At 41.6% G+C, this 72089-nt stretch overlaps 4 protein-coding genes across 4 annotated transcripts in view; all 4 read left to right on the plus strand.

Moving 5' to 3' along the window:
- LOC137138280 (mucin-2-like) overlaps nt 1-998 on the plus strand; it is an 8312-nt gene extending 7314 nt beyond the window's left edge. Inside the window, exon 6 of the mRNA XM_067525333.1 lies at nt 1-998. This exon is cut by the window's left edge and continues 1004 nt beyond it. The gene's annotated coding sequence lies outside the window, so the exon portion shown is untranslated.
- A 24817-nt stretch (nt 999-25815) lies between these two features.
- On the plus strand, nt 25816-47070 carry LOC137137136 (mucin-2-like; the record flags this gene model as incomplete). Its single annotated transcript, XM_067523074.1, has 6 exons — nt 25816-26328; nt 26427-27062; nt 27152-28130; nt 28245-29276; nt 29508-30595; nt 45163-47070. Coding segments are annotated over exons 1-6 (6156 nt in total), but the record flags the coding sequence as incomplete, so codon positions are not given.
- A 243-nt stretch (nt 47071-47313) lies between these two features.
- On the plus strand, nt 47314-51317 carry LOC137138281 (salivary glue protein Sgs-3-like; the record flags this gene model as incomplete). The annotated part of the gene is made up of 4 exons (XM_067525335.1): nt 47314-48228; nt 50157-50218; nt 50300-50448; nt 50538-51317. Coding segments are annotated over 4 exons (1212 nt in total), but the record flags the coding sequence as incomplete, so codon positions are not given.
- An 11620-nt stretch (nt 51318-62937) lies between these two features.
- The window catches only part of LOC137137137 (mucin-2-like), a 10159-nt gene continuing 1007 nt past the window's right edge, over nt 62938-72089 (plus strand). The window contains 9 exon segments of the mRNA XM_067523075.1: nt 62938-63053; nt 63119-63302; nt 63397-66056; nt 66059-68804; nt 70783-70844; nt 70930-71078; nt 71170-71390; nt 71923-71984; nt 72066-72089. The exon segment at nt 72066-72089 is cut by the window's right edge and continues 125 nt beyond it. Coding sequence (XP_067379176.1) covers nt 62938-63053; nt 63119-63302; nt 63397-66056; nt 66059-68804; nt 70783-70844; nt 70930-71078; nt 71170-71390; nt 71923-71984; nt 72066-72089 — 6224 coding nt within the window.

Raw genomic sequence — 72089 nt, forward strand, 5'->3', positions numbered from 1 at the left:
CAAATTTTTCAGCTACTTATTCACCTTTTGGAGTTATTGTGTACCTCAAACAAGTTTTTGTGAGAGCATGAGGAACCAATTCCAGTGACACTGCTTTCAACTGAAGAAATAAGCCTCATCAATCCCATAAAACACAAAGCTCGATGGGTGGTGACAACTTCACTCTGACTCACAGACTAAGAGTTTACAGTCAGATCCTGGTGTGGATGAGACATGATAAAGTCAGCCAAATGACGCCTCAAAATGATCAATGTTGTGATTGTTAATACAAATGTCTCATTGTGGAGAACAGAGGGATTATTGTATTTAAGAACATAATAAATATGACAACTTTAATACACATAACTACACTCCCCACTAAAAGTATTGGAACATTTAGGCCAATTGCATTATTTTTGCTGTAGGCTGAAAACATTTGGGTTGGACATCAAAAGATGAAAGTGGGACAAGAGATCAACATTTCGAGATATTTACATATACACAACTTAGAAGATACAATCTACTATGAACAGTAGATTGAGATACCCTCACTCCTGCCCTCTGGAGATTGTTGCTGTCACTAACAGTTGTTTTCCTGGTCTTTCTTTAAAGCTCTAATAATGTTTCTGTTGTCCTACCTGTTAAACATCTTTTGCTTATTACACCAGGGGTTTGTTTCTTCTTCAGCACATTTCAAATGATTGTACTGGCTATGACCAATGTTTGTGCAATGGCTCTGATTGGTTTTTCATCTTCTCTCAGTTTTCAGTAATTGCTTGATTTTCACCAATACAGACAGATCTCTGGTTTTCATGTTGGTTACACCTCTCAGCTATCAATGCAGTCTGAACAGGCAAAACCCAAATCTGAAACTCAGTGTAGACATTTAGTGCTATTTATTATCCTAATAATCAATTTCATAGGACACACCTGGGCAACAGTGTTCTAGTACTTTTGCTCACAGTGGGTTCAAACTAAATATGCTATCTTCTAAGTTGTGTATCAGATCCAGATATAAGTACCTGGAAATAAAAGCTGAAATGTTGATCTCTTGTCTCATATTTATGTTTTGACATCAAACCCAAATGTTTTCAGTCTACAGCAAAAATACTGTTCCAATACTTTTGGAGGGAAGTGAGTGAAGAATATATGTAAATCGGCTGATAGGCTGATAGTGTGCAGATTCAATTCAATTAAATTCAACTTTATTTATATAGCGCCAATTCACAACATAGTCATCTCAGGGCACTTTACAGAATAAAGTCAAGATTATAAAGATGTATAAAGAGAACCCAACAATTCCCCCTGGAGCAAGCCGTAGGCAACAGTGGAGAGGAAAAACTCCCTTTAACGGAAGAAACCTCCAGCAGTACCAGGCTCAGGGTGGACGGCCATCTGCCTCGACCGGTTGGGGTGAGTGGAAAGGGGAGAGAGAAAAGAACAGAGCAACAAAACATCGGGTAGATTGGTAGGACCAGTAGCTGCACGCTGGAAGACACAGCTTCAAAGCCGGGGGACACGTGCAGAAAGGGACAGAGAGAGGGGACAGAGGAGGACAAAGACAACTACAGGAGAGAACACACAGAGTTAATGACATAACACAGAGTTAATGACACGGTCTGACAAAAGTTTGACCTCAAACTTAACCAGAAATCTTGGGATACTCAAAAAAGCCCTGAGTGATCCAGAACAAAAGTGAAATCGTAAAACCACAGATGTTGACAGTCCCTGCAAAAATCAGAATGAAGTATTGGATATGTCTTGAGACAGCTACTATTTTGTAATTTTCAGTGCCAGATGTAAAAAACAACTGAGGTAAGAATTATTTTCCCGTTTTATATTATGTACAGTAGCAAAAAAAGTATGGAAACACCGAGGTAATTTTGTGTTTCAATTATCTTTTGTTGGTTTTTCTGAAATAAATCACAAATCCTACAAAATAATGCAAATCAATACATTTTTAAAGCGTATTTGAGCACAAAAAAATGTCATGAAAATGATGAAAAAACAAAGTTCTAACTGAAATATCTAAATTTTACAAACATGACTAAAAGACCATGGCATAAAAAAGGCATGATGTAGGATTTTTCACATCCTGTAAGGTTCCATTACTAATGAATAAGTGCCTTGAGATTATTTTTGAAATTATTTGGCAGTATTTAAAACAATAAAATTGAAATATATATTAGGGAAATTGACATCCAACAATGAGATCACTGCTTCCTTATTTGACAATCTGACGTATACAAAATTAGATGTCAGCAACTTGATGTTCAAATAAAAAAATCTTGCAGCAAATTACACTATGTATTTTAGTTGCAACTATAATTTCACAGTTGTTTTGTGAACAGACTGCACATGAACGGTCCAATCAGAACATTTATCCCCAAATAACCTGTTTACATCTTTAATGTAACCATATTCAACTCATTTTGATCACTGTACTTGTCCATTGTCACCAAGGCACAACCTGTAAAATGTATATTAAATGATAACTGTGTATGTTACCCAAAAAGTAGTATTTGCTCATCCATAAAGTATTATAGATAATCCAGCTTTCACCTGGTAGCTTCACCTGGACGGCCTTTCTCATTCCAACCATTCAAAGCCAACTGAGAAACCTACCCATAGTTATAACAGTCATAACATAGCAGATTCATTACACATTACTCTGACAGTTACAGTTTTTAAGATATGATGAAAACGTATAGCCCCCTATAATGAACCTTAGTGGTAAAACTGGAACAATGGGTAAAGTGAAAACTGTTCTATTACTATTTTGTTACTATTCTTTTAAATAAAAGTGTTATTATAACTTGTATATTTTCTAGCATCGCATTTCTCCCCTGATTTTAGATATTAAATTCAGGAAAATGGAGTTCAACAACACTTTTCAATCATTTTGAAAAAGGAATTTTATCTTCTTAGATGTGATATTTTTTGATTTTAAATATTTAAATTCATGTTAACTGCTTTGGGCTTCCTGATGTCCAGTCAGGATGCTGCGAATCTGTTGTAAAATTAAGAGCTGTGTTTTTTAGTGTCTGGGTGTTTTACTTATTGTTAAAGAGATCACAAATGATTCACTTAATGAAGGTCAATGAATCACTTGGAGGTTGAGATCATAGTCAACCTGCTATTCCAGAGCTCCCCCAGATATTATCTGAACTCCTGATGATGTAAAACGTCTCTGGGTTATGTTGTCTTGAGGCATTTTTCAGCCATAAGAATAAATATTATTAGATAAATATTTTAAAATAGGGAAGTAAGAGAGAAGTTTAAAAGCATTATTGTATATTTACACTCTAAACTAAACTTGAAAATTGGGTAGGCTGCCCTTTAAAATTAAATGTTCTAGTGAAGGACAGAGGTGGAGACAGATGTGGAGAGGAGAGACAACAAAGGGAAGAAAAATGTGCATAATTGGCTGTGACAAGTTTGCGTGAATACATGAGTCCATCCCACCACTTGGATCATTGATATATATTCTATGATGAGATCTCATGCAAAAAAATGTGTTTTAAGAATGACCCTTTGATAATGTGTGGTTTCAAGTGACTTTTTTCTGTGGTTAAATTAGTCAACTCTAAAAGGGCTGGTTTTGGCAAAGATCTATGAGTTGGGTAACAAGGCCAACTAAGGTGCCACAGAGGAATGTTTTGTTATCCAGTTCACTCGCTTTAAGAAGTCACTGTTATTGATCTTTAATGGACACAATTTTTAATCTATTCATAAAAAAACACACACACCACAGTCGTCCACTGACCAAAGGGTCAGTGGTTCGATCCCCGGTCCCGGCTATATGTTGAAGGACCCCTAACAACCCATTCTCATACCCAGCTGTGCAGTGCCAGTCCACTGTGTGATTTTTGCAGGGTAGAAATTGGGGAGGGTTGCGTCAGGAAGAGCATCCGGTGTAAAAACTGTGCCAAATAAACATGCGGACAATGATCCGCTGTGTCGACCCTGAACTCACGTGATAAGCCGAAAGGACAAATAATAAAATAAAATAAAAAAGTTGCATCTATAAAGAGTGAAAACTTTTTAATCAAAAGAAGAAAAGTAAGCATAGCCTACAGACAACCTAACTCTAAACACCAAGACTAAAACTCTAAAGACACATTGTAACTACCAAAAGAAAAAAAACAAATATTTTTTCAGTTATTAGTTATGTCAGTTATACACTGGCATTAAGTACTGGTATGTTTTGTAAGCATAAAAGCGATCTAAATTGATTTTCTCAAGGGCTGGTCACCATTTTGACTTACTGGTACAGAACTACCAAAAGGTTCCAACAGTAAATGAAGCAAAGAAGAAATAATGAACCAAAAACAAATCAATGATCATTAAGGTGCAACTGCTTCTTTTAAATCAAAAAGTAAATCGCCTTTAGACTTTACAGTGGTGAGACTACATTTTCACTTTGCATAACCCTGATTTGATTGAGAAGACAATGAAAAACCTCGTGTTACATCTCCACAGCTTTAGCCTACACTAGATATCTATCTTAACAGAAGTTGGTGATGCTTCCTTTTGCATTACCGAGAACAACGAGCACTATAAATTCCACTGATGTACTTGTTTGTACGGGCCTTCAGCTGTAGACTGTGGAAAATAAGATGAGAAGCTGAAGAAATGCATGAATCTGCAGAGCACTCAAGAGGATAGGAAGATGATCGTATTGTAGTTCAACACTGTCTTGGGTTAGAGAGAAGTCTTGCACTGCAGTGTGTACAGGCTGTCAGAACACAGGTAAAGTATACTTATGTACGCAAACATTACCATCTTTAGTTTACATGAATATAAAGTGTAATTTTGTTTTACCAAAAATATTTTTGTAAATATTTAGCAATGTGTGTATTTCACAACTCCTTTTGAGAAGGTTTGTTTAATTTGATGCAAAAAAATGCATGTTGATCTGACTGAAAGTCAAAGATGTGACCTTCCTTCCCTACACAGTACATGTATATGTGTATATATATATTATAGTGACCGTTCTATCTGTTCAAGCCTCTGTTTTTCAATTTCATGGCTACTTAGAGTGAATGTAAAACAAGTGGCAAAGTACAATTACCACTGTTAGTTATTTAATGTGCAGTTAATAAATGTACTATATCTATACCCTCCACCACTCTTTCCTCAGCACTTCAGGTCATCACTGTGAAATTACAATAAATAAAACTGCTCTTCTCTGAATTAGAGAATAGGTTAGAAGGGCGAGCCTTGCTCAAATTCTTTTAAAAGCCATTTTGTGTGCGTGGAGTTTACTGTGGTCACCCAACCATTTACATAATTCAGCTACAATGGATACTGCCCTTTCAGCAACCCTGCAAAAATCACATCTGCGCTCATTACTTATTCACACACAAACATATTTGTGACTGCTGTACCAGCCACACCTATAGCTCCAGACACCACAGGTTGGGAACCAGCATTCCACATTTAACAAAGCCTGATCCTGTTGTGAAAAGGGCATCTAGACAAACACACACACATACACTGCGAGACAAAACACACAGAATAGACTAATGTAGCCTTCAGTAAATGTAACAATGTATCTAAAATGGTCACTTGATGAATACTTGATGCATGAGAACTTATGAAGTACAAAGTAATACATTTGACTCAAAGCCTTCCTGGATCACCTGTAACACAATGAAAAGCAGTTCCTTTTACTATAACATTGTCTGGATCTTACTCCACATTTAGCAGCTTAACTGAGAACAGCTTATCTACATGCAAAAACAATACATACACCTTTATCCACAAATACACCTGTTAGTGTAAACACAGAAATCTTACATGCAGCACAACCAGTTCAGCTGAACTTTATGCTCTGTGTCTTTCACTGTTGTCAAAAAGGTCAAAAATACTAACATCCCACACAGTCACAACCTACAATAAACTAAAATGTCAAACTATGCCTCAAGAAAAGCCTGAAGAAATATTTCTTAAGCTGAGGGCATGAGGAGAGAGGCAGGTTTGAGATGAGGCGTGAACTACAGAGCTAAACTTATAGCCAGGACAAAAACAACAATAAAATAAGAACCACAACCAGAAAGGTAAAAAATAAACACCACATCTTTTTGTTTCCTCATGGAATAAAAACTGACTGATGAGAAATTACTTAAAGATGTGTCAATAAGAGTGTTAACCAAGTGATGTCTGTATCAGTAAATCCTTTATTAATCATATAATTATTGTCTGTCTCGTTTATGATGAAACATAATGATTGAAAATAAGTAAAATAAGTTTCCTATTTCAGTTATTTCATATGTCTTCATGTAAAATGTCATGTCTCTTGATGTAACACTGTGTACAAAGTGTGGCTGAACAGAATACAAGTTTTCCGACAAAAATCAGCAAGAACATAGAATTTTTTAAACAATATGTCCCACTTTGCTTGAAAGGCCAAGACAAAATTTAAACGGCATAAAAGATCAGATGTGGAAGTGTGTAATATTAATTTAAGAGGGTGAATGGATGTGAAATGTAATGTATGAATGTTGAAGCAAAAGCCTGTGTAAAAAGCTTTTCTTACCCCTTTCAGTGTAGTAATGTTCTGCTATTCTTAGTTACTCCTCTTTAGGACACCGTATCAAAAAATTCATAAACACGAACCCTTAAACCTATGGAATGCACAGTGTCAATATCTCAATGCCAAAGATCATTAAGAGCATCCTCAATACCTGCCTAAACACACACAGAGCTACATTCTTCATGAGGTTAACTGTGGCAGGTACTTGTGCACTGAAAGCCACAGGGCTGGAGAATAGACAGCATGAAAGGATTAGAAAACTTTTCAGTGAAATAGTGGAACAGTAGATTGTAGTAGGTTGTAACAACGGCCCTGGTGCCCCATACTGCCACAAAACCCCCAAAGAACACCCGGCCCTTTGACTTAGTTGTGTTCCCTATTCTCAGTAAGAAGTCAAAGACATGTTTTAATTTTCATGGACAGGATTTCTAGGCACAGCCGGGGTGGAGGAGAGTATCTGGTGTGGGGACTTCAGAATCACTTCTCTGCTTTTTGCACATGACATGACATGTTCATGCGTCTTATAAGAATATCTCTTGGGCGCCTCCCACTGGAGGTCTTCAAGGCACAACGAGCTAGAAGGAGACACCATGGTTTGTAAACTGATCTTCAATAATAATAATGATAGTAATAATACATTTTATTAATAGGTGCCTTTCAAAACACTCAAGGACACTTTACAAAACAATAATCAAACAAATGAAACATAAGACAATAAGTATCAGCAGAAGCAACACTACCACCAGTATACAATACACATTTCATTTTCACAATCTAAAGGCTCTGAGAATCAATGTCCACCTTGGCAACAACAACACAGCTTTTCTCTGGAAATCTAGTGAAAAGTTATCAACTACACCAACAAACTGATTGTAATCAACAACAATGTTTGGAAAAGGGCCATCCATCTCTTTTCATTTGTACTTGTTTGTTAAATGACAGCGATGATAGATTTGGTCTTAATCTTTTTCCCCAGGTACTTCCATCCTGGATGCCTGAAACAGCACAAAAAAGCAAAATAGTACAGTGTTTAAGTGACCAGAAAATATTCTCAAGACTCACCTGAACTGCACCAATGAGATAAGTTTTAAATTAATGATTTTGAGAAATATGCTAATTTTTGGAAGTAGATGAGAAAATCATTGAGGTAGCTTTTATATGATTTGCAAACCACTGCATTATTTTTTATTTAGTAGCAAAGGTAGTTTGTATCTTCAGTCATGCAGTAAGGTTATTTATGCTTTACGAAAATTCTTTACTGACACAACTAGTGTGCATTTAATCCCTTCCTTACATAGATGACTGACTTTCAGTGAATTCCACACAGTGCAGTGATGCTATGTTTTTGTTTAACTTGTGTTTGTCACTTGACAAATTACAACTTTGAATAAACTTATAAATACAGCAATGTAATGCACCAATGTAGCCTGGCCAACTATGCTTTTGTGTAGTAAAATAAATTAATAAAATATCACAGTAAAGTAATCAATTTGTTTAAAATGTGAGTGCTTGCATTGGTTGTGTTAATGTGGTTGACTGTGTACAAATTCTCTACAGCCAGTATAGGATTGTGTGTATTTATGTTATCTGCTGTGGCTAAAGAAGTGTAAAGCACAGAAAGTCAGATTTCACCTATTTATGGAAAATAACAGAATTTGTACAAACTTGTTACATCAAGAAACACAAGGATAAAGAAAAATATATGATTATGTGCCTCAAAGCTGTGTCTGCATAGGAGCTAATGAGATCCAGTTAGTTCACTTAGGAATGTGGAATCCACAAAAACAGCTGTTGTTTTATCTAGCTTTATCTTTGTATCTTGTCTTGTTCCACAGTGAGGTCAGTTGTGAAGGTGTACTGATTGTTTTCCCTTAGCTAGTAGGGCGTATGTATCCCGATTATGGTAAATGCGGACCCACGTGAGGAAACTGTGAGAGGGAATAACTAAACAAAACTCGTTTATTGGTAAAACATTCAATGATTAACAGAAAGCTCTCCTAACAGGAGGGTACAAGAAAAGGGAAATGGCAGGCAGTGAACGCTGAACAAAGGCTAAACACAAGCTATTAACTCGACTAAAACTAGGGAAACTAACTAACAAGGGAAACACACCAAACCTCAGACCAAAAGAGTCCAAAACACAGGGGTTCAGAGCATTGGCTGGGAGTGAAATGATGGGGATCTGGGGAAGGCTGGACTTAAATATTGAGGGGAACAGGTGCAAACAATGATGAACGTGATAATGAACGGTAAACCTACAGAACAGTAATAGGAATAGGAAGTGGGGAAAAAGGGGCTACAAAATAAAAAGGTCCAAAGGGAGGAAGTGAAACTGGAGTGTCGGATCATTACAGAACCCCCCCCTTCAAGGGCCGGATACCAGACGGCCTTAAAAAGTCAGAAGGCCAAGACTGAGCCGGGTGGGCGGTGGGGGTCCGGAGGAGAATGACGGCAGAGGCCCTCTAGGGGCCGGGCAGGAGGTCTGGCAGGAGGCCGGGCGAGAGGCCGGCGACGGCCGGGCGAGAGGCCGGCGAAGCCATCCCTGACCCAGAGCCAGGGACAGGAGCAGGATCAGAACCGGGTCGGACAGGAACAGAAAGAGAACTTGGCCAGACTTTGGTCGACCCAGAACCAGAAACAGGACCAGAACCAGACTCATAGAGGAGCAGGACCAGAGTCGAGGCGTCGAGCAACTCGGAGGCAGGTGCCGTAGCAGGATCTGAGCCGAGGCCGGGTGGAGTGCTGACTGGCCTGGAGGCAGGTGCCAGAGCAGGACCAGACTCAGGAATTGGGCTAGCAACTGCTGACCCAGAGACAAGAACAGGAACCGGAGCAGGACCTGGACAAATGGCGGCCGACTTCGGCACTGGGACAGGAACAGGAACTGGGCAAGCCAGAGCAGGATGGCCAGAGGATGTGTCCACGGTCCCAGGAGGCTGGACCGAGGTGGCATCGTCGACCCACACCAGAACAGGAGCTGAGGTGGCGGCGTCGACCCGCTTGGTGACAGGAACAGGTACAGGATCAGAAGCAGAAGAGGAAGTGGAAGCGGCGCTGGCCAACTAGAAGACAGCGACTGGATGAGCAGGTGCAAAAACTGGGCGAGCAGGAGCAGCTGCAGGAACTGGGCAAGCAGGAGCAGCTGCAGGAACTGGGCGAGCAGGAGCAGATGGAGGAACTGGGCGAGCAGGAGCAGGTGCAGGAACTGGAGCCAGAGGACCGGCAGCTGACCCCTTCCTCCAAACAGGGACAGGACAAACAGGGACACGTTAGGTGTTGACCGAGCCAGACCGAGCAGGATCAGCATGGTGGGCAACCGGCAGGCTTGGAGACAGGTAGTGCTGTGGCAGACTATCACAATTAGTGATAGTAGGACTAGTGAAAATGGCTGAGAAATAAAATAAAACACGGATGTGAAACATAAACTGAACACACGGGATATAACTAAGGAAACTAGCAATGGAAACACACCAAGTCACACAGAAGTCGGGATTGCTACGATCAGGTGAACCAAGAGTTCAGAGCATTGGCTAGGAGAGAAATGATTAGGATATGGCAGGGAACTGTGGGGAAGGCTGGACTTAAATAGTGAGGGGAACAGGGATAATGAACGGTAAAGCTACAGAACAATACTAGGAATAGGAAGTGGGAGAAAGGGGGCTAAAAAATAAAAGTCCAAAGGGAGGAAGTGAAACGGAAGTGTCAGATCATGACAGTACGACTCTTACTGTAAGTGGTAGAAGAGTATTTTCCTTAATTAGTAAATGTAGCCACGTTTTATATAGTGTAGATTTGTCCATCAACCAAAGGGAATAGATCTAGCTTAGTGTATCTAATGATCAATGCTAACTTAAAACTTAAAAAAAAAACTTAAAACACTGCTGATATGAACTGCATGAAATTTCAGTCAGGTTTCATGGAGAAATAATTACAGGTGCAGGAAACTTAACACAGTAGAATAGTTTGCCGGGTGGTTTTGATAGACGAATGTAAAAAGTGGAGGCATTTCCCAAACAGACTATAGTCTGCAGGTTCAATGTCAAACAACAGTTTGTTGCTTTGTTGTTATGTGGAATGATTCATGTGATTTATGCTATAGGATCAGTTAGTCAAAAATCTGAATAAAGTAGTATTGTTTGGTAATTTCTGAGTAGTATATAAAAATTTAAGTCTAAAATTTTGTTAATTCAGCAGTGATCACAATGTCTGCCAGGGCCAAAAACCTTTAGCTATTGGGCTAAGGCTTGAAACTACGGAGTACTGGGTCAAATAGATATTCACGTGTCTTTGTCCCAGTCTTAATTGAGGAAGCTGCATAATGTGTGTCACATTATGCAGGTTGGTTTAACCTAAATAATTTTCTCATATCTCAACAATGTGGTATGGGTAGGTGTGGTAAAAACTAAGGCTATGAAAATAGTTAACAAACAAAAACAAAAATATGTGTCTAGGTTTGTGGGTGTGAACGCATTTCATCATATGAGAAGGAACTTGGCACATGCATGTTTTAGCCTATTTATGACAAGTCATCATTATCCTTTGCAGTATGTTTTTCAAAACCTTCAAGACAATCAATACCATCCATTTATTTAAACATCAGTTTGCGTACTTCCTGAAGTTAGTTACATGATTCATCATGTGATCATAGTGTATCGTCACAAAGAAGGGAGGCCACAAAAAGTTCTCAAATAATTCAAAATGTTTTAATTGAAAACATAGAGATTTAAACAATGTTTGTGAGCAAGTCAGTGTTGTATGCAGTTTTGAATGGGTAGTGTGAAAGAGTGTGTCTGGATGTAGACAGGACAAAGAGAATTTAACAAGTAGGCCCAGGGGAAGAGCATGAGGAGATCTTTGAGGCCCCCTTTATAGGAATGTCAACCTAATTGACACTGGTGTGCTGGTGTGCTGCATGTCTAAAACTCAGCTCCACCTTCTGAAACAGAGCCAACCACACATGGACAAAGACAAAGCCCAGATTTGGCTGAGGCCATCACACTATTAGTCATTTTCTGTCAGATTTACATTAATTGCAAAAAAGGAACCTGTGGCACAACCTTGGTTTGAAAGACACACCTCATAGACATACCTGTAATAATACACTACTGTTTATGTTAAAGCAATGTCTTGTTTGTTTTTCCAACATTTGCAGCAATATCAAGTGGAGTAAATCACAAGGTTAGTCTCATCACTGCATCCTGCCCTATGAAAAGACAATCTGAGGACTGCAAATTTTATTGTAAAGAATTTCAAGATATTATATTCAAATTTGGAATGCCAACATACATAGTCAAATGCAATTGCATTCCTTTTCAACCAACATATACTTCTCTTTACTTCTGTTTGACATCCAGTGAATCTGTGTAGGAGACAAGTACCCATCTCACTCAAACATATGATCACTGTAATTTTTTATTTAAATTGCAAGATCTGCTCATTCAGCAGTTTCTGAAAGAAAAACAAAAGCTGCCTCTGAACAATGTCCTGAATGATTAGCCATGTTTTTACATTTATGTATTAATATTATCATACATATTTATTCTGTGATCTGACAAATAGTTTGTATAACTGTAGAAAGAAACGTGAAGTGTTCAAGATGACAAAAAATCATATGTATCAATTCCAGTTTAGTTTTACTGCTGAAAGCAGGCTAAAACATAGTGTAACGGCCCAGCAAGTGGGTTAGTGTGTCTTTTGTCGGCCACTCCCAGTGCCAGCATGAACAATGGTGGACTTGGGGCTGAGCCTGGTATGGTGAGTGGGCCGCTACAAAGACCGGCGCATGCTGGACTTCTGCCGGGACAGTTAAAAGACTTTTGTTGTGGGACTGAGTGACTGAGGGTTATGGGGACACTGAACCCTCTTTGGGGGGGGGGCAGTGTAACGGCCCAGCAAGTGGGTTAGTGTGGGGGCTGATGCAATCTGCCCCGAGGGAATTATGGGTAAATGTGTTCTGAATAGTTCTGTGCTTTAATTGCTTAAATGTTAAATGTTGTTAAATGATTACGTTACAGTTAGTGTTATTAGGTGTGTTCACATATTTAGGTTTGTTATGTAAAGTGTATGTGTTAGCCGGCACCGTGAGGGAAGGTGATGGGTGTATGAATGGCCCTCACGGTAATCGGCTACTTTTGTGTGTGTTCAAAATAAAGCTCAGCTATCTCTGTGGTTGGAGGCAGCTGTAAAAAGGCAAGAGCTGTGTTGTGATTGCTTCTGTCAAACAGCTCGAGGCACTTGGGGTTGTGCGGTATATGGGGCGCAAGTGTTCTCCCTTCCGCCTGCCATTTTGAGCTGTTCGTTTGACGTTAGCTTGCTAGCACCCAAGCTAGCCGATTAGGTTAGTTAAGTCAGTTAGGGTTAGCCTTAGCCTTAGCTTTAGCTTCACCGCCTACCACAGTTAGCTCCCATAAACCGTGGGTTGCTACATTGGTTTCAGAAGTGGGATTAATCGTCTAGTAGACCCCATAATGGAGCGAAGCATAGGCGAGTTAGAGCGTGAGAGCAGTGTGCTGCTGGAGCACCTCAAGCTGGGGGCACGGCGAAAGGCTAGCGAGTCACGCCGACCCGACGGCACCAGGGTGGGCCGGTCTACACACTGCAACCCTGACCACGGGAGACACGGACCGTTACCCATAACGCCAGTAAAGCTACCACGCTACAGTGGGCTGACTCCACTGGAACCTTACCTCGCCCAGGTCGAGTTGGCTGCCCTCCATGGGGGATGGAGCGGTGAGGAAACGGCTACTCACCTGGCCCTGGCCATGGAAGGTCCTGCCTTGCAGGTGTTTGCTGACTTACTCCCAGAGGATCGTCGGGAGCGCCAAGCCATCACTGCCGCTCTCCAACGGCGCTTCGGGCAGAGAACCTCCGTCGAGCAGAGCAGAGAGCAGCTAGCTGGCCACTACAGACCTGACGGACAGAGCTTGGGGGCTTTCGCCGCTGATGTACAGCTCTACACCCAACGTGGCTACCCCACCTTTCCGGCTGCAGCCCGAGAGGAACTGAGCCTCCACTCCTTTCTGCGGGGGCTAGCACCAGAGCGGCTTCGCCAACATGTCCACCTGTCCACACCCCGCTCACTGGAAGAGGCCCTGAGAGAAGCCGAGCGTGCAGAGGAGGTGTTGGGGGCTGGTTCAGCACCGGGCCGATCCCCATACTGGCACAGGCCAGTCAGGGCAGCCCGCCGGGATGCCGCCAGGAGGCTGCCGGGGAGTTACTAGAGGGAGAGGTAACCAGCCGGGCCCAGCCAGCTGTCACACGACGACGATGAGGGACGATCGCTGCCACCGCTGTGGGGAGCCAGGGCATTTCGCCAGGGACTGCCTAGCTGCGAGCCCTCGCCCCAGAGCTGAGTCACTGATGTGAAACAGATACGGGATGAGGCAGTGAGGGACCCCTCATCCCGCTTCCAACCACCCCTCCAAATAGACTGCCCCACAGTGGGACGCTGTGGAGGCTGGATCTGCTGGCCCGTTTGGGAGCTTGTGTCGACGTGCCGGGGTCTGCTATCTTTCTGGGAGCTGCACAGCCAGGGCCAGCGCACCCCAGCCGCCTCATCGAGACCATCGCTCTCCAGCCCAGGTTGGGCAGGAGTACCCCAACAGCCACCCCCCCGTGCCTCTGCTCCTCCCTCTGATGAGACTGCTGCCGCTGTTGCGAAGCTAGCGCAGCGGAGCGGTGGACACCTTGACGCAGCGCAGCGGCAGCAGCTGAACAGGCTGCTGCAGGACTTCGGAGACATTTTTGCTGCCAGGGACGAGGACTGCACTAGGACGGGCCTGGTGCAGCACTACATTGACACTGGCGATGCGCCTCCCATTCACTTGCGGCCCCATAGACTGCCGTTGGTGAAACGCCAAGCCGCACAGGAACTGATCGAGAGCATGGTGGCCAATGACATCATCGAGCCCTCGGACAGCCCGTGGGCTGCACCAATGGTCATGGTGTGCCAGCCGCTCGGGGTGAGAAAGACTCTGACCACACCACTCCACCCTCAGAGCGATGGACTAGTGGAGCGGTTTAATCGCACCCTCGCAACTCAGCTTGCCATTTTAACCAGCCGGCATCAGAAGGACTGGGACCAGCACCTACTCCTGGTCCTATGGGCTTACCGGACTACTGTTCAGGAGTCCAGCCAATGTACCCCAGCCACACTGATGTTTGGGAGGGAGCTCCGGACACCAGTGGACTTGGTTTTTGGGCCACCCCCGGAGCCTGAAATTACAGGGGGCCCAGAGTTGGATTAACTCAGGCGGCTCAAGGAGCGCCTTAGTGTGGTCCATCAGCTACCTCGGGAATCCCAAGGGGATGCTGGGGCCCGACAAAAGCGGGCATATGACGGACGGTGCCATGGACACCCTTATTCAGTTGGGGACAATGTCTGGGTGTACTGCTCTGTGAGGAAGCGGGGGCTCTCGCCAAAACTTACCAGCCACTGGCTGGGGGCCGGAGGGATCCTGGACCGGATCTCTGAGGTGGTGTATCGGGTTCGCATGCCGGGAAGGGGGCGGAGGCTGGTGCTGCACAGGGATCGGCTGGCGCCATATTATCCTCTGGCTCCGAATCCGGTGACAGAACCGGAGGACAGTCTTTTGTCGGCCACTCCCAGTGCCAGCATGAACAATGGTGGACTTGGGGCTGAGCCTGGTATGGTGAGTGGGCCGCTACAAAGACCGGCGCATGCTGGACTTCTGCCGGGACAGTTAAAAGACTTTTGTTGTGGGACTGAGTGACTGAGGGTTATGGGGACACTGAACCCTCTTTGGGGGGGGGGCAGTGTAACGGCCCAGCAAGTGGGTTAGTGTGGGGGCTGATGCAATCTGCCCCGAGGGAATTATGGGTAAATGTGTTCTGAATAGTTCTGTGCTTTAATTGCTTAAATGTTAAATGTTGTTAAATGATTACGTTACAGTTAGTGTTATTAGGTGTGTTCACATATTTAGGTTTGTTATGTAAAGTGTATGTGTTAGCCGGCACCGTGAGGGAAGGTGATGGGTGTATGAATGGCCCTCACGGTAATCGGCTACTTTTGTGTGTGTTCAAAATAAAGCTCAGCTATCTCTGTGGTTGGAGGCAGCTGTAAAAAGGCAAGAGCTGTGTTGTGATTGCTTCTGTCAAACAGCTGGAGGCACTTGGGGTCGTGCGGTGTATGTGGCGCAAGTGTTCTCCCTTCCGCCTGCCATTTTGAACTGTTCGTTTGACGTTAGCTTGCTAGCACCCAAGCTAGCCGATTAGGTTAGTTAAGTCAGTTAGGGTTAGCCTTAGCCTTAGCCTTAGCTTCATCGCCTCCCACAGTTAGCTCCCATAAACCGTGGGTTGCTACAATATGTATCACTGTATATTGAAGATGCTTACATTAAAGTAAATGCATGTATAGACAATGGAATCCCGTCTCATTAAATCCTAAAACATAACCATCTATTCTCAATTATTAAGAAAGAATTGTACAACACTTTTTTTGAAATTAGATTCTTTATGTAAAAAGGTGGTCTAATATATGCATAATTCCATAAGCGATGCATAAGTCTCCTGGATCAAATTCCAGCCTATGTATCGGGTCCATCCTTGACGAACACTCAGTGCTGTCTCTGCAGGTGCAGCCTTTGACTGCACACTGTTCCCACAGGGGATGGATTAAAGATCGAGATGAATTCCTATGTAGAATGTATATGTGCTCAATAATGACGAAAAAGCTTCTATTCTATATTGTTGATTATTTACTTGCAAAACATGGCATGTCAGACTGTTGCTCATGATGGGTTTGTTGAAATCCGGTTCAGACTTCCCAGCCACAGTTTCAAACTGTCAGCTGTAAACTATCAAGTGGGACACTGAGAGGACTGAAGAGAGTAGACAGGAGTACAGGGAGATACAGCATAAGGTGAAGGTAGAGGTGGCAAAGGCCAAACAAAGAGCATATGAAGACTTGTATGCTAGGTTGGACACTACAGAGGGAGAGGTGGATTAGTACAGGTTGACCAGACAAAGAGATCGAGATGAGTAGGATGTGCAGCAGGTTAGGGTGATTAAAGATAAGAATGGAAATGTATTGACAGGTGCCAGGAGTGTGATGGGAAGATGGAAGGAGAACTTTGAAGAGTTGATGAACGAGGAAAATGAAAGGGAACGAAGAGTAGAAGAGGTGACTGGTGTGGAGCAGGAAGTAGCAAAGATTAGTAAGAGTGAAGTGAGGAGGGCGTTGAAGAGGATGAAGAGTGGAAAGGCAGTTGGTCCTGATGACATACCTGTGGAGGTATGGAAGTGTCTAGGAGTAGTGGCAGTAGAGTTGCAGACAAGTTTGTTTAACAAGATCTTGGAGAGTGAGAGGATGCCAGAGGACTGGAGGAGAAGTGTACTGGTGCCAATTTTTAAGAACAAGGGAAATGTGCAGAGCAACTACAGAGGAATAAAGCTGATGAGCCACGCAATGAAGTTGTGGGAAAGAGTAGTGGAAGCTGGGCTAAGGGCAGAGGTGAACATTTGTGAGCAGCAATATGGTTTCATGCCTAGAAAGAGAACAACAGATGCAGTATTTGCTTTGAGGATGCTGATGGAGAAGTACAGAGAAGGTCATAGGGAGTTGCATTGTGTCTTCGTAGATTTAGAGAAAGCGTATCACTTTCTTGTTGCTGTCTGTTCTTGATGTGTGTTATGAGTGGCAACGTAAGCACAAGTATGCAAACTGATGTTTAATGATATTTCAACGTTTATCCATAGCAAATTGTGGCAGTGGAAATGGCACTTTTGCATGTGTGCTTAATATTGCACTGACTGTAGATGAAGAAAACAAAACCAGAAGTAGGTGTTTCTTTATAAATTGTATTAAAATGCATTTTTGTGTCTTTGTGTGTACACAACAAAGCGGAAAAAAAAAATGCCAACAAACCTGATTGTGGTGCCAACTAATTTCCGACCTAAAGTCCCGGCCTTGTTGCTGTGAAGCTGCTCATCTTTGTTTACTCAAATCTGACCAGGAAAACATTGTAGAGACTCTCCAGACTAGAACTCCAAGTGAGCTAAAGGTTTACAAATACTAGTTCAACTACTATTTCCTTATATTTTTAGAAATTTTCATTTTGTTCAAAATATTGATACCACTCTTATGACTGAAACTACAGCCAGCAAGTGTAAAACTGGAAATAGGATTATTATTTATTATCTATTTTATCATTTTTATACTTTTGTATTTACCATTTACTGAGGACAGCAAAGGAAGAATTTCGTTGTACAGAAAAACAGGTTTTCCCTCACAGTGCACATGACAATAAATGCTTTGATTTGATGCACCTTATTAACCACAGCTACTCCAACCATCTCAGTTGCCCTGACAACCACAGCCACAATCTCTACTTCAGCAAATGCTTCTTCAACAATAGCAACACATAAAACAAGTTCAGTTATATTCAATTTGTGTATGTTTCTTTGTGTTCATAGACTGGTGACCTGTCCAGAATGGACTCTTTTTTTTTTTGTTCACTAGGAAAAAGTGAACAAATCTGTCTTTTACTATCATAAACAATTTTGGATTATCTCATATCTGTACATAATCCTGCTGGATAGCTGTTGTCTATATCAAAGTATAAAAATCTTGTGCAGATTGTATAAACTTGTTTTCTTGTATGTGAAAAATCAAATAATGTCAACATTATACTGTAACGGCAATATATAATTTTGTTATGCAGCTCTGGGTCGCTCAGATCACCTCATAGTTTATATCCTTTTTGACTGGAGTCTGCAAAGACTCCAGTCAAAAATTGTGAAGAGATAGAGAAGTAAAGCAGTAGATGCAGGCTTGCTTTCACTGTACAGATGTTTTTTTTAAGCTGCAACTAAAAACCTGTAGGAACTGACTGACACTGACATTTTTTAGGACATCTGTGCCAACCAAGACCTATCACGCATGCAGCAACAACAAGCCATGGTAGAGCTAAACTGATAACTTATCAGGACCAAAGAGGAAGCTTACAGAAGTTGGCATAGACTCCTGTACGGGCAGGACAGAAATTCACTGAAAAAGGAGTTTAAGGTGGCAAAGAGAAACTATGCTGAAAAGTTATCCTTGTTTGAGCCAGTCTGTCTAATCACAGTTGCTGCTTCACTCCTGCAATGATGGCCTTTCAATGGCCCCCTTTTGTACAAAATTCCTTCCTATGGTCAATGATGTCTGGAGTCTGTGACATAATGCAATGGTGATGCTGCTCCCAGAAGTTGATATTCCACTACAAAAGGATACTTACCACAGACTTACAGAGGTTCTATTGTGAAGTCTGCCTGTCCTGCCCAAAACCTACTCCCATCTCCTGTAGCACAAGTGTACAGTGCATCCAGAAAGCAGTCACAGTGCTTAACTTTTTCCACATTTTGTTATGTTAAAGCCTTATTCCAAAATGGACCAAATGAATAATTTTTCTCGAAATTCTACAAACAATACCCCATGATAACAACATGAAATGAAGTTGTTTGAAATCTTTGCAAATATATAAAACATAAAAAAACGGGGAAAAATATTAAATCATTCATTTAAAAATGAAAGTATTTATGGGCTTTTCCATGATAAGCAAAATTGAGCTCTATTGCATCCTATTTCCACTGATCATCCTTGAGATGTTGGAAATGCAGTTGTATGGACATAATGTGAGAGGCATAGACCTGTCTATCTAAGGTCCCCTAGTTAACAATGCATGTCAGAGAACCACCCAAGCCATTAAGTCCAAAGAATTGTCTGTACACCTCCAAGACAGGATTGTGTATACGCATAGATCTGGGGAAGGGTACATAAAAATTGTGCAACATTGAAGGTCCCAATGAGCACAGTGCCCTCCATGATCCGTAAATGGGAGAAGTTTGGAACCACCAGGACTCTTCCTAAAGCGGGCCGGTCTCTATGATTGGTATGGTGGAGTGTGGTTTATTGGTCAGAATATGGTAGAGTGATCAGAGTCAGTAAAAGGCACATTACAGCCCACCTAAAGGACTCCCAGACCATGAGAAACAAAATTCTCTGGTCTGATGAAACAAAGATTGAACTCTTTGGCCTCTTTTTCATGTCTGAAGGAAACAAGGCACCGCTCACCACCTGGCCAATACCATCCCTACAGTAAAGCATGGTGGTGGCTGCATCATGCGGTGGGGATGTTTTTCCCGTGGCAGGAAGTGGCAGACTAGTCAGGATTGAGGGAAAGATTGAAGCAGCAATGTACAGAGACATCCTGGAAGAAAACCTGTTCCAGAGCAATGTTGACCTCAGACTTGGGTGATGTTTCATCTTTCAACAGCACACAGCCAAGATAAAAAAGGAGTGGCTAGCGGACAACTCTGCGAATGTCCTTGAGTGCCCCAGCCAGAGCCCAGACTTTAACACAATTAAACATCTCTGAAAATATCTGTGTACTGATGCTCCCCATCAAACGTGTTCTAGCTTGAGAAGTAATGGAAAGAAGAATGGGACAAGCTGCCCAAAAATAGGTGTGCCATACTCAAAAAGACTTGAGGATGCAATTGGAGCTAAAGGTGCTTCAACAATGTATTAAGCAAAGGCAGTGAATACTTCATGCACATGTGATTTGTTTTGTTTTTTATTTTGTTTTTATTAATATTTAAGATTTCAAACAAACTTCTTTCACATTGTCATTATGGGGTATGTTTTAGAATTTTTAGGAAAATAATGAACTTAGCAAAGCATACTTTCTGACTCATGTAGCTTGTAGAACAGAACAATATAAAGGGTGCTCTATTGCTATGGGAGGGCCTGGGTACTGTTATTTACAGGGTGCTGTAATAACTGGAATTTATTGGTGGTGCCTCCACTTATCAGGAGTTTTCAGCTCACTTATATTAAAATCCTACTAAGTATTATGTTTGATTAGTATTTCTAATTTTACTTTTTTTCCTAGACACAGTATGTTCCCTATGCTTTTCTTAGGGTAAATAATACAAAATAATTTGTAAACACAACACTCAAAAACATCCTATAATGCAAATAATACATTTAGTAAAGGAAATGTTTTCAAAAATTCATAATACTTACAAACTCCTTGAGTAAGCAAATGTCACAAAATTATGAGTTGCTTAAACTTGGTAGAGGAGGGTAAGGGACTATGAAAACAGAATGATACAGGATGACTGAACTCTGAGTGGAATCTCCATGTGCGGGCAGAGACACAGTACATGACAGGATGGCTCGCAATGTATTGTATGTTCTCTCCACATGCAAAAAAAGTGTGTTTCCTGGTCATCTCCTCTAATGAGCACACGTGACATTTCTCAGTCACTTTCCTTATTAAAAGCTTCTAACAAGCTCATTCTGAGTTCATGTTAGCTTTGACTTAGCTCACAACATCAACCCATAATAACATCAACTGCCATCAGGCTACATTGCATGCAAATATTGCTAGCGCGCCATTTGCATTAGCATCTCATTTACCCACGGGACATTACTTAAACACTATAAAATTAAACACTTTGAGGTATTTACCTTACTCAGGTCATAATATGTCCGTTACATGTCGGCAAACTCTGCATCAACCATAGCAATGGCCATAATTACTTCCTAGCAGTTCTAGAACTTTCAGGTAGCTCGTTGTTGTCTAGTCTGTTGTGTTTCTCGCTGAAACTACGTGGTCTCCTCTACATCCCCCACACTCCCTGTTCTAATTGGGTATTAACAACCAATAGAAATATGTACATGTCCTGATAACCAATCTGATACTCACAAAAAACAATACTGCAAGCTTTCCAGTGCGAAGCAAACAAATATATGAAATTTAAACTAATTTTTAATTAAAATTGTTTTATTACATCTTAAATTATAGAGCACTGATGCAAATGAATAATGATGTGTCTTTGGCCCAGACATTATGAAGAGCACTGCAACAATATATGTCCTGCTGGGTTAACTGAAGTAAAATGCAAACAATTTTCTCACGTTACCATGTGGTATAGGTAGGTGTGGCACAAATTAAGATTGCAACCACACAAAAAAATGTCACTTCTCTAGTTTTTTTGGGTGTGAACATTTTTGTCTTTGTCATAGCCTGTTTCTTATACCCAACAATCAATTAAGTCAATTTAATTTAAAGTTAGATTAACATCAGATTGACAAAACCTACTGACAGTAGTGACAGTGATAATAATGTCTGATATTCATTTTCTGTCAGAGCTGCATTATAATTACAGAGTTATGCAGCTGAGTAGGAATAATGCACTGAAGGTGTGCACTATGGATTACACGTTTTACCATGCTACTACGTGAGAACATGTGTGAAGGGTCATTGGATCTTATGTTGAGAAGTAATTTTCATTCAAAGGCAATGCCAATGTTTAAGTCCTGTTAAATACCTCAAATGAGGCAGCAACACCTGGAGACTACATAGACCTAAAGGAGTTATAAAAACTATTAAGCCGCATTCCACCATTAAGCCTTGGCTAACTGGGAAGGTACGCTCCTTTCTGAGGCTTTGTGATGGGACATTCAGATCAATTGACAGTAAAGAGTACTCAGCTGTCCAACACGTTTTTCCCACAGGAATCACACTGGTCAATCAGAGAACGTAAACTACACATAAAAAGCTGTTCTCACTCATTTTTAAATTTTTAATGATGAGCATCAAATTGTTTTATCATAGCATAATTTTTACTTATGCATTGATGCCCTTATTATTTTATAGTTTTTAATAATTGATTTGCATTAAATTACTGAATGGTGGGTGTGAGAAACACCATTTTGTTTTTATGTGGAGCATAAAAATGACCAACATGTCTACTGAATCTATTATAGATTGTATAGATTATATAAATGACTAACCATCAGATCAGTGAACATCCGTGGCACAAGTAAGGAATCATAATTATATGACACTTTTGGCCTCCAGCTTTCTTCATTTTTGCTACATCTTTACATTTTAAATATCCATTAAAATTGAAACTGCACCCTACTTCCTTTCCTCTCTCTTTTTCTGTCTTTTGTCATTAGCATATAGCCAATGGGAAACTTGCTGATCATGGTTTCCAGTGTCGATATATTTGGTCTTATTAATAACTATGTGCATTGTAACAAATTATTAAATCCAGTGTTTCTAATCCACTTCTGAAGTAGATTCAAGAACCAACGTAAGCTTATCCAGAATTTGAACACACAGCAATAATCACTGGATGTTGGATTTGTTTAGCCATGTCTAAGGAACTGGGCTCTAGAGTTCTGCAGAATTGTCAATGCTGCTGTGATGACCAAGCACATGCAAAATGTTGCATAGCTTTTGCATAGTTTTTGCTGTCTTTGAGTTGGCAAGTCTGCCTGTTGTGTAAAAGAAAAAGATTATTAAGTTTTACATTTTGGTCATTCCATCCATTGTGTTTAACTACTTATCTTGTTTGGGGTTGTAGGGGGCTGAAGTCTATTCCAGCTGTCATGGGACGAGAGGCGGGGTACACCCTAGACAGGTTGCCAGTCTATCTCGGAGCCAACACATAAACAGACAACCATTTCCACACACATTAACACCTAGGGCCAAGTTAAAGTGGGGACACACCTGAAGACTAGCAAAGACTGTCAAAGACCTGACTATTTTTGATATGCTTTGTAAAATACTTTACTAAATCTTGTTTTGGTCATAAAAACTTTGTGTCTACATTAAAAGGTGAGACATTGTTGATGCACCTCTGTATTCTCTTTATAGTGTGATTTTGACTGGTTTGCCATTGGAATAAAAACATGGCTTTCTATAAACTCTCAAAGAGGAAGACAACGTAAAATACACATGGTCTAATGTACCCCGGCAAACCATGTACTTGTATAGTCAAATAATTATACATTTATAATTTAAAAAATACATTCTAACATTTCTAATTTCATAAATAAAAGTATTATATCAATGTAGTCATATCTGTGTTGCAGCCAGTATTTTGTACCTTTCAGAGAGAGGGTGTAATTTGTTTTGTATCTGCTGTGGCTGAATAAAGAAAACAGTTCTAAACATACAAACTAACAATTTATGCACCTGTGTATTGATATGGTACATAGGTGTCTTGCAGTTCTGTCTTAGTAAGAGCTAATTAGATCCAGTTAGTTCACTTCTGTGGAAGACATAAGCAGCAGCGCTCCGGGCTAAAACATCAATTTAGAAATGGATGTGGGGCTGTTTGGAGATTTATTTTTTCTTGGTTTCATTTTCACTGATGAACGCACTGACATCACTCACATGGTTTAATCCCACAGCAGATATATAAGAAACCAGCAACAGGTGCATCACATTGGATGCACTGAGGAACCTAAGGAGAAGATTGCAACTCTAAATTTTTTTTTTTACATTTGAATGTAGATTGGGATATGTACAGTTTCTGCCTATATTCTATATGTACTTTGTAATTCTATATATATTTTTCTGTATGTTAAGTTTTACTGTATCTTGTTTTATCTTGCATTATATTTTTAGAAGATGTCATTTCTCTCTCTCTTATTTTGATTTCATCCAGTCTGTATCTATAATTTAACAATTTAATGTGTTTGGAAAAGCATTATTTTGGTTGTCTCTCTGCATCATTAGGCAGTTAGGTTTGTTGTATGTCTAATATAAAAAAATCAAAAAATTATAATTATAATACTGCCTAAAAGAAATTTTAGCATAGGAAATATTTTGCATTGTAAGGTAAAATCTTTATCACATGTACCTATTTTAGTGTGAAAAAAATACTTAGGAGCAAAACTGTGGCACAGGAGGTAGAACAGTCTTCTAGTCTTCCATCAATGCTGGGGTTGTTAGTCCCCCTGCTAAAAAGTGTCACATAAATGAATTTAGAACAATATGGCATTGTGTTCAGTGGAGGACAGTTAAGAACACAAAACAGTAGCAAATGGGAATATGCAAAATGGTGACAAGTTGTGCAGTGAAAAATAACATACTGTTTGGGAATTAAATATGCCACAAAACCTAATGTGTTGTTCAGGTTAAAGATGATCATATTTCAAATTAAATCAAATATACAACATCAATGCTGTTTAAACACTAAATTTGTTATTAATTCACTATGCTGTCAAATACTGCAGGTTCAAGAACAGAAACTAAGGGTTTTGGAAAAGTCTTACTAAGTGTGATGATACTCACAGGTAAGTCAGCAATTGCTGTGAAATAAAGGTATTTTGCAGCTTTCTAACATAAACAACTAACTAATTCTTTTGCTTTTGACAAACAGTGGCCACTAACTTTGCTACTTGGTCAGTTGCTACAAATGTTTCAACAACAACAGAATCATTAACTACGGCCACGACGACACCAGATACTACCACCAAATCAGCCACAACTACTACACTACTGCCCACTACTAAAACCACAACACCCACTACTACAACCACAACACCCACCACCACCACCACCACACCTACTATGACACCCAGCACTACCACCACACACACCACTACCACGACAACACCCACCACTACTACAACGAAACCCACCACCACACACATCACTACCACGACACCCAGCACTACCACGACGACACCGACCACAACCACCACACCCACCACAACACCCACCACTACCACAACAACACCGACCACAACTACCACACACAACACTGCCATGACGACACCCACCACTACTATTCCAACACCCACCACTATCACCACAACCATGATGACACCCACCACTACCACACTGCCCACTTCCACCACACACACGACTACCATGACACCCAGTACTACCTTGACAACTCCCACCACTACCATAACGACCCCGACCACAACCACCACACACACCATTGCCACGACGACACCCACCACTACTACCACCACACCCACCACCACCACCACCACACCCACCACTACCACATCCACACCCACCACTATCACCGCAACGACACCCTCGACTACCACCACACACACCACGACCACGACGACACCGACCACAACAACCACGCCCACCACGCCCACCACTACCACCACCACACCCAGCACTACCACCACTACACCCAGCACTACCACTACCACTACCACACCCACCACTACCACCACACCTACCACCACACCCAGCACTATCACCACGACATCCACGACTACCACCACACACACCACTACCACTACCACTACCACACCTACCAGTACCATAACACTCACCACTACCACGACGAAAGCCACCACTACTACAACGACACCCACCACACCCACGACAACACCCACCACTATTACGACAACACCCACCACTACCACCACACCCACCACAACCACAACTACCACAACAACACCCACCACTACCACCTCACCCACCACTACGACACCCACCACTAACACCACACCCACAACTACTATGACCACACCCACCACTACTGTGACCACACCCACCACAGTGACCACCAAGATACCCACGGCACTCACCATACACACCACTACCACGACGACACCCACCATAACGACCACACCCACGACGACACCCACCCAAACCACCACCACAACAACACCCACCACTACTATGACCACACCCACCACTACCACCACCATACCCACCACACCCACGACACCCACGACTACCACCACACACACCACTACCACTACCACACCTACCAGTACCATAACACCCACCACTAACACGACGACAGCCACCACTACTACAACGACACCCACCACACCCACGACAAAACCCACCACTATTACGACAACACCCACCACTACCACCACACCCACGACACCCACAACTACCACTACCACACCCACAACAACCACAACTACCACAACAACACCCACCATTACCACCTCACCCACCACTACGACACGCACCACTAACACCACACCCACAACTACTATGACCACACCCACCACTACTGTGACCACAATGACCACCATGACACCCACAACACTCACCACACACACCACTACCACGACGACACCCACGACGACACCCACCACAACCACCACTACCAGTACCACAACACCCACCACTACTACCACGATGACGACACCCACCTCTACCACCACTACACCCACCACTACCACAACCACCACGATGACGACACCCATCATAACCACACACATAACTACCACCATCACACCCATCACTACTACGACTACCAGTACCACGACACCCACCACTACCACTACCACTGCCACACCCACCACTACCACGATGACAACACCCACCAGTACCACGACACCCACCACTACTACCACGATGACGACACCCACCACAACCACCACTACACCCACCACTACCACAACCACCACGATGACAACACCTGCTACTATGACACCCACCACTACCACCACACCCACCACTACCGGGACACCCACCACTACCACTACCACACCTACCACTATTATTACCACACCCACCACTACGACCACAATGACCACACCCACCACAACCACACCCATAACTACCAACCCACACCCACCACTATCGGGACACCCACCACTACCACTACCACACCTACCACTATTATTACCACACCCACCACTACGACCACAATGACCACACCCACCACCACCACCTCACCCACCACTACGACACCAACCACTAACACCACACCCACAACTACTATGACCACACCCACCACTACTGTGACCACAATGACCACCACGACACCCACAACACTCACCACACACACCACTACCACGAAACCCACCACTACCACTGCCACACCAACCAGTATCACGACTACCACACCCACCACTACTACCACACCCACAACTACTATGAACACACCCACCACTACTGTGACCACACCCACCACAGTGACCACCACGATACCCACGACACTCACCACACACACCACTACCACGACGACACCCACCATAACGACCACACCCACGACGACACCCACCCAAACCACCACCACAACAACACCCACCACTACCACCACACCCACCACTACCAGTACCATGACACCCACCACTACTACCACGATGACGACACCCACCACTACACCCCCCACTACCACGATGACAACACCCACCAGTACCGCGACACCCACCACTACTACCACGATGACGACACCCACCACTACTACCACGACACCCACCACTACTACCACGATGACGACACCCACCACAACCACCACTACACCCACCACTACCACAACCACCACGATGACGACACCCATGACAACCACACCCATGACGTCACACCCATCACTACCACTACCACACCCACAACTACCAGTACCACGACACCCACCACTACCACTACCACTACCACGATGACAACACCCACCAGTACCACGACACCCACCACTACCAGTACCACGACACCCACCACTACTACCACGATGACGACACCCACCACTACACCCACTACTACCACAACCACCACGATGACGACACCCATGACAACCACACCCATAACTACCACCATCACACCCATCACTACGACAACCATCACTACGACTACCACTACCACACCCACGACTACCAGTACCACGACACCCACCACTACCACTACCACTACGACAACACCCACCTGTACCACGACACCCACCACTACCACGATGACGACACCCACCACTACGACACCCACCACTACCACTACCACACCTACGACAACCAGTACCACGACACCCACCACTACCACTGCCACACCAACCAGTATCACGACTACCACACCCACCACTACTACCACACCCACAACTACTATGAACACACCCACCACTACTGTGACCACACCCACCACAGTGACCACCACGATACCCACGACACTCACCACACACACCACTACCACGACGACACCCACCATAACGACCACACCCACGACGACACCCACCCAAACCACCACCACAACAACACCCACCACTACCACCACACCCACCACTACTATGACCACACCCACCACTACCACTACCACCACACCCACCACTACCAGTACCATGACACCCACCACTACTACCACGATGACGACACCCACCACTACCACCACTACACCCACCACTACCACAACCACCACGATGACGACACCCATGAAAACCACACCCATAACTACCACCATCACACCCATCACTACGACACCCACCACTACCACTACCACTACCACACCCACGACTACCAGTACCACGACACCCACCACTACCACTACCACTACGACGATGACAACACCCACCAGTACCACGACACCCACCACTACTACCACGATGACGACACCCACCACAACCACCACTACACCCACCACTACCACAACCACCACGATGACAACACCCACTACTACGACACCCACCACGATGACAACACCCACTACTACGACACCCACCACTACCACCAGACCCACCACTACCGGGACACCCACAACTACCACACCTACCACTATTATGACCACACCCACCACTACCACCACAATGACCACACCCACCACTACTACCACGACACCCACCACTACTACCACGATGACGACACCCACCACAACCACCACTACACCCACCACTACCACAACCACCACGATGACGACACCCATGACACCCACACCCATAACTACCACCATCACACCCATCACTACGACACCCACCACTACCACTACCACTACCACACCCACGACTACCAGAACCACGACACCCACCACTACCACAACCCCTACCACGATGACAACACCCACCAGTACCACGACACCCACCACTACTACCACGATGACGACACCCACCACTACGGCACCCACTACTACCACCACACCCACCACTACCAGTACCACGACACCCACCACTACTACCACGACACCCACCACTACTACCACTACACCCACCACTACCACAACCACCACGATGACGACACCCATGACAACCACACCCATAACTACCACCATCACACCCATCACTATGACACCCACCACTACCACTACCACTACCACGATGACAACACCCACCAGTACCACGACACCCACCACTACTACCACGATGACGACACCCACCACTACACCCACCACTACCACAACCACCATGATGACGACACCCATGACAACCACACCCATAACTACCACCATCACACCCATCACTACGACACCCATCACTACGACTACCACTACCACACCCACGACTACCAGTACCACGGCACCCACCACTACCACTACCACTACCACGATGACAACACCCACCAGTACCACGACACCCACCACTACTACCACGATGACGACACCCACCACTAAGACACCCACCACTACCACTACCACACCTACGACTACCAGTACCACGACACCCACCACTACCACTACCACACCTACGACTACCAGTACTAAGACACCCACCACTACCACGATGACAACACCCACCAGTACCACGACACCCACCACTAGTACCACGATGACAACACCCACTACTACGACACCCACCACTACCACCACACCCACCACTACCGGGACACCCACCACTAGCACCACTACGACACCCACCACTACCACCACACCCACCACTATTATGACCACACCCACCACTACCACCACAATGACCACACCCACCACTACCACCACCATGACGTCACCCACTACTACGACACCCACCACTACTATGACCACACCCACCACTACCACCACGATGACGACACCCACCACTACCAGCACGATGACGACACCCACCACTACGACACCAACCACTACCCCACCCACCACTACCACTGCCACACCAACCAGTACCACCACCACACCCACAACCACCACAATAACGACACCCACCACAACCACAACCATAGCTACCACCATCACACCCATCACTACGACACCCACCACTACCACTACCACTACCACACCCACGACTACCAGTACCACGACACCCACCACTACCACTACCACTACCACTGCCACACCCACCACTACCACGATGACAACACCCACCAGTACCACGACACCCACCACTACTACCACGATGACGACACCCACCACAACCACCACTACACCCACCACTACCACAACCACCACGATGACCACACCCACTACTACGACACCCACCACTACCACCACACCCACCACTACGACACCCACCACTACCACTGCCACATCAACCAGTACCACCACCACACCCACAACCACCACGATGACGACACTCACCACAACCACCACTACACCCGCCACTACCACAACCACCACGATGACGACACCCATGACAACCACACCCATAACTACCACCATCACACCTATCACTACGACACCCACCAATACCACTACCACACCCACGACTACCAGTACCACAACACCCACCACTACCACTACCACTACCACGATGACAACACCCACCACTACCACGACACCCACCACTACTAGCACGATGACGACACCCACCACAACCACAACCACCACGATGACGACACCCACCACAACCACACCCATAACTACCACCATCACACCCATCATTACGACACCCACCACTACCACTACCACACCCACCACTACCACAGTGACAACACCCACCAGTACCACCACGATGACGACACCCACCACTACCCCACCCACCACTACCACTGCCACACCAACCAGTACCACCACCACACCCACCACTACCACAATGACGACACCTACCACAACCACTACCAGAACACCCATCAGTACCACGACAATCAACACTACTACGATGACGACCACTACCACTAGCACACCCACCACTACCGGGACACCCACCACTACCACTACCACACCTACCAGTACCACAACGACACCCAGCACTACTACGATGACACCCACCGGTACCACCAACACACCCACCACAACCACCAGGGAAACAACCACCACCAGCACAACATCTAAAACCACGGCACCCACCACCGCGCCCATGACACTGATCACCGTGACCACGACATCTAAGGGCACGACACCCACCACCACCTTGACACCGACATCTACAGCCACGACACCAACCACCACCACCTCGACGCCGTTGACATCTAAAGCCACGACACCCACCACCGTGACGACCCCTAAAACCACGACACCCACTACAACTACGACGACACCTACAAGCACAACAGAAGCAACCACAACAACAACAACAACAAAATCTGCCCTGACAACTACAACTGCTGCAGCAATCACAGAAAGATACATGAATTTCAAAACTAAAGACACATTTATAGCTGAATTGGGAAATATATCATCCCCAGCAGCTAAAAGTCGGACATCTAAGATCATTACAACAGTAAGTATCTCTCTTAGTGTGACACATATTTAAAAGGTTGGTATCCTCAGTCATCTAAAATGTCCCAGCGGTACGCAAAATTACATCTTTTCACATTTGCTTAAACATCCTCCATCTTTGCAAGCATATTCATTTTCAGCTAAGACCTGCACACTTCAATTTCCCTAGGAGTATTAAACTAATGATACACTGAAGAAATTAAAGACACACCTGCACAATTTATTTTAATTATACACATTTCAAAATAGCTGTATCATGTCTTTGGTAAGGATGACCCTGAAGTGAAAAAAGTGGGACCAGGCACAGACAAAGCAGGGAGGTTTGTAGGTGAAAACTTAGCAGTTTCTTCACAATATAAACCAACATTTTTGTTTTCATAATTTACATACACCAAACAGAAAAAAAAAATCGATAATTGAGGAAATGTATGCCTAAAAAAAAAAAAAAAAATGTCCTTGTATTTCTGCAGCTTGAGCCTGTCTTTCAAAATGAATTCTCTTCATTTCACTCCCTGCAAGTGAATGGATACAGGTAATTTTCTTTTATTACAGTCTCAGAATCTTAATTTTATTCCGTATTTTATATAAACAATGCAATATTAATATGAATTTCTTTTGTAGTAATGGATCAATCAACAACAACATCAAAGTTATATTTTCATCAGAAAGTGCCCCTAATGGCTCTCTGATGGCAAATGTTTTGATCACAGCTGCTTCAAACATCACAGTCTTCACCATTGACACCGGTTCCATTTCTGTGAATGGCACAGGTAAGCAACACTAAATCCCACTTTACGAAAAATTTAGAATGTTACACAACTGTTTATGTTAAAGTAACATAATTTCTTTCAACATGTACAGCAACAGCGACAACGGCGACAACGGCGACAACGGCAACAACAGCTTCAACAGCAACAACAGCAACAACAGCTGCTGCCACAACTACTACAACTGCTGAAGCAATCACAAAAACAAACCTTAATTTCAAAACTAAAGAGACATTTACAGTTGACTTGCTGAATTCATCATCTCCAGCAGCTATCAGTCGCACCTCAATGATCATTTCTAAAGTAAGTTTCTCTCTTACTGTGAAGCACATTCAAATGGTAGATATCCTCAGTCACTGGAAATATTATAGATCATGTCTACAATGTCCATATATCAGGCAACGTACCACTATTTGCTTTTGCTACTACTATTGCTATTTGATAAGGCTCCTTCTTTGCAAACATTTTCACCTAAAATCTGCACACCCAAATTTCCTTGTTATGTTAGACTAAAAATAAATAGAAATTAAAGACACACTTTCGCACATACTTATTTGAAAATAGCGGTGTCACGCTTAAGGATGACCATGCAATGGAAACAGAGGACCCAAGCACAGACAAAGCAGGCAGTCTGGTAGGTGAAGATTTAGCAGTTTATTCACAAGACAAAAATAAACTTACTGTACATTAGAGCTGACAATGGCAGTTAGCCAGAAGGACAAACCATGCAGAAGTTTAGAAAACAGTCAAAGCACCAAAATCTTCACAGGCAGAGACTAAGAAAGGGTGTAGAGAAGAGTGTATAAACAGTCCAAAAACCAGACAAACCGTCCAAACAGGGTTGACACAGTGAGGCTATACAAATCGGAAATATGGCTGGGACACTGAAGCCAAGAGGAACAATTGACAAAGTGAGAATGAATTGCATTTATGAAGGGGGAAATAATTACAAACAGAATTGAGATGAGTGTGGTTAAGAGCAGAGGCAGAACAATCAATGTAAGTGAGTAAGTGACCAGGAAGGTGTAGAGTGGGGTACAGCGCTAAAGGCAGAAAAGTTACAAAAATAAACAAATGTGAAACAACGTAAACCAAGGAGAACACTGTGACACTATATCTAATATTTAAATTAACATTTGTGTTTGTTTTTATATAAACAAAATAAATATGTCAGTCACTGAAGAAACTGATGAAAAAGGAGTTGAAAGAAATTGAAAAACTGTCTCTGCATGATGCAAATTAACACAATGCAGAAGTGAAGAAAACAAAAAAATTAAATAAATGTACTTAACAGACATTTAGTTTTTTTTTTTTGCAGCTTGGGCCCATCTTCTCAATTGCATTTCCTTCATTCCGCTCCCTGCAAGTGATAGGATACAGGTAATTTTCTATTGTTACAATGACAGAATATTATTCATTAATTTATATAAGAAATGCAATAATCTGAATTTCATTTGTAGTAACGGATCGATCAACAACAACATGACACTTGCTTTTCATCTGGATCAGCCCCAAATGGCTCTCAGATTGCAAACGTTTTGATCAACATAGCTCCAATAATCCCAGACTTCAACATCGACACCACCTCCATTACTGTGAATGGCACATGTAAGCAACACTAAATGCTGCCTTATCAAATATTTCTAACGTTACAAAACTGTTTATGTTAAAGTGTTTTCTCTCAACATTTACAGCATCAAGTGGAGTAAGCCACAAGATCAGTCTTGCCACTGCACCTTGCCTGGTGCTGCTGTCATGGCTGCTGACAAACCACCAATAGTGTCAATGCTGATGTTCATGTGAAATCCCATTAGAAATCACTGTTGTCACTGGATTGAAAAAGAACTTTTTTCTTATTATGTATGAAAACTTGTTTTATTTTATAGGAAAGATTTTCCAGATGATATATTCAAAGTTGGGATGCCAAAATAAATACTGTCTGCAGGTCGTACAGTGGCACTCCTTTTCCAACAAAATTTGTCTATTCTTCTCTAATAATATTTCTAGTAAATGTGATTATAATTTAAATTTGTAACATTTATGAGCAATAAAACTTAAACTGCACATATATTTCAGAGCTATAAGATTGAAATTAACCAAAGCTATTTATATTTTATGATATTCTGCTACTTGTAAGATCTCCTCATTCAATAAAGTTTCTAAAATAAAATAAAGTAAAAGTAAAGTAAAAGACAACATAAACCACCTCTGAACAAGTTCTTCAACGATTAACCAGTTGTGTTTTTATTTTAATGTATTAATATCATCATACAAGTCATAAAAGTGTATTCTCTCCCGTAGTTATCAAAAGCTGTAGTAACACGAGGTCTTCATGATGATCAGAATACAAACATTAAAATCATATATATGTACTAGTTTAGTCATGTCAACTGGACTTCTTTCTTCCTTATTGGAAAAACATTGCTACTCATCCAGGTAGATTCTAGATTCAACTACTGGACAAAGGAAAATGCTTGGAAAGAGCCCAAACCATCAACAGGGTGAGCCACAGCCACTTACTGTATCTAGGATGAGTAGCAAAATGTTTCCAACCAAGACTCTGGTGAGATGAGATCTCAGTTTATCATTCCACTTATTGGGGATATGGTTTCTGAAAGTCGTTTTTCCAAGCTCATGAGGAATCTTTCCCATGGGACTGCTTTTGACTGAAGAACAATGGCTTCTAACTAAATAGTCGCTTATATAGCGAACTAAGATTCGTCACCCCCCATCAAGAAACAAAAAGCTTGATGGGTGGTGACAATAACTCTCAATCCCAGATTTATAGATTAATTGGATACTAGTGTGGACAAAACATGCTGAAAATATTTTTACTTTCCACTACAAAGGTGAACCTCTACTTGTTAAATAAAAGGATATTTTAAAGGCTATGAGGGAAAAGTACAAGACGTTGTACTGATTCACTCACTTAAGTCACTGCTGCCATCTATTGGTAAAAAGAGATGTTACCAAATCCGGGGACTTTCATTTTATTTCATAAGATGAACAAAGACTTTAATATAAGAATAAGTAATAGGCCGTAGCCAAAGAAAACAAACAAACAAAAAAGTCTTGATATAATATACTATCATCATAAATTTCCATGGTGTTGTGTGCATCACACTAAAGAAGGGCCAGAGAAAGCAAAACAGAGAGTTGTCTGAGAAGAACAGAAGATAATTTAAAAATAAGCATCACAGATTGAACAGAACCTGACGTTCATTCAATCTGGAAAGACAAAAATCCCACACAACAAAATACTTTTATCATATCTGGTAAAAATCATTCACATGAAATGCTTGTATGTTGTGGTTAAACAACATATTTTAACAATGAGTCTGAAGCAGAATCTCTCACAGGTCCAGCTGCAAACATGTAACCACGCTGCATCGACAAAGCATAAACATAAACTGAGCTATTACAATAGTCTCCAAATCAATCTAGGACCCAACATGTTGACAACATGGTTTTGTTCCACAACAGTTTTCACCTTTAAATTTTGTCGAACAAATCTGATCTATATTTGTACCCTTTTGGATCAACAGCATCAAATTCAGTAATACTTAAAATGCACAGATTTCTCTGTGGAGTACCTTTGTACTTTAACTTGAATAATGAAAAGGAAGTAGTACTTTAACTTGTAGAGCATTTTCATGCATACACTTGTTGACACATTTAAAATTGATACATTGACAGTTTGTGTTTTTAAATTAATGTCAAACCCTGTTTTGTGGTTTGATGTTGTTAAATGAATCAACACATACGTTTCTTGAATAAAAAAATTCAAACCAGTTTTTCCGCCTTAATTACTTTAATTATATTCCAAGGGAAGGGCTTCTTACAGACAAATAACATGGTGGCCCAAGAAAGAATTTGCCTAAGGCACTAGGAAGACAATTATTTTAAAAATAATTTTTTTTATCCAGTCTAGTTTTACAAGTCTGTCACTGATCTTGGAACTGTACCCACATTAACAAAAAGTTAATAACACTAAACATTTTTTTTTTTAAATATTTCAAGTAAAAGTGAAAGTGCTCACTCTTCACTTAGACACTTAAAATACTGCCCGTATAGTGACATTAGCGAGTCATCCAATAAAGCTGTATGTGGGGCAGTAATGTCATTTAATTACATGACCACTAACCCTGAGCAATATATGATGACAGTGCTCATTCTCCAGCCACTTCACTGATATTTTGCAAGAGACCCCCACCTCCAGTGTTTTGCTGCTTGTTAAGAAACAATAGGGGTGGTGCAAGAAAATATATTCACACACTGGCATCAAGTACTTACGTGTTTTTAAGGCATTCAAGTGATTTCACCATTTTGATTTACCAAACCAGAAGTATCCACAGGATCCTTGTGTGGGCACTAAACTTGACTGCACAATTTGAGAGGAACAGTGATAGTAAGTGAAGCAAATAATGTGTTATAGTGTGATGGTGGATCTAAATTGAAAACAAAAAACCAACAATCCCCTTTTACATCACCCTGATTTCAATGGGAAGATGATGAAATACGTTACATTTCCTCAGCCTACACCGGATTGTATATGTATTGTAACTTTAACTTGCTAAGAACTGTGAGCATTACAAATTCCATTGCTGATCTTCAGCTACACAATGCTGTGAAGCATGAGATGAGAAGCACGAAGCTGCAGAGCACTGAAATACTACTAATTACTATGTTACAGCGAATGAAATTTTTTAAATGACACAATAATTGTCTATAATGAAAAGATGACACTTTAGAAGGTATTATTCATTTAATTGGACTGCATACCGATGTATGTACCTGTTATTTATTTTTAACTTTGTACTTTGAATGACAATTATAGGCTGCTCAACTGAGAACGGTCCATCACTGAACAAAAACTATGCACACCAGTATCCACCAGTAAACAGGTGTGAATAAAGACTAAACTAATGCGGTTCAACAGGTAAAACTGTACTTCCTTTTTGCTGTCTGTTCTTCACAGTGATGGGTCTAACAGGAGGCAAACTAAGCACAAGTATCAATATGTAAACTGATGTTTAAGGACCTTTTTATTGCTTTATCCATGGAAAAGTGTGGCAGTGGAAATGTTACTTTTGCACGTGTGCTTATTTTTGCAATGACTGGGATTTAGGAAAAAACCCAGAAGTATGTGTGTCTTTATAAATTGAATAAGAATACATATGCAAGTGCAAAGTTTTAGTTTTATGTATCTGGCCCCTGCAACAATAGGATCCACCACAGGGTCAATTAAGTCTATTGCACCTAGCAACTGTAGTAATGATATAATCAAAAACATCCATGGAAAAGTTATAACGTCAAACTTTGTAGGAACAAATTAACAAGACAATTCAATGTCTGCAGCATTGAATTACTAATACAGCATTCAAATGACACCAGCACTAACACAAATTGTCACCTCATCCTTACCTCGTACAGATAAAATCTGTTATCTATAAACTGTTTCTTTCAAAGATTTAACTGTTCATAGCACAGAATGAGCAGCATCAACAGTACAACGCCCACATTATGCACCACACCAATAAACCTGATTGCGGTGCCAACTCACTTCCTTGGAACAGTGCCATCCACCTCTTTTCATTTGTACTTGTATGTCAGCCTTCTTCATTTTCCCCAGGTACTTTCATCCTTAATGCATCAGCCAACCCAACAAAGGCATAAACTAGTTCTGCTTCTTTCTCTTCATCCAAGTAAATTCCCTCTTTTTTTTCAAATAAGTGTCGGCCTTGTTGATGTGAGCCTGCTCATCTTTGTTTACTCAGCTGTGACCAGGGACATTTTCCAGACCAGAAATTAAAAGGAAGCAAAATGTTTTCAAATACTACTACTAGTTCTTTATATTTTTAGAAATATGTTAATTCTGTTCAAAATATTGATACCAATCTTCTGACTGTCTGACAAATGTGAAACAACAGCCAGCAGCTGTCTAGCTTAGCTTGGCCTAAAAACTGGAAATAGAAGCAAAGTGAAATGTGAATCAAACAGAATGCAATGATTTGAAACTTATTTTTGATTGTAAGTAGCACAAAGACAATCAAATATTGAAACTAAGAAATGTTGTTTTTGGAAAACATGGTCAAGATGTGCCTAAAAAAATTGTATTGTGCAAATGTTTGCATCTCCACTGAAAGTTATGAATGATGAAGGAACATTTGTACAAGCTGAATGTGCATTAAATATTATGTTGATTAAGATCTTTGTCTTAGTCTTTGCCATTTTGAACTAAAGGGATTCAAACTTTTGCACCAAACTGTATAAGATAAGGGTATAATGCCTTTATAATTTGATGACTGACTAAATGTTGACATGTTGTTTATTAATGTATATGTCAAATTAATCTTACTGTCACGTTCCAGATCATTTTCTTGGGATGTTCTGTAACATCTTTTACTGAGTTTTGTTAAAGTCACATTGAGTATATATTCTGCAGTTATTGCTGCACATCATGAAAAAACTCACCCGGTGTGAATGTCGCAGGGTCAATTGATGCTAAATTTGGATGCAATGTTAAGATGTGACATTGCCACACCTTTTCACTCAACTAGTTTGTCAGTTGGCAAAAACAACTTTCAACAAACAAAATACAAGTGCACCGATGTAAAGTAACGAACTATGTGTTGTGTAGTAAAATAAAGTATTAAAATCAAATGACCAGATTTTGACATGTTGCATTTAGCCTGCTTATCAATTAGGTTTTTTTTTCTGTGTCAATGTGGTTGTGTACAAATCCTCTGCAGTTGACAGCCAGTACTTTGTACTTCACAGAGTAATGACTGTGCATCTAGCTTTTTTCTGCTGTGGCTGAAGAAACAAAGTGAAAACTAGAGAAACTCTTTGTATTTGTTGAAGAAACATATCAAGCAACATTTCAAGTGTTATTTGATATGTTATATCTGATACAAGATCTGATACCTATAATAGATAAATGGATTGAGTTATGTAATAGCATGTTTATTATAAAACAGGTTACTTAGAGTTTATGAGTGTAATATTTAAAAAAAAACAAAAAAACAAAACAACTAAATTAATCTTGGACTGAGTGTAATGTGCCATCGTAACCCCCGTGTTAACTTCTTTTTAGAGCTCTCTATGCACACAGGGAGAGAGGAAACCCCTGGAAAACGTGATTGGTTTAAATACAAGATTAGAAGCTGAGAAGTAAAATAAAAGGCTGAAGGCAACATTAAACAGAAGTCGAAGAGGTTTGAGCACTGTTGTACACTCGTCTTGTTGAGACAACTCGAGATTGTCTGCATTGATAACCAATATATAAATGTGAGGAACATCTCCTTTTTTAATCCATCTTACTTTAGACACAATATTGTTTGTGTGCCAGAATACTAGACAAAATGTGAACAGAAAAGCATTATGAGAACATCACAATTTAGTTTTAGTGTTTTCTGATTAAGAATGTATGAAACAGTGTGACAATGACTCTCGATTAATACAGTGGCTTGTAACGAGGCCAGAAACGGGGGAATAAAATTTAAAAAATGCCTATATAATGTTAAAATTGTTTATGGTTTTGACATACAAGAAAACAAATTTTGTACAACCATATACAAGAATACTGGGACCTCAATGCAGTAGTTTTGTGTGTGGAACCCCATTCATGCTGAGCTCGTGTGAGGAAGAAAAATGCTAAACGTTTTCAGTAAATCTGGTTTATATTATATTATGTTAGTTTTTTTTATATACTGATGCACCTTATTAACCACAGCTGCTCCAACTAGCTCATTGCATATAATAGTTTGAACAGATGAACATGCACCTTCAGCCACATGGAAATTGTACCCAAGGTTGAACCAGACTTTTGGAGACTTTTGATTTCTTTTGATTTTCAGATGATGTGAAACAACGAAGCAGTGTGTTTGAGGTGTGCCTTAAATTACTCCAATTAACTCAAATGTTGTCAATTAACCTTTTAGTAGCTTCCAAAGCCATAACATCATCATTATATCATCCTCTGGGCTTTCCCCAGTTGTGTAAAGGCATAATGATCTTAGTGTATGTGAACTTCTGACTTTGAAGAAAATAATGAAAAATAGTCTCTTATTATTCTCCATTTAGTAACTAGATATAATTTTAATATTCCTAACTGACCTAAAACAGGAAAAGTTTAGGCTGGTTTAATGTCAGACAGTGTTTGCTAAACACTGGTTTCAGCTGTAGTAAGAGAATCATCCTGCAGATTATTTAATACCAATAAGAAATCATAAATATTTGACACTTTTGGCCTCCACCTTCTGCATTTTGCTGCATTTTGCTGCATTTTTACAATTTGAATATCCATTAAAAGTGAAAATTCACCCTACCTCCCTTCCTCTTTCGTCATTAGCACATAGCCAATGGGAAACTTGCTCATCGTGGTTTCTAGTGTCGATATATTTGGTCTTATGAACAACTATGTGCATTGTAACATACTAATCCACTTCTCATGTAGGTTTGAAGAACCATTGTAAGCTAACAAAGACATACACAAGAGACATAAACAGACAGAAAACCATTCCCACTCTCATTCACACCTACTGGCTAGTTAAGCTGGGGACACACCTGAAGACCAGCAAAGGCTTGTAAGTTCACACATTCCACCAACTATCGCAGATTTCTAGTCTCTAACAGTCACCGATACCAATGGTTATATTAAATGTGTTTTTAAATAAAATCTTCGTGAGAATGACTGACTAATATCATCATCATAACAGCTGTGCTGAAAAGGTTTTGTTAAGAAAATGAGTCTAGAATTACAAAACAAGAGGCTCTGCTCTTAAGCTTTGGCTCACTTGACGTGTATCTATATTCCCCCCATTTTTGCCAACAGAGATAGAACAGCTAAATTACTTCCTATAAGTCAAAGAAACACATTTCAGACATTAATTTCAGACATGCCCTTAACTGGACTTTAGAGTGGATACGTTGTCAAGACACTATGGGTGAAATAAACAACAGAACAGCTCCTGCTTTGCTGTTTGCTGCATACGCAGAACCCCTAAGCAGCATTTAGGCTCCAGCACAACCAGGCTTAGGGTGGGTGGCTTTCTGCTTTGACCCGTTGGAATGAGTGGAAATCAAGACAAATACAATGAATTTATTCAAAGCAACAACAACAAAAGTGGACGTTCAGTCAGACACATTGGGCCCACTTTGGGAACTTTTGAAATGGTGTGTCTGCACCTATAACTTCCCACAACACCGCAAACTTTTTTAGCACCAGCTGCTACTAGTCATAAAAAAACATTTTGTTGCGTATTTAGAGAACACGATTAAAACTGGATGATAAATTGCTGAATTCACTAGATAAGATGATAAGAGGTTGGAGTAAAATGAATGCTTCATATCAATAAATAAGGATCAGCTGGAAGGAAGTTGTTCTGCTCTCTGTAGGATATTTTTTGGTTAAATGATAGGTGCCCTGCTTAAGACATTTTGAGTGTGTATCCACTGAATATGTCTAGCAGCATCAGTACTATGAGATTGTCCAAACAACTGGTAAATATACCAACATCCTTTCTTCTCACACAACTATCTGGCCACTTCACTTCAACCTCACACACTGTGCTGAGGTTCCTGAATTTACAAATTTTTTGACCCATAATAAAAATATTCAACCCTTTGAGGTTTACGTCACAGATGTTTCAATAATTATCTCTTGAAATAAAGTTACCTGTATAATTAAGGGCATCAGCGACTGTGCAGGAAGAGGATTGGTGACGGAGGAAACCAAGACTCCTACGATTTCTCTAAACCTTCAGTTGCTGACATGTTGGTTGGTTTTAGGAATTTTATAGGATTTGGTGACGACAAAAATACAAATTTACAAAGACAAAATTAACACTGATGGACAGTGGATCAGTAAAGAAGTTAGTCATCTGTTATTACCTGTTTATCCATCAAAACCATCAAAATCTTATTACTTGTTTTTACATCCTTTTACATCTTCCAAAATACGTTACTAAGTCTTGTTTAGGTCACAATAACTTTGTGTATCTTGTAGTAATCTCAGCCAACCAGTAAATTATCATCAAAACAAAATTTGGATTCTATGTTTCAGTTAAAGGTGTGACGGTGTTGCCGCACCTCTGTGTTCTCATACTAGGATAATTTTGGCATAACTGGTTTATTTTGACTAAAAACATGGGTTTCTATATTCGGAAGAAGTAAACAACTTAAAAATACACATGCACCAATGTACTGTGACAAACCAAGTACTTGCATAGTCAAATAATTAGAATCTTCTAAAGTGAAATATTTAATCCTAAAAATCAAATTTTATAAATAAAAGTATTGTATTAATGTAGTCAAATGTGAGAAATAGTAATCAGAAAAATTTTGATTTGTTTTGTATCTGCTTTGGCTGAACAAAGAAAACAGTGCTAAACATACAAACTAACAGAGTTCATGTCAGGACTTTTGTCTGACAGTAGCCAGATGAAACACCTGTGTATTGATGTGGCACATGGGTGTCTTGCAGGTCTGTCTGAGTAACAGCTAATTAGATCCAGTGAGTTCACTTCAGTGGAAGATATAACCAGCAGCGCTCAGGGCTGTTTAGTTACTGCAATCTGGAAATGGATGTGGACCTGTTTGACCAATTGTTTGTCACATGGTTTGACCCAACAGTAGATATAAAAGAAAGCAGCAACAGGTGAATCACACTGGATGCACTGAGGAACCGAAGGAAGGGATTGCAATTCTAAAGAACATTTTTTAAATATATTCTTATATAGTTTGGGGTACGTACAATTCTATATGAATTTATTTTTCTATATGTATATTTTCTATATGTTAGGCTTCACTGTAACTTGTTTTAGGTTGTCTGCTGTTTTATTCTTGCCTTATTATACTTTTAGAAGATGTCATTTCTCTTTGTCTGCAAAATATCAAAAATGGGTTTTATAATTATTATACAACCTTCAAGAGCTTTTCAGCACAAATTTCAGCACATAAACTGAACCCCACATTAGTTGCTCCCAGTGAGTGCAGGCCAGCTGCATAGCATCTTTCCCATTAGTGTGAGAGTGTCTTTGTGATTGTAAATCAATGAATGAGAAGAAGTTTAAAGTGCTTTACTGATAAGGACGATAAGAACTAGATTAGTACAAGATCATTTACAAAGATTTTAAATGTACTTTTAATGGGTATAAATTAAATATATTTCACCGCCATCCTACTTTTTTGCACTTAGTAGCCAAATAATACCTAAAAAAGTTGGCAGGGGAATAAGATATGCCAATTTAAAATATATGGGTAACATTTATACATATTATTGAAAGTAGGCCAAATCAATTAATCAATTAAGATAAATTAACACATTTCTGTCTTTACAAAGCTTTTACCTTAGTACTTTATCTCGATAGAACCCTCTTCTTGTTCAATATTCAATATCACATGCTTGTTAGTGGACAAGTGAGTCACAATGGCTACCATCATTCTCACTGAATAGAGTAAAGTGTTGTAACACAGTCAGTATTAGATAAATACATTCAGAGCATTACTGCTTTGTGTTGAGTGGAGGAAAGTAAAGAACAAAACAGGAGCAAATAGCAACATGCAAAAAGGTGAAATGTTTCCTGTTTATTTCTAAGGTGCTCTGCAACCTTGTTACCATCACAAAATGACAGGAGTGGCAGACATGCGTGCTGACACAGCAAGCATTGTTAGATATACATATATTCCATGCTATTGCAAATTAATTGGCAGTTGATAAATGACTAGTCCAACAAGGTTTGGTATATTTTCATTGTAAAATAAATGACTAACATGAAGAGATCATCATGATAATTAACTATACTGTAGATACCTCCTCTTAAGTTTGACTCCTTGCACCTAAGAAACTGTGCACCTGCTATAGACCCTGGCTGTGAAGGTAATAAGTCATGCAACATTAACAGGCTGAGATGGAAAAGACAATAGAATTGAGTTGAGAAAGAATTGAATTTTGATTGGCTCCATATGCTGTGACTGACCCACATAAAAGCATCAGGATTAGTTCAGAACATCTTTGTATAATAATATATATTCCTTCTAGACTATATTTTCTATTATTTTCTATCTATTTCTATTTTCATGCATGTGCATTGAATAACAACATACTCTGTTTGGAAAGTCAGAAAAATGCATTTGGAATTAAATGGTACCAATAGAGATAATGTGTTGCACAGGTTACAAATTAAGAAAAAATTAATAGCTGCATTTAGTGATTTATACAAATGCTAATCCAAGTTTATTAAGTATTAATATGATCATATTTCAAATTAGATCAATTCTGCACATCGGTCTGCATTTTACATGCTGAATTTGTTATTAATTTACTATACTGTCAAATACTGCAGGATCAAGAACAGAAACTATGGGTTTTGGAAAAGTCTTACTAAGTGTGATGATACTCACAGGTAAGTCAGCAATTGCTTTAAACTATTGCAATTGAAAAAAGGTATTTTGCAGCTTTCTAACATAAACAACTAAATAATTCTTTTGCTTTTGACAAACAGTGGCCACTGACTTTGCTACTTGGTCAGTTGCTACAAATGTTTCAACAACAACAGAATCATTAACTACGGCCACAACGACACCAGATACTACCACCAAATCAGCCACAACTACTACACTACTGCCCACTACTACAACCACACCGACCACTGCCACGACGACACCCACCACCACCAAAACACCCACCACCACACACACCACTACCACGACGACACCCACCATCACACCCACCACTACCACGACGACACCCACCACCACACACACCACTACCACGACGACACCCACCACCACACACACCACTACCACGACGACACCCACCACCACTACCACACCCACCACCACTACCACCACGACGACCCCCACCACCACTACCACACCCACCACCACACACACCACTACCACACCCACCACCACACACACCACTACCACACCCACCACCACACACACCACTACGACACCCACCACTGACACGACGACACCCACCACTACCACACCCACCACCACGACGACACCCACCACGACTACCACACCCACCACCACACACACCACTACCACGACGAGACCCACCACCACCACTACCACACCCACTACCACACCCACCACTACCACGACGACACCCACCACCACACACACCACTACTATGACGACAGCCACCACCACCAAAACACCCACCACCACACACACCACTACCACGACGACACCCACCACCACCAAAACACCCACCACCACACACACCACTACCACGACGACACCCACCATCACACCCACCACTACCACGACGACACCCACCACCACACACACCACTACCACGACGACACCCACCACCACACACACCACTACCACGACGACACCCACCACTACCACTACGACACCCACCACCACTACCACACCCACCACCACTACCACCACGACGACCCCCACCACCACTACCACACCCACCACCACACACACCACTACCACACCCACCACCACACACACCACTACGACACCCACCACCACACACACCACTACGACACCCACCACTGCCACGACGACACCCACCACTACCACACCCACCACCACGACGACACCCACCACCACTACCACACCCACCACCACACACACCACTACCACGACGAGACCCACCACCACCACTACCACACCCACTACCACACCCACCACTACCACGACGACACCCACCACCACACACACCACTACCATGACGACAGCCACCACCACCAAAACACCCACCACCACACACACCACTACCACTACGACACCCACCACCACTATCACGCCCACCACCACACCCACGACGACACCCACCACCACTACCACACCCACCACCACCACTATCACGCCCACCACCACACCCACGACGACACCCACCACCACCAATACCACACCCACCACCACACACACCACTACCACACCCACTACCACACACACCACTACCACGACGACACCCACCACCACTACCACACCCACCACCACACACACCACTACAACACCCACCACTGCCACGACGACACCCACCACTACCATTACCACACCCACCACCACACACATCACTACCACGACGACACCCACCACCACACACACCACTACCACGACGACACCCACCACCACACACACCACTACCACTACGACACCCACCACCACTATCACGCCCACCACCACACCCACGACGACACCCACCACCACTACCACACACACCACCACCACGACACCCACCACCACCACCACACACACCACCACACACACCACCACCACCACACCCACCACCACACGCACCACTACCACAAGGACACCCACCACCACCACCACACCCACCACTACCACGACGACACCCACCACCACCAGTACCACACCCACCACGACACACACCACCACCACCACACCCACCACCACACCCACCACTACCACGATGACACCCACCACCACCACTACCACACCCACCACCACACACACCACTACCACGACGACACCCACCACTGCCACGACGAAACCCACCACTGCCACGACGACACCCACTACTGCCATGACGAAACCCACCACCACCACTGCCACGACGACACCCACCACTGCCACGACGACACCCACTACTGCCACGACAAAACCCACCACCACCACTACCACACCCACCACCACACACACCACTACCACGACAACACCCACCACTGCCACGACGACACCCACCACCACCACTACCACACCCACCACCACACACACCACTACCACGACGACACCCACCACCACACACACCACTACCACGACGACACCCACCACTGCCACGACGACACCCACCACCACCACCACACCCACCACCACACACACCACTACCACAATGACACCCACCACCACCACTACCACACCCACCACACACACCAATACCACGACGACACCCACCACTGCCACGACGACACCCACCACCACCACTACCACACCCACCACCACACACACCACTACCACGACGACACCCACCACCACACACACCACTACCACGACGACACCCACCACCACACACACCACTACCACGACGACACCCACCACCACACACACCACTACCACGACGACACCCACCACTGCCACGACGACACCCACCACTGCCACGACGACACCCACTACTGCCACGCCGAAACCCACCACCACCACTGCCACGACGACACCCACCACTGCCACGACGACACCCACTACTGCCACGACAAAACCCACCACCACCACTACCACACCCACCACCACACACACCACTACCACGACGACACCCACCACCACACACACCACTACCACGACAACACCCACCACTGCCACGACGACACCCTCCACCACCACTACCACACCCACCACCACACACACCACTACCACGACGACACCCACCACCACCACTACCACACCCACCACCACACACACCACTACCACGACGACACCCACCACTACCACCAGCACACCCACCACTACCACAACCACCACTACCACCAGCCCACCCACGATTACCACCGCACCCACCACTACCCCGAGACCCACCAGTACTACCACACACACCACTACACCCATCACAACGACACCCACCACTACCAACACACCCACCACTCTCACCGCCACAACGACACCGCCCATTACCAACACACCCACCACTCTCACCACCACGACACCGCCCATTAACAACACACCCACCACTCTCACCACCATGCCCACCACCTCTACCACGACGACAACACCCACCACTACCACAATGAAATCAACAGTTGCCACGACAACTACAACTCCTGAAGCAATCACAACAACATACATGAATTTCAAAACTAAAGAGACATTCACAGCTGACTTGGGAAATATATCATCCCCAGCAGCTAAAAGTCGCACCTCAAAGATCATTACAACAGTAAGTATCTCTCTTAAAGTAAAACCTAGTCAAAAGGTTGCAACTTTTAGACATTGGGAATATTTAAGAATATGTCTAAAATGTCCTAGTATTATTCAAAATGAAAGCACATTTGCTTGATTTGCTTGCAAACACATTTATTTTCATCTAAATCTCAACTTCAGTACTAGACTAATAAAAAAATGAAATTAGACACACACAAAAACCTTATTTTAATTTTACACATTTCAAAATAACTGTGTCAGGTCTAAGGATGCCCAAGCAGAGAAAACAGAGGACCCAAGCACAGACAGGTAGTCTGGTAGGTGAAGGTTTAGCAGTTTATTCACAAGACAAAAATAAGCTTACTGCACATTAGAGCTGACAATGGCAGGCAGGCAGAAGGACAAACCATGCAGGAGTTGAGAAAAGTCCAGGCAGAAAATATTTCACAGGCGGAAACAAAGAAAGGGCAGAGTCTAGAAACCGTCCAAAAACCAGACAAGCGGTCCAAACTGGGTTGGCAATGATGCTACACAAGGGGGAAAATGTCTAAAACACTGAAGCAAAGGGGGACAACTGTGAATCCAGCAATAAATGTTTTTTCAGGAAAAACTGATGTACTTAGGGAACAGATCACCCTATTTCCACTTTGCGCTGTGTGAAGCAGTGACAGGGCAACAATGGATTACAGTAGTGTTTTCAACTTCTCTGTCGACAAAAAAAATTACTGTATTTATATAGTTTAAAAGATAAACACTCATAAGGAAGGACACTTTGCCACATTCCCTTGGTTCAACAACATGTCCGAATATTTTTATGTGAAATACTTGATAAATGTGTTTACGCCCAATTTAATGTCTCGCTGTACAGATTAACTGCACTTTTATTACTTATATCCCTCCCTTACACAAGATTGCATCTCAGATAAGGAGGTTTACTGATATGTTATGTGGTTCCTTACACATGTAAAAGTCATCACTGTTATGAGCAATAGCTTAATATACCACATGTGAAGCTTACGAGCTTTAACCAACAGGATAAGTTAGTCAGCTTTAAATTAGAGCCAACAAAACAGACTGAAAATGAAAACAGGATAACAGGTTGAACTATAACAGCCACTTATGTTAAATTACAGTTAATACATTATTTATATTAATCTTTCTTACCTTACCCAGCTAAATGTTTATTGCCCCTTTATCCCCCTTTCAGCCCTTAGTCCCCTTTCTGTGGTGTGAGGAAAGTTATTCCATGAAAGGCGGCCTGGGACAAATCTATTATTACTACTACCTGCTTAATTGTAGTCCTCTAGAGTGAAGTACATCTTAAAACTTTGTCGTTCATTTCGCTTAATCGCCTGCAGCCATTTTTTTTTTTTTAAGTTTTGGATCATTTTCGAAATGAGTCAGACAAGTATGTCTGTTTGTGCAACGAACACAAACATTCGGGTATGGTACAATAGTTCCAATTTTTAGATTCTGCCATTGTTCCTATCTGATGACTTACTATTTATTGGAAGTTAAGCAGCCTGTTCTTGGCTGCTTCCAGTTGAGAAATGCAGAAGTCTTAAAAAGGCCTATTTCAAACAGAATTCAGGTGAGTGTGGCTAGGTGCAGAGGCAGAACAATCAAGGTGAGCGGAGTCAGAGAGCAGATGGGTGAGTGGTGGATAAGGTGTAGAGAGGGATATTGAACTAAAGGCAAAGAGAAGATGGCAAAAATAAACAAATGTGAAAACAAACTACAATGTGATACTATGTCTAATATAAGTACATTTAAATCAACATTTTAATGGTTGCATTTTATATAAACAAAATGATACAGATTAAAAATATCCTAGTCATTGAAGAAACTGTCACTGCATGGTACAAATTAAATAAAAAGACAAATGAAGAAACACACATTAATACAATAATTATCCTTAAAGCCACTTTGCTTGTCTATCTGCAGCTTGGGCCTTTCTTTCAAAATGCATTTCCTTCATTTCGCTCCCTGCAAGTGAATGGATACAGGTAATTTTCTAATGTTACACTGGCAGAATATTATTCATTAATTTATATGAGAAATGCAATAATCTGAATTTTATTTTGTAGTGATGGATCGATCAACAACAACATGACACTTGCATTTTCATCTGGATCAGCCCCCAATGGCTCTCAGATCGCAAACGTTTTGATCGACATAGCTCCAATCATCCCAGACTTCAACATCGACACCACCTCCATTACTGTGAATGGCACATGTAAGCATAACTAAACGCTGCCTTATCAAATATTTCTAATGTTACACAATTTTTTATGTTAAAGTGGGTTTTTCTCTCAACATTTACAGCATCAAGTGGAGTAAGCCACAAGATCCGTCTTGCCACTGCACCCTGCCTGGTGCTGCTGTCATGGCTGCTGACAAACCACCAATAGTGTCAATGCTGATGTTCATGTGAAATCCCATTAGAAATCACTGCTGTCACTGGATCGAAAAAGGACTTTGTTGTTATTAAGAATCTACAAATGACAACTCGAAGTTTTATAGGAAAGATTTTCCAGATGATATACTCAAGGCATCCAAGGCAGCCCATCTGTGAAGGAGGCAAAAACCCAACCTGCCAAAAGTTACGATCGATGTTACAAATTATTTACAAATGAGATAATAGTTGTGCCTTACTTACTTATATATTACACATAAAATTCTGCAGAATACGAAATTAAACTATAATCATAACATTTATAACCAATAAAATTTTAAATGCACATAGAGTTCAGTGCCATGAGATTGAAATTAAACAAAGTTATTTATATTTCGTGATATTCTGCTACTTGTAAAATCTCCTCATTCAATTGAGTTTTAAAGTAAAAGTAAACAGCTAAATTCATGAAAAAATAACATAAACCACCTCTGAACAATTTCTTCAACGATTAACCAGTCAGGTCTTTAATTTTATGTATTAATATTATCATACATGTGTATTCTGTCAGCTGACCCGTAGTTTTCAATAGCTGTAGTAACACGAGGTCTTCATGATGATCAGAATACAAACATTAAAATTGTATGTATGTGCTGTTTTTGTTTTACTCTCTAAAGTTTCTATTACCAATAAATAAAATTATTTATTTCCCAAGTGTTATTATCTGGAAGTTCAGTCATGTCAACTGGACTTCTCTCCTCCTTGTTGGAAAGACATTGCTACTCATCCAGGTAGATTCTAGATTCTCAAGTACTGGAAAAAGGAAAATGCTTGGAAAGAGCCCAGATCATCAACAGGGTGACATACAGCCGCTTACCTAGGATGAGTAGCGAAATATTTCCATCCAAGACTCTGGTAAGATTAGATCTCAGTTTCTCATTCCACTTATTGGGGATATGGTTTCTGAAAGTCGTTTTTCCAAGCTCACAAGGAATCGTTTCCATCGGACTGCTTTTGACTGAAGAACAATGGCTTCTAAGATTCGTCACCCCCCCCCCATCAAAAACCAGAAAGCTTGATGGGTGGTGACAATAACTCTGAATCCCAGATTTAGAGATTAAGTGCATACTAGTGTGGACAAAACATGCTGAAGTTAGTTACATGTTGTATCAAAATGTTCAACACCTGCCATCTCCACTACTAAGCCTTCAATTTCTGACATGTGTGTTTATATCATATAGTCCGTAAACATAATATGTTGGCTATTCCAGGGCACCAAAATCTCGAAAGGAAAGTTGTCATATTTGGTTCTTTCCAGGACTCTAATAGGGGATCTGAAACTGAAGGGGAAAAGAAACCTGCTTTTTAATCACTAAAGCTTTTACAGAGGTGAACTTCTGGCTATAAAGGGAAAATTACAAGATGTTGTACTGTGTCACTTAAGTCACTGCTGCCATCTATTGGTAAAAAGAGATGTCACCACATCAGTGACGTCACCAAAAACGACTTTAATATAAAAATAAGTAATAGGGGTACCCAAAAAAACAAAAAACAAACACAAAAATCTTGATATAATATACTATCATCACAAATTTCCATGGTGCTGTGTGCATCACACTAAACATGGGCCATAGAAAGCAAAGCAGAGAGTTGTCTGAGAAGAACAGAAGATAATTTAAAAATAAGCATCACAGATTGAACAGAACTTGACCTTCATTCAATCTGGAAAGACAACATATTTTAACAATAAGTCTGGAGCTGAAACTCTCACAGGTCCAGCTGCAAACATGTACCCACGCTGCATCGACAAAGCATAAGCATAAACTGAACTGTCACAATAATCTCCAAATCAATCCAGGGACCCAACATGTTGACAAAAATAATTAGGAGCCTTCTCCAACTCTACCAGCTGCTCTGGTTTTGTTCCACAACAGTTTTCACTTTTAAGTTTTGTTGAAAAAATCTGATCTAGATTTGTACCCTAATGGATCAACAGCATCAAATTCAGTAATATTTAAAATGCACAGATTTCTCTGTGGAGTACTTCTGTACTTCAACTTGGGTAAAGAAAAGGAAGTAGTACTTTAACTTGTAGAGAATGTTTAGGCATACACTTGCTTTCATGTTGATACTTTGACAGTTTTTGGTTTTAATTAAATGTCAAAGCATGTATTGTGGTTTGATGTGGTTAAATAACTCAACACATACATTTCTTAATAACACTAAACATTTTAAAAAAATGTATTTCAAGTATAAAAGGTGAATGTAAAAAAACATTTCAGACAGTGAAAGTGCTCACTCTACACTAGGCACCCACTGCACCCTCCCACAGTGGGCAAAGACTTACAATAGTAACAACTAATAAATGTGTTTTCAATCCTATAGGAATCCAGACACTTAAAATACTGCCCGGATAGTGACATTATCGAGTCATCCACTGAAGCTGTATGTGGGGCAGTAATGTCATTTAATTACATGACCACTAACCCTGAGCACTCACTGATATGATTCACTGATATTTTGCAAGAGACTCCCACCTCCAGTGTTTTGTTGCTTGTTGAGAAACAAACACCATTTTGACTTACCAACCCAGAACTACAGGATCCTTGTTTGGGCACCAACTTGACTGCACAATTAGAGAGGAAGAGTGGTTGTAAGTGAAGCAGATAAGAAACAGAAAGTGTGATGGTGGATCTAAAATGAAGACAGCAAAAGTAACAATCCCCTTTTGCATCACCCTGATTTTATTGGGAAGATGATGAAATATGTTTTCATTTCCTCAGCCTACACCGGATGGTATACGTATTGTAACTTTAACTTCCTTTGCCATTGGTAAGAACTGTGAGCAGTACAAATTCCATTGCTGATCTTCGGCTACACAGTGCTGTGAAACATGAGACGAGAAGCACAAAGCTGCAGAGCACTCAAATATTACTTTGTTACAGCGATTGAAAATTTTAAAACAACACAATAATTGTCTATAATGAAAAGATGACACTTTTAGAAGGTATTATTCATATAATTGGACTGCATACCATTGTATGTATCTGTTGTTTATTTTTAGCTTTGTACCTTGAAAGACAATTATAGACTCATCAGAGTAAGTTCTACCATATCTGCAATGATTATTTGGATTTATGTTTCAATTGACTACCTCATTTATCCAGTTTCTATTTCATACAATTAAGTATACTAATTCATTTAACAATAATATAATAAACAATATGCACTGAAACCTAAAGTTAAAATATACAATTTAAGCTAGTACTAGACTCAATCCACTGCAATCTGCCCATTTCAGGTCATCATTACAATAAATGTGGACGCTGCAAAATTTGTTAATTATGCAGAATTTGCTCAAAGCCTTTATCTTTCTTTGGGTAAATTGTTTTATAATCAGTTTACGAAAATCTTTCAAATCCATCTGTTTTGGGTTAGTTCTTGTTTAGTTTACAATAATAACACTACTGCAAAGTGAAAATTTGACTCAGCTGTCCAAGATTTACTGTAACACATTAATATTATAAACATTGATGCATCATACTCCACATTTAAAGGGCTCAACTGAGAACGGTCCATTGCTGAACCAAAACTACGCACACATCTTTATCCACAAATAAACAGGTGTGATTAAATTGGATTAAAAGAATACATATGCAAGTACAAAGTTTTAGTTTTATTTATCTGGCCCCTGCAACAACAGGATCCACCACAGGGTCAATTAAGTCTATTGCACCTAGCAACCATAGTAATGCCACAATCAAAAACATCCATGGAAAAGTCATAACGTCAAACTTTGTAGGAACAAATTAACAAAGCAATGTATTAAATTACTAATACAGCATTCAAATGACACCAGCACTAAAACAAATTGTCACCTCATCCTTACCTCGTAATAATAAAATCTGTTATCTATAAACTGTTTCTGTCACAGATCAAACTGTTCATACCACAGAATGAGCCGAATAAACAGCACAACCTCTAACAATACAATCCCCACACTATGCACCAAACCAACAACCTGATTGTGGTGCCAACTCACTTCCTTGGAACAGTGTGAACCACCTCTTTTCATTTGTACTTGTGTGTCAGCCTTCTTTATTTCCCTCAGGTACTTTCACCCTTAATGCATCAGCCAACCCAACAATAGCATAAACTAGTTCTTCTTCATTCCCTTGATCCACGTAAATTCCCTGTTTCTTTTTTTTTTTCAAATAAGTCTCGACCTTGTTGATGTGAGGCTGCTCATTTTTGTTCACTAAGCTGTGACCAGGAAAACATTCCTATGACAACCTCCAGACCAGAAACTAAAAGGAAGCAAAATGTTTTCAAATACTACTTTAAATACTAGTTCTTTATATTTATATTTTTAGAAATATGTTAATTTTGTTTAAAATATTGATACCAATCTTCTGAGTGTCTGACAAATGTGAAACAACAGTCAGCAGCTGTCTAGCTTAGCTTGGCCTAAAAACTGGAAATAGAAGCAAAAGTAAAATGTGAATCAAACAGAATACAAAGATTTGAAACTCATTTTTGTTTGTAAGTAGCACAAAGACAAATATTCAAATATTAAAACTAAGAAATGTTGTTTTTGGAAAACAAAAATTCCAGCATGGCCATTACATTAATTCATCACCTAAAGTACTAAACATGGTAAAAAAAAACAAAAAAAAAACAAAGTTTTTACTGAAAATTAGTATTAATGATGAACATTTGTATAAGCTGAATGTATTATGAATGTATGTAAATGCATTAAATATTATATTGACTAAGATCTTTTCTGTTGACTAATATAAGGGTATAATGTCTTCATAATTTGATGACTGACTAAATGTTGACATGTTGTTTATTAATGTATATGTCAAGATCATGTTTTTAGGATGTTAAATCTTTTACTGAGTTTTGTTAAAGTCACATTACGTATATATTATGCAGTTATTGCTGCCCATCATGAAAAAAAAAAACCCCGTTTGAATGTCACAAGGAAAACTGATGCTAAATTTGGATGCTATGTTGTTGTTAAAGATGTGACGTCGCCACACCTTCAGATTCTTTCACTTTTGGCACAACTAGTTTATCAGTTAGCAAAATCAACTTTTAAATTGACCAACTGTGTGTTGTGTAGTAAAATATTATTATTAAAATCAAATGACCAGATAGATTTTTTTACACGTTGCTTTTAGCCTGCTTATCGATTTAGGTTAGTTTTTCTGTTTTTCTGTGTCAATGTGGTTTTGTACAAATCGTCTGCGGGTGACAGCCAGTACTTTATACTTCATAGAGAAATGAGAAATGATTTAGCTGTTTTATCTGCTGTGGCTTAAGAAAACCAAAGAAACTCTTACTATTTGTGGAAGCAACATATCAAGTGTTATTTGATATGTTATATCTGATACAAGATCTGATACCTATAGAGAAATGGATTGAGGTGTTTATGATAAACAAGTTAATACATGTTTTCCAAAGCTCAGACTTAGAATTCATGAGTGTAACATTTTACCAGTGCAAAAATATAAATAAATGAATAAACCCTATATAATGTTAAAATAGTTTATGGGTTTTCACATACAAGAAAACAAGTTTTGTACAAATATATACAAGAATACTAGGACTTTGAGACCTCAGTGCAGTAGTTTTGTTTATGGAACCCCAAACGTGCCGAGCTGGTCTGAGGAAGAAAAATGCTAAAAGTTTTCAGTAAATCTTGTTTTCTATAATCTGAATAGATCTTTATACTGTAATTTAGTTAGTTATTTTTTTTATAATGACGAACCTTATTAACCACAGCTGCTCCAACTAGCTCATTGCCCTGACAACCACATCCACAACTTCTGCCTTAGCAACTGCTTCTTCAACAAAAATTCAATTCAATTCATCTTTATTTATATAGAGCCAATTTACAACAAAGTCATCTCAAGGCACTTTATATAATAAAGTCCAGACTACACAAGTATGTAGAGGCAACCCAACAAATCCCCCTTGAGCAAGCCCTAGGCAACAGTGGAAGAAACCCCCAGCAGAACCAAGCTCAGGGTGGACGGCCATCTGCCTTGACCGGTCAGGGTAAGTGGAAAGTAAAGAGAGAAATGAAAAGAGCAACAAAACGCAACAACAAAACATTATACAGGTTGGTAGGACGAGTAGCTGCACACAGCTCCAAAGCCAAGGACACTTGCAGGAAGGGTAGATCCTTCCGTAGTTGGAAGAAGGCTATTCTAGAGATTTGTCTTAAATGTGAGGTAAACGCCAAATGCTGGTTAAAAATAACTCCAAGGTTCCTCACCACAGCACCGGAGGCCAAAGTTATGCCATCTAAAGTAACTATATGGTTAGACAGCATATTTCTCAACTTTTTAGACCAAAATACAATCATTTCAGTTTTGTCTGAATTTAGAAGTAGGAAATTATAGGACATCCAGGCCTTTATGTCTTTTAGGCATGCTTGAGGTTTGACTAATTGGTTAGTATCTTCTGGTTTCACAGATAAACAGAGCTGGGTATCATCTGCATAGCAGTGGAAGTTTATGGAATGTTTCCTAATAATTTTGCATAAAGCTGACAGATAAAATTAAAATCAATACAGTGCAGTTCCTTTAATCCTAAATCCATGTTCCAGTCTTTGTAATAAAGTGTTGTGGTCAATGGTTTCAAATGCGGCACTAAGGTCTAGTAGGACAAGTATGGACACAACTCCATTATCTGAAGCCAAGAGAAGATCGGTGGTGACTTTTACCAGTGCTTGTCTGTACTGTGATGAACTCTAAATCCTGACTGAAAGTCTTCATACAAATTATTCCTGTACAGGTGATCACATAATTGCTTTGTTACTACTTTTTCAAGGATTTAAGAAATAAACGGGAGATTTAATATCGGTCTATAGTTGGCTAAATCACCTGGATCAAGAAAAGGTTTTTTAAGTAGTTTGATTACAGCAATTTTATAGGCTTTTGGTACATAGCCTGTTTCTAAAGATAGGTTGATCAAATCTAATATGAACTTGTCTATTAAAACAAGAACATCTTTGAGCAATTTGGTTGGAACAGGGTCTAAAAGACATGTTGTTAGTTTTGAGAAAGCAATAGTTGAAGTTAGCTCAGTCAGATCTATGGGCAAAAAACAGTCTAAGAGGGACTGTGGCCTTATTAAGGATTCTAGAGCTGTTGTACATGAAGATCCATCTGTAATATGTGTAGGGAGGATCTGGTGATTTTTTTCCCCCTAATTTCCCCTTTTTTGTACATTGTAAATTGTTTTTCCAGGCTAACCGGGATTCTCCTAAATTAGTGGAACGCCTCTTCCTGTCTAACTTTTGTGATGCCTGCTTTAAGCTGCGCATTTGTGAATTGTACCATGGAGGTCGGCTCCTCTGACACTTACTCCTATATTAATGGCAGGATTTCTGAGAATTTATAGACCCCGCTATTCATGGGGAAGTATAAAAACGCCACACAGAGCAAACTCTCTTAACCATGCAACACATACTAAAAGCTTAAAAGTTTTATTCTATCTGGGTACTGTATGTTTCTCTATTTTGACCCTGATATTTTGTAGACTATTCAGGGTGGACACTGCCTCTTGCTCAGTGACAGCTGGGAAAGACCCCAGTGCCCTGCGACCCTGAACATGATAAGTAGTTACGATAATGGATGGATGATATCCTGGAATATTTATGAGAATAAAAAATATATAATAAAAAGAATAACCTAAAACCTTTCCTTTAGAGGTTTGAAATAGTTTGATACATATACTGCTTGATGATGCAAATACTACTATAAAGTTACTGCAAATGTAATTAACTTGGTGAATAACACATAGTTTACTACTCTCCAGTACTGCAAAATGTTGCATTAGTAACAAAACATTAGTAACAATGGTGTACCTCCACAGTACTTGGATACATATATCTTATTTGATAACAATAAACAATAAACTTTGTGGAATAACAAGGTAACATGATAAGAATAAGAACAATACCTACATTATAAGTTTTTTGCAGTTAAAGGGTACCTATTAAAAATTGACATGATAGGCGCAAATACATGAGGTGTAACTACAGATAAGAGGGTAAGAGGCTCTGCTTTAAATTACAGCCATCACTTGTTATACCTACTGTATAACAACAGGTAGCAAATAGGTTTAAATATAATAATTTTGGGGAAAATAAATAGCAATCATGCTTTTATTTTTACTGTCAGTTCAACTTTAGTATTCTAAATAAATAAATATCACATGATAGGTGTGGGTTAGCGCTGCTGACTCAAAAGTTAATATATCTAATCTCTCTCTCTCTCTCTCTCTCTCTCTCTCTCTCTCTCTCTATATATATATATATATATATATATATATATATATATATATATATATATATATATATATATATATATATATATATATATATATATATATATATATATATATATATATATATATATATATATATATATATATATATATATATATATATATCTACCCGTTGTTATAAAGTTTGCTTGAAACAAAACAGGTAATTTAAGATAATTTTTACCCCGTTTTGCATTTGAAGAAGTTTCCAATCACTCAGCAGATGTGCATGTGAAGCTGTCCTCCCACAGGTTCACAGTAGAGTTAGCATTAATAAAGTGGTCATCGCCTGGTGCTGAGACTGTCCTGAGAAAGAATGTATGCTCTTTTATCTGCATCATAATGAACCTACTGTGTGGGGAAATACAATAGTTCTGAAATCCATCACATATTTTGCCATGATGCCAACTGTTCAAGAGGTTGTTTTTAAAAACTTTACTTACTACTGTTAGTAAAGGCTAAGTGCTTTTACCACACTTTTCCATATTATAATATGATTTTCAGATCTTTTCTACTACAACATATATTTTTTTAAAATGTTACATACTGCAGCACAATGGGGTTTTTTTTAATTACAAAACTGAAATCTAAATTTCAAAATTTTTTGACCCGTAATAAAAGTATTCACACCCCCTTTGAGGTTTTCATCACTTTAAATAAAGTGGTCTATATAATTAAGAAGTTGGAGGAATGTGGTATATACAGAAATCCGCCCAGAGCAGGGTGTCTGCGACGGTGCAGGAAGAGAATTGGTGACAGAGGACACCAAGACTCCAACGACTCCTCCAAACCTTCAGTAGCTGACATGTTGGTTGGTTTTAGGAATTTTATGGGATTTGGTGAGAACAAAAATACAAATTTATAAAGACAAAATTAACAATGATGGGCAGTGGATCATTTGTTATTATATGTTTATACTCCAAAACCATCAGAATCTTATTACTTGTTTTTATTTCCTTTGTAAAATACGTTACTAAGTCTTGTTTAGGTCACAATAACTTTGTGTATCTTGTAGTAATCTCAGGCAACCAGTAAATTATCCTCAAAACAAAATATGGATTCTATGTTTCAGTTTAAGGTGTGATGGTGTTGCCGCACCTCTGTGTTCTCATACTAGGTTAATTTTAGCATAACTGGTTTGTCATTTGACTAAAAACATAGCTTTCTATATCCGGAAGAGGGAAACAAATTTAAAAAATACACATGCACCAATGTACCGTGTAAAATCATGTACTTGCATAGTCAAATAATTAGAATTTTATGAAGTGAATTTTATTCATTCTAAAAATCACATTTTATAAATAAAAGTATTGAATTAATGTAATTGTCATCTGTGTCAGATGTAAGAAATAGTAATTTTGTACCTCTCAGAGAAATTTTAATTTGTTTTATATCTGTTTTGGCTTAATAAAGAAAACAGTGCTAAGCAAACAAACTAACAGAGTTCATGTCAGGACTTTTGTCTGACAGTAGCCAGATGAACTGTGGTTAAACTCCTGTGTATTGATATGGACCATAGGTGTCTTGCAGCTCTGTCTGAGTAACAGCTAATTAGATCCAGTGAGTTCACTTCAGTGGAAGACATAACCAGCAGCACTCAGGGATGTTTAGTTACTACGTTCTGGAAATGGATGTGGACCTGTTTGAGCAATTGTTTGTCTTGGCTTTATTTTCAGTGATCGACTCACTGATACCAGTCACGTGGTTTAACCCAACAGTTGATATAAAAGAAAGCAGCAACAGGTGCATCACATTGGATGCACTGAGGAACCAAAGGAAGGGATTGCAATTCTAAAGACCATTTTTTAAAATATATTTTCTATATAGATTGGGGTACGTACAATTTGTACCTATATTCTATATGAATTTGTATTTCTATATATATTTTTTCTATATGTTACGCTTCACTGTAACTTGTTTTAGGTTGTCTGCTGTTTTTTCTTGCCTTATTATACTTTTAGAAGATGTCATTTCTCTCTGTCATCAAAATATCAAAAATGGGTTTTATAATTATTATACAACCTTCAAGAGCTTTTCAGCACAAATTTCAGCACATAAACTGAACCCCACATTAGTTGCTCCCAGTGAGTGCAGGCCAGCTGCATAGCATCTTTCCCATTAGTGTGAGAGTGTCTTTGTGATTGTAAATCGATGAATGAGAAGAAGTTTAAAGTGCTTTACTGATAAGGAAGATAAGAACTAGATTAGTGCAAGAACATTACAAAGATTTTTGAATGCACTTTTAATGGGTATAAATTAAAAATATTTTTCCGGTCATCCTAGTTATTGCACTTATTAGCCAAATAATACCTACATTTCTGGCAGACGACTAAGCTATGCCAATGTACAATATATGGGTAAAATTTATTTAGATTACTGAAAGTAGGCCAAATCAATTAATCAAAATTAATTATCATTTATGGATGCATTTTTGTCTTTACCGATTACTGAGGTCACTTGATGGAACACTGTAAAACTATTTGCTCTCTCATAGTCTCGTGTTGCAGTAGTTCTAAATTAGATTTCTACAACCAAATTATTAAACTTTAGATTTTTGGTTTAGGTCAGCTTATGCATTGTTTAATATCCAATATCACATGCATAATAGTGCACAAGTGAGTCACAATGGTTACCTAAATTCTCACTGAATAGAGTAAAGTGTTGTAACACAGTCAGTATTAGATAAATACATTCAGAGCATTACTGCTTTGTGTTGAGTGGAGGAAAGTAAAGAACAAAACAGGAGCAAATAGCAACATGCAAAAAGGTGAAATGTTTCCTGTTTATTTCTAAGGTGCTCTGCAACCTTGTTACCATCACAAAATGACAGGAGTGGCAGACATGCGTGCTGACACAGCAAGCATTGTTAGATATACATATATTCTATGCTATTGCAAATTAATTGGCAGTTGATAAATGACTAGTCCAACAAAGTTTAGTATATTTTCAATGTAAAATAAATGACATGAAGAGATCATCATGATAATTAACTATACCTCCTCTTAAATTTGACTCCTTGCACCTAAGAAACTGTGCACCTGCTATAGACCCTGGCTGTGAAGGTAATAAATCATGCAACATTAACAGGCTGAGATGGAAAAGACAATAGAATTGAGTTGAGAAAGAATTGAATTTTGATTGGCTCCATATGCTGTGCTGTTTCTATCTATTTCTATTTACATGCATTTGCACCGAATAACAACAAAGGGGGGGTGGCTGTAGCTCAGTAGGTAAAGGCAGTCATCGATGGACCACAGGGTGATTCCCGGCCCTGGCTATATGTCGAAGTGTCCCTAGGCATGACACTGAAGCCCTAACAGTCCATTCCACTCCACTGCAGTGCCGGTCCAAGTCCGGTAGAAATTGGGGAGGGTTGCGTCAGGAATAGCATCCAGCATAAAAACTGTGCCAAATCAACATGCAGACAATGATCTGCTGTGGCGACCCTGAACTCATGGGATAAGCCGAAAGGACAAATAAAAAAATAAAAAAATAAAAAGCACTGAATAACAACATACTCTGAAAAGTCAAAAAAATGCATTTGGAATTGAATATGCCAATGGAGATGGTATGTTGCACAGGTTACAAATTAGGAGAAAAATGAATAGCTGCATTTAGTGATTTATAAAAAAGCTAATCCAAGTTTATTAAGTATTAATATGATCATATTTGAAATTGCATCAATTCTGCACATCAGTCTGCATTTTACATGCTGAATTTGTTATTAATTCACTATACTGTCAAATACTGCAGGTTCAAGAACAGAAACTATGGGTTTTGGAAAAGTCTTACTAAGTGTGATGATACTTACAGGTAAGTCAACAATTGCTTTAAACTATTGCAATTGAAATAAAGGTATTTTGCAGCTTTCTAACATAAACAACTAACTAATTCTTTTGCTCTTGACAAACAGTGGCCACTGACTTTGCTACTTGGTCAGTTGCTACAAATGTTTCAACAACAACAGAATCATTAACTACGGCCACGATGACACCAGATACTACCACCACGTCAGCCACAACTACCACGACACCCACTGCCACAACACTTGATACTACCACCACATCAGCCACAACCACGACGACACCAGATACTACCACCACGTCAGCCACAACCACGACGACACCAGATACTACCACCACGTCAGCCACAACCACGACGACACCAGATACTACCACCACGTCAGCCACAACCACGACGACACCAGATACTACCACCACGTCAGCCACAACTACGACGACACCCACTGCCACAACACGCAATACTACCAACACGTCAGCCACAACCACGACGACACCAGATACTACCACCACGTCAGCCACAACCACGACAACACCAGACACTACCACCACGTCAGCCACAACCACGACGACACCAGATACTACCACCACATCAGCCACAACCACGACGACACCAGATACTACCACCACGTCAGCCACAACCACTACGACACCAGATACTACCACCACGTCAGCCACAACCACGACGACACCAGATACTACCACCACGTCAGCCACAACCACGACGACACCAGATACTACCACCACGTCAGCCACAACCACGACGACACCAGATACTACCACCACGTCAGCCACAACTATGACGACACCCACTGCCACAACACGCAATACTACCAACACGTCAGCCACAACCACGACGACACCAGATACTACCAGCACGTCAGCCACAACTACGACGACACCCACTGCCACAACACCTGATACTACCACCACGTCAGCCACAAACACGACGACACCAAATACTACCACCACGTCAGCCACAACCACGACGACACCAGATACTACCACCACATCAGCCAAAACTACGACGACACCAGATACTACCACCACATCAGCCACAACTACGACGACACCAGATACTACCATCACATCAGCCACAACCACGACGACACCAGATACTACCACCACGTCAGCCACAACTACGACAACACCCACTGCCACAACACCCGATACTACCACCACGTCAGCCACAACTACGACGACACCAGATACTACCACCACGTCAGCCACAACAACGACGACACCAGATACTACCACCACGTCAGCCACAACTATGACGACACCAGATACTACCACCACGTCAGCCACAACTACGACGACACCCACTGCCACAACACCTGATACTATCACCACGTCAGCCACAACCACGACGACACCAGATACTACCACCACGTCAGCGACAAATACGACAACACCCACTGCCACAACACCCGATACTACCACCACGTCAGCCACAACTACGACGACACCACATACTACCACCACGTCAGCCACAACTACGACGACACCCACTGTCACAACACCCGATACTACCACCACGTCAGCCACAACCACTACGAAACCAGTCACTACCACCACGTCAGCCACAACCACGACGACACCAGATACTACCACCACGTCAGCCACAACCACGACGACACCAGATACTACCACCACGTCAGCCACAACCACGACGACACCAGATACTACCACCACGTCAGCCACAACCACTACGACACCAGATACTACCACCACGTCAGCCACAACCAAGACGACACCAGATACTACCACCACGTCAGCCACAACAACGACGACACCAGATACTACCACCACATCAGCCAAAACTACGACGACACCAGATACTACCACCACATCAGATACAACTACGACGACACCAGATACTACCATCACATCAGCCACAACCACGACGACACCAAATACTACCACCACGTCAGCCACAACTACGACAACACCCACTGCCACAACACCCGATACTAACACCACGTCAGCCACAACTACGACGACACCAGATACTACCACCACGTCAGCCAAAACTACGACGACACCAGATACTACCACCACGTCAGCCACAACTATGACGACACCAGATACTACCACCACGTCAGCCACAACTACGACGACACCCACTGTCACAACACCCGATACTACCACCACGTCAGCCACAACCACTACGACACCAGTCACTACCACCACGTCAGCCACAACCACGACGACACCAGATACTACCACCACGTCAGCCACAACCACGACGACACCAGATACTACCACCACATCAGCCACAACCACTACGACACCAGATACTACCACCACGTCAGCCACAACCACGACGACACCAGATACTACCACCACATCAGCCACAACCACTACGACACCAGATACTACCACCACGTCAGCCACAACCACGACGACAACAGATACTACCACCACGTCAGCCACAACCACGACGACACCAGATACTACCACCACGTCAGCCACAACCACGACGACACCAGATACTACCACCACGTCAGCCACAACTACGACGACACCGACTGCGACAACACGCAATACTACCAACACGTCAGCCACAACCACGACGACACCAGATACTACCACCACGTCAGCCACAACTACGACGACACCCACTGCCACAACACCTGATACTACCACCACATCAGCCACAACCACGACGACACCAAATACTACCACCACGTCAGCCACAACCACGACGACACTCACTGCCACCACGTCAGCCAGAACCACGACGACACCAGATACTACAACCACGTCAGCCACAACCAGGACGACACCAGATACTACCAACACGTCAGCCACAACCACGACGACACCAGATACTACCACCACGTCAGCCACAACCACGACGACACCAGATACTACCACCACGTCAGCCACAACCACGACGAGACCAGATACTACCACCACGTCAGTAACAACCACGACGACACCAGATACTACCACCACGTCAGCCACAACCACGACGACACCAGATACTACCACCACGTCAGCAACAACCACGACGACACCAGATACTACCACCACGTCAGCCACAACTATGACGACACCCACTGTCACAACACCCGAGACTACCACCACGTCAGCCACAACCAGTACGACACCAGTCACTACCACAACGTCAGCCACAACCACGACAACACCAGATACTACCACCACGTCAGCCACAAGACACCTGAAACTACCACCACGTCAGCCACAACCACGACGAGACCAGATACTACCACCACGTCAGCCACAACCACGACGACACCAGATACTACCACCACGTCAGCCACAACCACTATGACACCAGATACTACCACCACGTCAGCGACAACTACGACAACAACCACTGCCACAACACTCGATACTACCACCACGTCAGCCACAATCACGACGACACCTGATACTACCACCACGTCAGCCACAACTACGACGACACCCACTGTCACAACACCCGATACTACCACCACGTCAGCCACAATCACGACGACACCAGATACTACCACCACGTCAGCCACAACTACGACGACACCCACTGTCACAACACCCGATACTACCACCACGTCAGCCACCACCACGACGACACCAGATACTACCACCACGTCAGCCAGAACCACGACGACACCAGATACTACCATGACGTCAGCCACAACCACGACGACACCTGATACTACCACCACGTCAGCCACAACCAGGACGATACCAGATACTACCACCACGTCAGCCACAACCACGACGACACCCACTGCCACAACACCAGATACTACCACCACGTCAGCCACAACCACTACGACACCAGTTACTACCACCACGTCAGCCAAAACAGCGACGACAACAGATACTACCACCACGTCAGCCACAACCACGGCGACACCCACTGCCACAACACCCGATACTACCACCACGTCAGCCACAACCACGACGACACCAGACACTACCACCACGTCAGCCACAACCACGGCGACACCCACTGCCACAATACCCGATACTACCACCACGTCAGCCACAACCACGGCGACACCCACTGCCACAACACCCGATACTACCACCACATCAGCCACGACTACGACGACACCAGATACTACCACCACATTAACCACAACCACGACGACACCAGATACTACCACCACGTCAGCCACAACCACGACGACACCAGATAGTAGTACCACGTCAGCCACAACTACGACAACACCCACTGCCACAACTCCCGATACTACCACCACGTCAGCCACAACTACGACAACACCAGATACTACCACCACGTCAGCCAGAACTACGACAACACCAGATACTACCACCACGTCGGCCACAACTACGACGACACCAGATACTACCACCACGTCAGCCACAACCACAACGACACCAGATACTACCACCACGTCAGCCACAACTTCGACGACACCGACTGTGACAACACGCAATACTACCAACACGTCAGCCACAACCACGACGACACCAAATACTACCACCACGTCAGCCACAACCACGACGACACTCACTGCCACCACGTCAGCCAGAACCACGACGACACCAGATACTACCACCACGTCAGCCACAACCAGGACGATACCAGATACTACCAACACGTCAGCCACAACCACGACGACACCAGATACTACCACCACTTCAGCCACAACCACGGCGACACCCACTGCCACAACACCCGATACTACCACCACGTCAGCCACAACCACGACAACACCAGACACTACCACCACGTCAGCCACAACCACGGCGACACCCACTGCCACAATACCCGATACTACCACCACGTCAGCCACAACCACGGCGACACCCACTGCCACAACACCCGATACTACCACCACATCAGCCACAACTACGACGACACCAGATACTACCAACACGTCAGCCACAACCACGACGACACCAGATACTACCACCACGTCAGCCACAACCACGGCGACACCCACTGCCACAACACCCGATACTACCACCACGTCAGCCACAACCACGACAACACCAGACACTACCACCACGTCAGCCACAACCACGGCGACACCCACTGCCACAATACCCGATACTACCACCACGTCAGCCACAACCACGGCGACACCCACTGCCACAATACCCGATACTACCACCACATCAACCACAACCACGACGACACCAGATACTACCACCACGTCAGCCACAACTACGACGACACCCTATACTACCAGCACGTCAGCCACAACTACGACGACACCAGATACTACCAGCACGTCAGCCACAACTACGACGACACCAGATACTACCACGTCAGCCACAAGTACAACGACACCAGATACTACCACCACATCAGCCGCAACTACGACGACACCCACTGCCACAAAGCTTGATACTACCACCACATCATCCTCAACTAAGACGACACCCAATACTACCACCACATCAGCCACAACTACAACGACACCAGATACTACCACCACGTCAGCCACAACTACGACGACACCAGATACTACCACCACGTCAGCCACAACTACGACGACACCAGATACTACCACCACGTCAGCCACAACTACGACGACACCCACTGCCACACCCATGTTACTGGCCCCTACCACAACATCCACGACACCAGCCACTACTACAACACCTGATACTACCACCACATCAGCTACAACTAAGACGACATCCGCCATTACGAAACCAGTTACTACCACCACAACATCCACAACACCTGATACTACCACCACAACATCCACAATACCCACGACACCGCCCACTACCACAACATCCACGACACCACCCACTACTACAAAACCCGATACTACCACCACAGTAGCCACAACTACGATGACACCCGATACTACCACCACATCAGCCACAACTTCAGCGACACCAGATATTACCACCACGTCAGCCACAACTACGACCACACCAGATACTACCACCACATCCACAACAACACCTACATCAACAACATTTGCTCCGACCACTATATTTGTGATCACAACAACAAACATGAATTTCAAAACTAAAGAGACATTCACAGCTGATTTGGGAAATATATCATCCCCAGCAGCTAAAACTCGCACCTCAAAGATCGTTACAACAGTAAGTATATCTCTTCAATTGAAACCTAGTCAAAAGGTTGCAAGCTTTAGTCATAGGGAATATTTTATTATATGTCTAAAATGTCCCAGTATTGTTAAAAATGAACGCATATTTCCTTGATTTGCTTACAAACACATTTATTTTCATCTAAAACCTGCATACCTCAACTTCCAAATCAGTGCTTGACTAATAAAATCTGAAGAAATTAAAGTCACACCCGAAAAACTTATTTTAATTATACACATTTCAAAATAACTGTGTGATCTCTGGTAAGGATGCCCAAGCTGACAAAACAGAGGACCCAAGCATAGACAAAGGTAGTCTGGTAGGTGAAGGTTTAGCAGTTTATTCACAAGACAACATTAAGCTTACTGTACATTAAAACTGACTTGGCAGGCAGGCAGGAGGACAAACCATGCAGAGTGGAAAAAACAGAAACAGGCAGAAACATTTTCATTTAATTTTGCGACATTCCTGTGTTTCAACATGTCCGAATGTTTTCATGTGAAATACTTTAAATGTGGTTATGCCCAATTTAATGACCTCCACTTTTATTGCTAAAATCCCTCAACCAGACAACCATCAGGGGCAAACTATCAAACTTGTATGATGTCACTAATGACATCATCAGTACAAAGAAACAACACAACACACAATACAGTACAGTTCTCAATACACATACATAAAACAAAAAACTAAACTGAGGAAACCTTTGGTTGGCTCATACAACTATTAAGCAATGGCTTAATGTACTGTATGTGAAGCTTACTAGCTTTAACCAACAGGCTAAGTTAGTCAGCTTTAAATCAAAGCAAACAAAACAGACTGAAAATGAAAACAGGATAACAGGTTCCACCATAACAGTCACTTATATTAAATTACAGTTAATAAATCTGTAGCAACCCACGGGTTATGGGAGCTAACTGTGGGAGGTAGCAAAGCTGAAGCTAAGGCTAAACCTAAGTGACTTAGCTAACTAAGCTAATCGGCTAGCTGGCTAGTTTGTCCCCGAGTTAATTCGGGAGCAAACTGTGCAAAATTTCAGGCAAAAGAGAGAACGCTTGTGCCTCATATACCACACGACCCAAGGTGCCTCGAGCCATCAGGAAGCAATGACCAGACAGGTGTTGCCTTTTTACAGCTAGCTCTGGCAACAGAAATAGCTAAGCTTTTTTTTTTCGGACACAACAGTTGTCAGTCCTCATGATCGCTACTCCTATACGCAGTACTTTCCCCTCAAGGTGCCGGCCAAAACACACACCTTGTATAACAAAACCACAACATCTGAACACACCTCATATCACTAATCCTACCACAAATTATGCACATTAAACACTTTAAACCCAGAACAATTAAATGGCTTTTACCCATAATTCCACGGGGCTCACTGCGCCAGCCCCCACACTAACACACTTGCCAAGCCATTACACGTCTTTTATATTCTTTCTTACCTGGGGGTGGGAGGGAAACATAATACTGGTCCTGTTAAGAAGCTTCAGTAGCAGCTTCCACACTTACACCGGACGAAGAGGAACCTGTTTCCTCCCCAGCTAAATGTTTCCAATTTATAATGTAATGACTCTATGAGGTCTATTTCAAACAGAACAGTTACAGAACAATCAAGGTGAGTGGAGTCAGAGAGCAGGTGGGTGAGTGATGGAAAAGCTGTAGAGAGGGGTAATGAACTAAAGGCATAGAGAAGATGGCAAAAATAAACAAATATGAAACAAACTGAAATGTGATACTATGTCTAATATAGGTACATTTAAATCAACATTTTAGTGCTTGCATTTTATATAAACAAAATGATACAGATTAAAAATATCGTAGTCATTGAAGGAACTTTAAATGGAAGAAACAGGAATTGGAAGGCAACGTCCCTGCAAGGTGCAAGTAAATAAAAACACATTCTACAAGTGAAGAAACACACATTAATACAATAAATATACTTAAAGCCACTTTGCTTTTCTATCTGCAGCTTGGGCCTTTCTTTCAAAATGCATTTCCTTCATTTCGCTCCCTGCAAGTGAATGGATACAGGTAATTTTCTAATGTCACACTGAATCTTAATATTATTCAGTCATTTATATAAATAATGCAATATTAATATGAATTTCTTTTGTAGTAATGGATCAATAAACAACAATGTGACAGTTGAATTTTCATCAGAATCTGCCCCTAATGGCTCTCAGATGGCAAATGTTTTGATCACAGCTGCTCCAAACATCACGGTCTTCACCATTGACACTGCTTCTATTTCTGTGAATGGCATAGGTAAGCAATACTAAATCCCACCTTACGAAATATTTAGAATGTTACACAACTGTTTATGTTAAAGTAAAGTGCTTTCTTTCAATATGTATAGCAGTCGAAACAACAGCGACAACGGCAACAACAGCGACAACAACAGTGACATCGGCAACAACAGCGACAACAGCAACAACAGCTGCTCCCACAACTGCTACAACTGCTGAAGCAATCACAACAACAAACCTTAATTTCAAAACTAAAGAGACATTTACAGTTGACTTGCTGAATTTGACATCTCCAGCAGCTATCAGTCGGACCTCAAAGATCATTTCTAAAGTAAGTTTCTCACTTAGAGTGAAACATATTCAAAGGTAGGTATCCTCAGTCACTGGAAACATGGGAATAGCTGGAAAACTGAAGCCAAGAGGGACAACTGACAAACTAGCAAAGAGTAGCAAGAATGAGATGCTTTTATACAGGTGAGACTAATTACAAACAGAATTGAGGTGAGTGTGGTTAAAAGCACATGCAGAACAATCAATGTAAGTGAGTAAGTGACCAGGAAGGTGTAGAGTGGGGTACAGAGCTAAAGGCAGAAAAGTTACAAAAATAAACAAATGTGAAACAACCTAAACCAAAGAGAACACTGTGATACTATATCTAATATAAAAACATTTAAATTAACATTTGTGTTTGTTTTTATATAAACAAAATAAATATGTCAGTCACTGAAGAAACTGATGAAAAAGGAGTTGAAAGAAATTGAAAAACTGTCTCTGCATGATGCAAATTAACACAATGCAGAAGTGAAAAAAACACACCAGATAAATAAATGTACTTAACAGACATTTTGCTTTTATTTTTGCAGCTTGTGCCCATCTACTCAATTGCATTTCCTTCATTTCGCTCCCTGCAAGTGATAGGATACAGGTAATTTTCTATTGTTACAATGACAGAATATTAGTCTTTAATTTACATGAGCAATGCAATAATCTGAATTTTATTTTGTAGTAACGGATCGATCAACAACAACAT

This window comes from Channa argus, chromosome 12, assembly GCF_033026475.1.
Source record: "Channa argus isolate prfri chromosome 12, Channa argus male v1.0, whole genome shotgun sequence".
NCBI lineage: Eukaryota > Metazoa > Chordata > Actinopteri > Anabantiformes > Channidae > Channa > Channa argus.